This window comes from Plectropomus leopardus, chromosome 23 (genome assembly GCF_008729295.1).
Source record: "Plectropomus leopardus isolate mb chromosome 23, YSFRI_Pleo_2.0, whole genome shotgun sequence".
In the NCBI taxonomy this organism is placed as follows: Eukaryota; Metazoa; Chordata; class Actinopteri; order Perciformes; family Serranidae; genus Plectropomus; species Plectropomus leopardus.
The window spans coordinates 3,066,848-3,127,795 of NC_056485.1; the positions used below are offsets into that span (position 1 = coordinate 3,066,848).

The 60,948-nt window shown below is 38.9% G+C and overlaps 1 protein-coding gene across 1 annotated transcript; it reads left to right on the top strand.

Annotated features, from left to right (window-relative positions):
- Positions 1-43,969: 43,969 nt before the first annotated feature.
- On the top strand, positions 43,970-52,475 carry LOC121962388 (homeodomain-interacting protein kinase 2-like). The gene is made up of 13 exons (XM_042512649.1): positions 43,970-43,984; positions 44,412-44,630; positions 44,751-44,948; positions 45,041-45,222; positions 45,712-45,835; positions 47,037-47,147; positions 47,266-47,349; positions 47,464-47,624; positions 48,539-48,655; positions 49,715-49,816; positions 49,922-50,038; positions 50,145-50,260; positions 51,794-52,475. Exons 1-13 carry the CDS (start codon positions 43,970-43,972, stop codon positions 51,913-51,915), a joined length of 1,668 nt encoding a protein of 555 aa, XP_042368583.1. The 3' UTR covers positions 51,916-52,475.
- Positions 52,476-60,948: the final 8,473 nt, after the last annotated feature.

Sequence of the window (60,948 nt, forward strand, 5' to 3'; positions counted from 1 at the left end):
GCAATTTGATTATAACGGCTATAGACCAACATGTATAACTATTCAAAAATAGCCATCATGATTAACCAGTTAATGCCTTACGGCTGACATTCCTATTGCAGGTACACCGTGTTGCTTTTAGCTTTACTTTGTGCTGTGACATAGTGCACATGGTCAGATGATGATAATTGTTGATGATGAAGGTTATAACATATCTTGCATCCACAAAACTGTAAACAGGTGTGAAAGCAGAGCAAGTTTAAGGGCGGGTGACCGTTGCTGGAGGACACAGGAGTCAGATCATAGATGTGTTAACAGAATTATACTGTGGGCGGTTATTTCCAGAGAATAATGTTGTTCCACTATGGAAGAAATAAAGATAAAATATGCATTTATATAATTTCAGCATCTGGCCGGAATACATCTCAAACCTCCTCTCTAGGTGGTCTGAACAATCTCAGTTTAAACTGTCTGATCATGTGCACTCTGCAAACCCACACAGTCCTGAGAAAGGGTTTAGTCAACTCAGTAATTACAATCACCTATGTTGGTTTACCATAGTGTGCAGATCCTTAAATACTGTTTAATGTAAATCTATCCATTTTTATAGTTTATGCACCTGTATGTCAGCATTTATGTCACTTTTTGGCATACATATTTCTGTGATTGTACATCAGTTTAGTCACCAGAAGAAAATGTTGGCACTGGGAGGCTATGATTAAGGACATAGCGCAGGTCATCTATTTATGGAAAGGATTTTGGTTCAGTCCCTGGCTCCTCCATTTCAGTGTTTAAAGTCCCCTTGGACAAGATACTGAAGCCCATATTGCTCCTGATGGCTGTTAGATTTGTTTGAGTGCACATGAATGATTACTGAGTAGCAGGTGGCACCTTGTATGGTAGCATCAACCACCAGTGTGTGAATCTGTAATTGTGATTTGTAGTGTAAAAAGCATTTGAGTGGTCAGTAAACTAGAAAGGTGCTTCATAAGTGTAGCTCCATTTTCCATATTATGTTTTGCCAAACTGGAGATATATGTTACAATTGTACATTTCATACAAATCATGTAAATGTTTCCAAAGTGATGTGGTTTATGAGCTAATTTTATCATCGGGAGGTGGAGGGGAGGGTGGATGATGAGAAAACAACAAACGACAAAAGTGGTTAACCCATTGTTATGTTTTCACTGGTGTTTGTAGCACTGAATATCAACATTTGTCAGCCACAAAGGTTTATAGCACCAAGCCTTATTTAACCCACACAACAGCATTTTCAAGCAGCACTTAAGCCACAGAACAGTTATTTTTTTTTACCAAAACATTGCAGCAATTCCAACACAATCTCATACCAAGCTGTGACAAATTGCCGCTTTGCAGTGGACTTCAGCGCCTGCATATTACGCTCTAGTATCCTTCTGAGACTGCTGTTTATGTTTCGGGATGCTGCTACCGTGATGTCAACACAATCACATGGGGTGATTATGCTGCATGTGCTCATGTTTAGGCAACAAAAGCACATTGCAGCCAACGCTGGAATGTCAACAAAAGCACATTTTTAGGATTATGCACAGATTGTCAGGTTTAAGCAAAAGAGACTCATGGTAAAGTTTGGGGAAAAAAAATCACATTTGGAAGGAACACCAGACTCATGAAAGTCCAGGGTTTGTGGGATTCATTCACCACCCTTCCTGCCTGCCCTATATGGACCTTTTTGCTGCTTAAATTATGTCATGACCAGAAACTTCAACCTGATGCCATGTGCCATGTGTCATATGGCCATGACAGGTTCTGTCTGGCTGGGCTTTCGAATGATGCTGCATATCATGCTGCCACGGGTGGTGCCATCTGGCCGCGAATCACAAGATTGGTGATGCAAACGGTTGTAGTTGCATTTTCAGCTGTCATCTGGCATTTGTTGGGGGGATCTTACGTTGAAATTTCTAAAAAGCTGCAGTATTTGACAACTTTGGAATGGAAACGGGCAGGCATTTCCCAATGCCATTTTTGGCAAAAACCCTGGATGTTTTTCACTGACACATTGCAGTATTTCAAAGTGGAGTTTGAGCCTCCAAACATGGGTGTTTTTTATCGACACATCCCATTTCCCAGCTGCATTTGTGAGACTGAACCTGAATGTTTTCATTGACTGCTCCCTGCTTCCCCAGCAGCGTTTGGGCCACCCGTTCTAAGCCAAAACCTTATTTTTTTTTCGAACCATAGACAGGTGGTCTATGTGCCCAAACCTAATGAGACCACAGGCATCACAGTGTTGTTGAGGAGCAAAGTTTTAGTGTATTCACTGCAAAATAACAGCAGATGATACGAATCAGTAGTTTACAGAAACTAAATATTTTCTGCCAATTGGATTTTGCCCATCCTTCAGAAATAATTTAATGAATAGATAAGCAAGAGATGAGTACTACCAAAACTACTATGACAATGAGTGTTCATAATATGAATATTTGCATTAAAAAAGCCAGTTTCTGAACTCAAGAACTGGTTGGCTTACATTGCAGACATTTGACTCAAGTTGCTTTCAAAAAATAAACTGTGAGTTAATTTCATAGCAGTTTAAACACAGAACTCATCACACACTTACAGCCATCTCAAAATTGAGATGAATGGCAAATTATGGACTTTAAGCAACTGACAACTTTAACGTGGAGGCACAAGGGAGTCCATCAGCTGAAAAAAAGGACTCAAAGGGTGTAATCACAGGCAGTTGAGGAGCAAACAATAGCCAGGTGGACAGACAGATTGCAGTTTTGTTCCCAATAACTGTCCTCCGCGATGCTTCTCTCTTAGCTGTTGTCAAGAAATCAATAATTACTCATGCAAGCATTTGATTAGTTTTTAGAACCATCAGACGTGTGATGAATCTTTTCATGCAGCCTGATTCGAAAGGATGCAACACAAGGAACACTTTGTTTTTGGGAAGCGACACCAGTTTTTCTCATTAGACATTCCTGGAGCTGCAGTATAGTCAGAAATGTGTTCAGCAGAGACTGAAGAAGGAAGGTGCCAAAGGTTAAACTGAGCACGGCATATCCAGAGGTGTGTTTATGTCCTGAGGATATGAGATGCACATGTGCATATTGGACAAACAAATTTACTGTTGCAACCTGGAGTAACCGTAACCAGAACCTCGTCTCTTGGTAATCCTTCCGTTCCTCTCTTTGCTAAAGTTTCATCAACAAATGAGAATGTCTATGATACCTGACGTGTAACAGACAAACACATTGACATCTGTTCGCTACACATGGATATAAGGTAACTGTATCTCTTTGTCTTGCAGTTTGGTCCTGCCCTTGACTTCGTCTTGCCCCTGCATCTCCTCTTTATGCAAGACAGTGACCTCCAGATTCCACCTCTGTGCCTGGATCAATACAAGCCAGCATACTTGAAGTCAGAGTCAGACGTGGATATTTGGTGTTATGCTAGAAGGTGTGCTAACACAGCCTGGAGTGTTAAGTCTGCAGCAGAGACATTGAGCTACAGAGGTCTGGTAAGTAACTTCTTTCTAATCCCACACCTGCCTTACTGACCATAAAAACTGAATGATTAGGAAAGGAGACTGAACTTTCTGACGTGTTCATTTGACCAAAGAAAATGGTGATTCTTGTTAGTTGTTATAGTGACAAAAGTGGGGCATTAAGTTTGTATTAAGTTTGTTTGCCAAAAAGTAGTCATTTTGGCTATCATTGCTGGCCACCGGCTTTTGACAGTCCTGTAACCTCCCCCTCTACCACTAGGTGTGGCTGCGTCTTTAAGCTCAGTTGCCTGATCTACCAGTTGAGACCTGAGACTGAGGTCTGGTGGTGCGTGCTGTGCACTGCATATAATGAGTTTAATAGAAAGGGGAGCATCTGTATTTCTGACGGTTTTGAAAAACATACCTTTAGGATTTCAAAATACCCTGGTATACTGTATTACAGCCCAGGCCTAATCCATGGTATGCAGACATGTACAATACCAACATTTTTTACTCACAAGTGGGTTGATGTAGCGTGTGTCACGGAGCTTTCAGCAGCACCAGCTTTTTGCAAGTACATAATAAGGTTGTGCCACTTCCTGATAGGAGCTAGTTTTGAACAGTGGTGTGTGGGTTGCACCAGTATTTGTCATTTCAGTTGGAGACAGGGAGGAGGTAGCAAAATGATAATTTCATGATAGGAAATGTTGAGTAATGACTGACATGGTCATTTGATTAGTACAAAAGAAAATGGCGATTGTTGTTAGTTGTTACAGTGAGAACAGCGTGGCCTTAGGGTTTGTCAGTGTATGTAGTTTCAGTTCCCCAGCAGTGTATGAGCCATTGAACCTGGGTGATTTTCAATGACCTCTCTGAGCTTTTCATATACCTCTGGGTCAACAAACGTGGGTATTAAAGGCCAAGACATGACCTTTTTCCTGGTTGTTTTTATGGCTAAACCTGACGTCAACCACAGTCATTGTTGAAATGTAAGGTTTCAATGTATCTGCTACTTGTGAATATGCAAATGTAATCCATTCATGGCTTGCAGAAAAACATTTTTACTAGCTATTGAGTTGGCTAAGGTAAAACCACTTGGCTATGATCAGAGAAAGATGGAATAATAACGCATGATCTATTCAAGAACTGGCTTTCTTTCTGGCTGTGATAAATGGTGCCATTTTTGGTAATTTTTATGGGATACACAATTTTTTCAAGATTTTTAAAGAAAATATGGTCTTAAAAATAATCAAAACTTTTTAAGAAAAAAAAAATAGCAAACATTTTTTTAAAGAAAAAGTGCCCTGGAAACCGCATTTTCTTTTAAAACCGACAGTAAAATAAATACAAAATAGGGCCGTTTCAAGTAGCCCCTCCCCTAAGTCAAAATACAAAAAACCTAAGTTCCTCCCCAGTGCTTAAAAAAATATTTGACATGCCTACCCTTTTTTGCAACACCTCATCCCCTCTCAAAAATAACAGACAGTTCCTAAGTTATATTGAAATAATCTTTTATAATCCTGTTCTGATTTCTTTTTTTTTTTAATAATATAAATCTATAGACATTGTTATGTAGTAATGAAAAAGAGCTGATAAGGAGTAGTGATGGTCATTTTAAACTATGCATTATCATTAACATAGCCTAAAAGTCATGGAAAAGTTAAGAAATTCATTGGTCAAAAAGGTGTATGAACCTGACACATTTATATAGCCGTTTGAATCTCCATATCCATACAGCACTGCAGTCCTCCGAGATCAGTGCTCTGTGATACTGTTTAACACTCTGAAAGCTGACACGCTGTGCTATCCAGACCTCTTCAATTGAAAGGAATCTGTCCTGAAATGAAAGCCGTGTTTAAGGGCCACAGATCTGTGGCAGAGTGGGAAGCCCCGAGGCCATTTAACTGGACCTCACTCCTCTCTGATCAGTTTGTTCCTTCATAGCCTCGGGCTCTGCAGCTGTAAAGGTTTTTCTGTCAGCAAGATGAGAAGGATGGATGGAAAATAAGTCTTGGAGTGAGCCGTGATGCATAAAAAAGAAGTCAAAGTATGAGAAGTAAAGCCCTGTTCAAAGCACAGCCAGCTTGGGCGGTATATAATATATCATACCTTCACATCTGATTTCACCAGGGAATATGGTATATGACGGTGTAAGTGTGCTGTGCTAACACCCACCCACCTTAACATCGAGTGCACTGCTTACTTTCAGTGCTTCAGACTAATAAATATATGACAGAAACTCACAAAATTTTAAAGAAAATTAATATTTTCACTCCGATTTTCCTTATTAAACAGAGAATTATCTCTGAATGCCTTCTGAATTGAACTTTCTTTCGGTCACAGAGGACTGATCATAACTCATAATAAAACCTACCTCATTCAAACTTGACAGAAACAAAATAAAACTTACCCAAACTGTCTTGCAGTCTAGTTGGTGAGTCCACTTTTCCAACTGTCACCAGCTCCGATTTCGGTATATTTTAAGAGAAAAAAAAGATATGAAATACAAAGTGGTGTTTCCTTGTAATCCGGTGTGTCAATATAGGGTTGGGCATTATCTGATTTCTCATAACTTCATACCTTTCTGAAATTTCTCAGGTATATGGTATATGACAGTATCAGTGTGAGGCACTAGCAACATAGTAAGTAAATCTATTGTTCCAACAATCACCAGCTCCAGTTTGGTCAAAATAAATCCTTAATTCACTACATTAGACGTAAAAAAACATGCTTTTATTCCCCACTGTCTCCCTGCTGGTCACCAGCACTTTACAGTCCCGTAACTTCTCCCTCCACAATTGGATGTCATAGTATCTTTCAGCTCAGCTGCCTGTTCCACCAGTAGAGACTGGAGACTGAGCTCTGGTGGTTCACGCTGTGCACAACGTACAATGAGTTTATTTTACTCATATTATTGTTACAGGAAAAGCAAGCTCTTTTACTTTATTGAATGTGTTGTGTGTTTTTTCAGTGACAGGATAGTGTCTCAGAGAAAGCAATGTGCAATTTTTTTAATGTTAATGGGGTGAACTTTTCCAAGTAAATAAACCAGCTGAAAAGAGTTAGTGGTTTGTCTCTTTGTCTCTGCATCCTTTTGGTTGTGTGGTACACTATTTGAAATGCTGCTGTGTGGAGACAAACTTTGATGTGGGGAGAGACACAATATCCCACTCACAGCTGCAGTTTTTCCCTTTGAGGCACAGCTTTTTGATATCCCCCACCACCACTCAGTGTGAACTCGAGCTGGACAGAGTCTGAGAGTATTCCCTGTGGGCGGCGGTTGGGTTTTTACCAGGAGTAGCATGTACTGGCCGCACTGGAGGAGGGGTTGTGTGTGTGGCCGACAGCATCAGGAGAACTGAAAACACTTGTGGATCTGAGAGACAAAAAGATGACTTGGGTGTGGGTTGATGGACCAGGACTGTGGTTCTAATTGAGGATTTGAAAAAAGACCGTAGTCATAAACCTTTATGCCTGAACAACTGCTGATTGACAAAGCTGTTTCCATGCTTGCCCTGGAAACAGCATCAGCAGGTCGAGGCTCTGGTCAAGGCACCTGCGTTCTGTTGCTATTGATTAGCCCACTGTGGTCAAAAGTTTACATTGTAAAGAACATGTATGTCATGGCAGTCTTCAGTTTCCAATAATTTCTACAACTTGCGTTTTTCTGTGTTGGAATAATGACACAATACTTCGTCTTAAAAAAAGAGTCAGTTTTAGTACATTTATGAATTTATTGTGAAACTTCTGAAAATATGACCAAATCTGCTGGGCCAAAAATATACATTTAGCTTGGTGCTTCAATTAGGCACTTTCGGTAGCTATCCGTAAGCTTCTGATTAAATCTTTGACCATGCCTCTTGACAGAATCTTTGCACTGCATTCATTGCCTCTCTGGCACAGACTTGTTTCTTTAGCACAGTCCTCATGTTCTCAATGGGCTTTAAATCAGGACTTTGGGAAAGTCATTCCAAAACCTAAATCCCAGCCCAATTTAGTCTTTTCTTGATCTCCTTTGAGTGTGGTTGGGGTCATTGTCCCGCTAAAACACCCAACTGCATCCAAGAACCAACCCTCTGGCTGATGACTTTGGCTGGTGCATTAGTAAATCCAATCTGATGCTCTGCGCTAAAATGAGAGAACTCTTGTTCGTAAGTAACAGAGCGTTCTGTTTCTACGTGAATTGACAAACAGTGTAATTGAATACACATTCACTCCGTTCGGCATTCTTTTGCTCCATCTCCCAGTACATTTCAACTGTAATCCAAATTTACTGATGGTCCAATTTGTGCCAGAGTGCGGCCAGGCATTCAGAGTACTTCCAAATGCACCCAAAGTTTACCTGAATACATTTGAGATAATGCTCATTCTTCATTATTCCAGTTACTTTCTGTAAATTATAAGTCCCAATGGCAATGACCCAGAGGATAATTTTATCACCACCATGCTTGACTGTGAGTACAGTGTTGTTGGGGTTAAAGGCCTAACCTTCTCTCCTTCAAACATATATCTGGTCATAGTGGCCAAATAAATAATTTTTTGTTTTATCTGACTACAGACCTTTCCTCCAAAATGCCTTATTTTTGTCAGTGTGATCAGCAGCAAACTTTAGTTGAGCCTTAAGGTGCCTTAAACCCCTAATGTCCTAAAATCATAGAAATGTTTGGAAACCCTAGAAATGTCCTAAAATCCTATGAAAGTCCTAAAATCCCAGAAACATCTTAAAATCCTGCAAACATCCTGAAATAAAAAAGTCCTAAAATCCTAGAAATGTCCTAAAATTAAAAGGTCCTAAAATCGCAGAAACATCCTAAAATCCTAGAAATGTCTTAAAATCATAGAAATGTGCTTAAATCCTAGAAATGTCCTAAACTCTAAAAAATTGGCTAAAGCCCTAGAAATGTGCTAAAATTCCAGAAATTACTTTTACTATTACTTTTTAAGTACAAAAAAACGTCCTAAAATTTTAGAAATGTCCCTTAATTCCAGAAATGTCTTGAAATCCTAGAAATGTCCTAAAATCCTAGAAATGTGTATGAGGCTGCTGTTACTGGCCCCTGGCCTCCTGTCATTTTGAAAAAGTGCCCCACAAGTCAAAGCAAACTGAGTATCCCTGGTCTAACCTCTTGTTGTACCACTTGCACCCAGTGGTGGCATGTAACTTTATTCAGAATAATAACTCAACTAGGGTATTTAAGTAGAAATTTGAGGTGTTTGAACTTTACTTGAGTCAGTTCGATTTTTAGAACTTCCACTCCACATAATTGTCAGAGGCAAATAATGTATTCTTTACTTTACTTTTCAGATTATAGTTTTTCATATGTGTTTGGTGAAACATGTACTGTAATCTGACGTTTTACTTTTGGAGGGTAAAAAGAAAAAAAATGTTTCTTTTATGAAACCATGATGATAAATCCACTTGATATTTCTGTTCAGTGACCCCCTATGCACACAAGCAGCCAGATGTCCTCCTTCTCTTGATGAATTGAACAGAGCGTGGGAGCAGGTAGCTGCTTTATTAGTCCGATGATGCCACAGCTTGTCTCTGACTTCATCAGAGACTTTAAGAAAAGTTACAGTGAATCTTTTCATTAATATCATTCCAATAACAAACAAGCTCGGGGAGAAGCGATATGATTTCATCTTTCCTTTGTGGGACTCCAGCAGGCTGAGAGCCTCTTAGAACAGATAGTGGTGTGTCCACACAGCTGCCTCCTCTGGACAGACTCCATCAGTGAGACACTGTCCAACACACTCCACAAGACCCTCAGCCTCAAGGCATCACAGGCTTGTCTCATCTGGTCAGGACATCCACAAGTGCACCTTCCTGTCCACATGAGTCATCTCACAGCAAGGTGGAATAACAATGTGGAATGAGTTGCTTTAGATTTTCTTTGCTTTCATTGGTAGCAAATTCCTAATGAACAAAGTAATGAAGTCTAAAGGCTAACCAGAGGAACACCATGACTGCAAACTGGTTTCTCAATTCCCAAAGGACCATTGGACTGGAAAAATACATTTTCCAAGGACTTATCCTTGTTGTCATTTTTTAAAATTGGCTGAAATTAGTAGATTTTCACATTAAGATGGATTAATGGATGCAGAAGCAATGTGTGAGCATTGCCAAACCGATTGTTTTTCTTTTTTTTCTTTTTTGTGTTAACAAGTTAGAGCATCCACACTGGCTGCATAAGATCCTTTTATTGTCTATATTTTCTCCTCTCTTTGTGCTCTTTCCTATAGCTTAAAAGTGGAGTAATAAAAACCTTGGGTTAGCGCAAAATGCTTATTTTTTAAAGTTGAAACATTTCTTCATGAAAATGTCTATTTCCTTGATTTATGCTGGCTAGAGTGTAGTTGGATGTGTTAAGAGAGCTGGATACAGCGCTGTCACTCAGCCTTAACTGCCACTTTGGTCCAGTCAGTGTGGCAACTTGAAAAAGGAAAACCTCCTGCAGCACTGATTTCCTTCACAGAGCTTCATTATTAAAGCAAAGGTTCTATGATTGTGAGACTTTCCCAGAGAGTGATTTTTATGTGCGTGACATCTTAATGTAAAGTCTAATGGCTGAGCAGGAGAAACACTAATGCACATGTGCATCAGCCCACACAAGATAGAAATTTTTTTTGGCATACACGCTCAGCAAGCAACTTTACATCATGCCTCCATGGTTCCCAGGCACTTGATTCTTTCTATTGTCTTTACAGGCAGATTTGCTGCCTGAAACATTAACTTCCTATTCAGTCTGAACACACATTGTTCACCAAATTGCCTCAGCAGCCAACTGAGTTTCTGTCTGCCTCGCTGTCTCCTCCGCAGACTCATGTTGGTATCCATGACGACAACATGGCATGAAGAATGCAGACACATAGTGAAGATTGTAATTTGTCACCTGACTTGTCCGAGTATCTGAATCACATTTCCAGCAAACTAGATTCAGTCACAGTTCAAGCCCTGCATAATGAATTGTTGAAACTACGTTTGCCTCGTGATGTAATACAGACAAACTTAACTTGCTTTGCCCGGTGGCCACTTTTACAAAATGACGAAGATAAAGTTTCTAGGATTTTAAGATGTTTCTAGGATTATAGGACATTCTAGGATTTAAAGACACTTCTAGGACTTGAGAATATTTTTAGGATTTTAGGATGTTTCTAGGATCTAAGCACATTTTGAAGGATGTTTCGATGACATTTCTTGGACTCAAGGACATTTCTTGGATTTAAGGACTTTTCTAGAATTTTAGGACATTTCTCGGATTTTAAGATGTTTCTAGGTTTTTAGGATATTTCTTGGATTCTAGGAAATGTCAGATTTCAGGATGTTTAAAGGATTTTAGGATGTCTTTAGACTTTTAGGGCACTTCTAGGATTTTGGGACAGTAGAGGCTTAGACAATACCTAGGGTGCGGGGATCCTCCACTGGGACTTTTTTTTTTTTTTTTTAGAAACAAGCTCTATTATAATGCTGTTAAATCACTACTTTTTATATTGTGAATTCAAAAAGGGTTGGGGAGGCCATGTGGCACCCTTTCAGGAGCCAGATTTGGCCCACAGACCATAAATTTGATTATCAGTGGTGTAATACATGAGCTCAACAAAAGGATGCATGTCTGCACTCTGTGGTACAGGAGTATTCATGGGCATTCATAAAACACAGCAGGAGGTGTGGAGTTAATATATGATGCTGCTCTGTGAACAAGACAGTAGGTCAGACCTAACTGACAGCCATCTGGTATACAGAGAACATAGAGCCAAGTCTCCTCTGGAGGTCATAAAGTACTGGACATTTTTTCCTCTCTGAGGTGTAAATCCTGTCAACACTTTCCCTCCAACAGGTGGAGGAATGATGCTCTTGGCAGGTACAAGCTGTCACTACACTGATGTCGCTGTCTACTGCAATAATGTGTGCATTTTTCTTTTGTGGAAAATAATGTCCTCTAGATATCCATCCATGCCGATCCTTTTCAGTGCCGCTGGGGACTTAGCGTGCGCTACTTGGACAGGTTGGCAGTACTTCAAGGTTTTGACATATTCACTGCTGTGGTTACAGATTCAAACAAAGGAATCTCCACAGAAAGGCTCAGTCAGGTCTGTATCAGGAACCTTTATGCTACATGGCAACTGCGAATGCCACGTGTTGTAGAGCTACGTATATCTGTGCAGCTATAGAAATAGAGCCTTTCAATAGTAAGCAGTATTACAAAAGGCCCTTACGGTCCCAAAAGATTTTTATCACCTTGTGCGATCAAGATAAAAGATAATTATCTTGTGGCAACAATGTATGTCTTTATTTATTTCTCCTGGGTGAAACAAGTGGTTAACACTGTCAAACAGTCGCATTAAGGATTTGGCAGCAAAACTACTTGGTTAGATTTAGACACATAAAAAAGACACATCATCAGAATAAGTACGTAACGGGGCATAAATACGTCACCTGAGTGATGAAAGTACTTCATGTCCCTATGTAATGCTATGTTAAAACAACACAGACTTTTGCTTTCTTATGTGACCTTTGTAAGTTATGTTACACTGAAACAACATTGACCCTTGGTTTCGCGCACAACACAGACAACAGACTTTCATTGCATGAAAGCCATGCAGCACGCAGACTTCCTATTAAAATTTCAGTCGCGCTCAGTGTCAATTTTGCAGTGGAGGGTTAACACTGGAGTTAGTTGAGAGCCCAGTTTGTCTCATAAAGAAGCCAAAGGGTGGCTTTGACACTTGTATTGAGGCAGTTATTATAATGCATATTGGGGGGACACATGATTGGTGGACAACACATCTTGCACTCCTTTTCCCACCCAAATTAACACATGTATGTGGGTTTTTTAAATATGGATTAAATCCACTAAAAATAGGCAATAGACTCATAACATCTTTATGCTGTTTTGTTTGTACTTGGGATTTTTTAGGGGTTTTTTGTTTTTTAGAGTGTCACATTCAACGTCACAGTCAGGTCAGAGAACAGGTTAGAAAACTGTAGATTATCTCTTACTTAGTTGGTAGTCAGTTAATCTGTGTGTCTACTTGTACATTTGTGCCAAATTTAAAGTAATACCTCAAGGTGTTCATGAGATATAACTTTAACAAGAATGAGAAGAATACAAGGTCATTGTGAAATCTGACTTTTGACCAAAAAGATCTCATCAGCCCATCCTTTAGTTCAAAGAAATAAATTTGCCAAATTTGAAGAAACTTCCTCAAGGTGTTCTTGAGATATTGCATTCACAAGAATGAGACTAATGAGGTAACAGTGACCTTGAACTTTGACCTATGACCAGTAAAATCTAATCAGCTCACCATTAAGTCCAAGTGAATGTTTGTGGAAAATTTGAAGAGATTCTCTCAAGGTGTTGTTAAAGATATTGCGCTCAGAAGAATTTGCCGGACGGAGGTACACAAAGATTTACGGGCATACAACCTGAAAACATAATGCCTCTGGCCTCGGCTATCGCCAGCGCAGAGGTATATAAACAAAAACAAGTCAAAGACAATATATTAGGGGTATGTAAAAATTAGAATGTCTCATTTTTTTAAAATTCAAACACATATACTTAAACAAGGGTCTTCATTTGAATGGGCCACTTCAGATCCAGAGGAACAATTTAAGAATGAGAAAAATGACACCATTTCCTTAACTTAACCGAACCTTAACCATCACGGCGGCAGATCAGAGAAGCCTTAATATGTAACAGTGATTTGTAAATGTTGTGGAGTGCACTGACACATCAGTGAGTGGTGCCGCTGAGGGCGTCAGAAAACCTCGACATGGGCTGTTTTGGAAGGCAATAAGAAATTACATATGTTGTGGTTGGGTTTTGGAGGACTTGCTGTTCTGAAAACAAAGAATGTAGGCGGAAGAGGGGAAGGACAGAGAGAAGATGGTGAAAACAGGGAGGGGGAGAAGGACAACAGAGCCATGGTGAAAAGACAATGTGTTATTAGCAGAGGGAGGAGGAATCTGGTTACAGTGTACACTGTCAGTGCATTTCTTCTCATAGTACTCTAATTAAAGCAACATGGACGAGATTGAGTTTCTACAATGCTAAAGGCTATGTGTGTGTGTGTGTGTAGACAGAGATGCACGAGATATATACATTGTTTTCTGACAGTGTGTGTGTACACATCTCGTGGTTGTTTTGTGTCCCAGTGGAAATAAGAGCAGTCAGTGCTTGTGATTGTGTGAGTGAGAAGCAAATATTATCTGTCCTTTGTGTGTTCATGTTCAAGTTTTCCTGTGAGGCCTGAGCAGGAGAAAGAGCTTCATGGTAAAATGATACACGCACCGTTCGTACTGCCAGTTTTCTACGAGAGTCATGTAAGCCAGCTCCAGTCATACTGTGAATCATATATGAACACTATCACACAGTGAAACCTTTGACCCCTGACTTCCTGTCCATAATGGTTTTTACCTCTTTATTGACATATGTCGACAAGGATGTTTTTTGGAGAGCTTTAAATGTGTATATAGTTGACTTTGTTTACCTGATTAAGTCTTCTGCTACTTGGACGAAGTGCCAATATAAGTGCTAAAACTAAGATTTTATATATATATATATATATATATATATAAATTGATGACATTGGTTGCCAAGGAGGCTGCCTGTGCTCTCACTTGTTTTATAGTTTGGTGGGAATATGTTGATTTCTGTAACATACACAATTGTGACATTGGTTGCTAAGGAGGCTGCCTGTGCTCTCACTTGTTTTATAGTTTGGTGGGAATATGTTTATTTCTGTAACATAATATTCCTTTTCTTCTAAAATTCAACTTTATTCCTGTAAAATTACAATTACAAAATCATTCAATTGTGATTTTATTCTTTAAGTTTTAATTTTTTTTCCCCTCAATGTGGCCTTAAAAGTCCATCATAGATCTGATAGTAGTCCCCAACAAATGCACTATGTATCTTTGAGTACGGTAAATTAAATCTACTTGGGACTAGCTATTAGAAAAATGCTGAGTGGCAACATCTGGGACTTAAAGATTAACCCAACACGGTAGCCCCAAAAATTTCAGTACCTTGAATGGCCACTTGAAGCTGTCTATAAAAATGAATCAATCCTCATAGATCCCGATGTTAAAATCAGGCCCCAGGGAAGTTAACCGGACCTTGTAGCTGGTGCGTGAATATAGACAGTGCAGGCAGGGCAGTTGCACTGGGGCCCATAGAGAGTGGGTTCCTCAGCAATATTTAAGGCAGAAACTACTAACAGAACAATACTAATTTAGATCGCTACCTTTTAATATATCCTGTGTTCAGAGAAGAATAATTTAAAAAGATTGCAATTTGCTTCACAACCCATCTCCATTATGGTTTTCATCTGTTTTTCAACAGTCAATAGGAATCTATAAGAAAAAATGTCTTAAAATAGATGCCCATTCTACATAAACTATAAGTAAGCTATAAAAAAACTAATCAATTAAATGAACAAATTTGTATTGTCTTTGGTATTTTGTTATATACATATATGTGATGGTGATTTCTACATACTATATAAGTTGGTGTTATCAGATGTTGAGTCTCTATCTGATCATGTGTTAAGAGTATAGCTAGTTTAGGTGCATAACTGCTAACAATCATGCACAAGGGCCCATCATAGTTGCATGCACGGCAGCCCCGCAACTGCTTTAAAGTCAATTTATGTCATGGCCAGACAGTGGTAATGATGTTTGTAGGGTCCGTCTTGTAATGCCATTGGGCCCCTTTGGTCCCCTTTGCATTGGGAAAGAGATGTCTTTGGATTGGATTAGTGGATACCTGTTTTTGAGCGTGTCAGTGCCCACAAAATGACTTGTTACAACATCCACATAAATCAGTGCGGATGCTCACATGGTTATGTGGATAGTTTTAGTGCTTGGGTGTGGACAGCCCTTTAGTATTGTGTTTCTGACATGTAAACAAACGTGACAATATAACTGAAGTGCACCTTGTGGATTTCAAATCTAACATTAATAAATCAGAATTCACTGGCAGAAAAGGAAAACTTGGGATTGCTGCATTAAAAGCCCATTTCAAAGTGCTCTAAAAAATAGTCATCTTTTCAAACTTTTAATATTTAACAGAATCATAATCAGGCATGAGTAATTATCTGTGCATGATGTGGGTGGCAGCTGAAATTAGCGCTGTGTTCAAGCCAAAGTTGAAATTGTGTGGGCTGTAGTTATGTTTGGTAACACTCTGGTTACTCTGGATGCTGAGAGCTCTTCAGTGTTCCCTGGAGACAGCAGAGAAAAACAGCAGGTTATTTTTAACCTGTTTCAAACCAAAATACCTTCAAAACTCATTTCAAATACCTACCCTAAACGTGTGGATGAACCTGTCTGCCTGTGTCATTTTTATATTTTCAGCGCTGAAGTTATTTAACACTTTATAAACCCAATCTGAAAGACAAGATTAGGAACCATGAAGTTTGTCCAGCTGGAAACAAATCGTTATTCACATTGATCCATATTTCCTTTGAAAACATGGGGGAAAAGGTAATGACCGGCTTGGCAAAAAACATGTCTACTACAAATTGAAAGTGTTTTTTGTTGTTGTTTTCTTTGTTTGTTTTTTTTGTTATTATAAAGATATTTCCAGAAAACTATGTGTGTAATTATAATATTTTTAAATCTAAAAAAAATATGTTAAACAGGTACTTTTTTCCAGCACTTTATACATCATTTTTTGTTTGTCTTTGTTGTTTCTTTTTTTTGTTTCTTATTTTCAGATAATTTTCTTGTAACTTTTATTACAAACCATGATGTGTACAATCGTATGTACAGTAGTTATTATTTAAAGTATATCATATAAACAATAAAGTGCACATAAAGTATATCTAGTATACCATAAAGTGAACAATAGTCTATACATATATATAGTTAATGTATAAGTATACCATACATACCATGAAATGTACAAAAGCATCTATCTATCTATATCTATCTATCGATCAATGAATTGATAGAAACACTATAGTATTTGAGCACTAAATATATACATTTAGCAAATTCAAGAGACAGGCAGACTGACCATCATCCAAAGAAGAGGAAAAACAGGTCACAGCAGGTTATACTGGCAGTATTTTTTCTCAGCAGTGCACTGTGACTATCAGTCTGTACTGATATGACAGTGTGAGCTTCCCTTCAATAGATCAGTTTTATCAACTAAACAGAACCTGGCCCACAGAACTGAATCTCTCACTCTGCCAGTTGTCATGTGTTGGTCTGAGATCTCACATACGTCTGTACGTCTGAAATCAACTGTGCATGAAACTACATTTCCTCCAATAATCTGACAAGGAAATAGACCAGCACTCATCTGCTTGTCATGATCACTTCTGTCAGCGCTGAAGTCTCTGACAGGCTGAAGAAGCTCAGAAGTAGGTCGCTTTCAGAAGTTCGGATCAGTGGGTTTCTCCCCCTCACAGCTCACCTTACAGCCTCTTTGGCCTGCTTATTCCTTTTCCAAAAACACCCAACATGAACCTCTTGCAAAAATGTAATCATTTGCAGACATATATCCTCCACTTCACTCAACCAGTCAAGTGTGTTTTGGGGAGATATCCAATTGTATCTACAGCATATAATGGAGTTACAGCCAAGTCAAATAATCAGTCGATATTTAATTCTCCACATGCTGGTTGGATGTCCACTGACTCATTCTTTGATCTCTGACGACTCTGTATTAGGTCTTCAAGGACATAGACACATCACATTTACTCAGTGTACCGGCAGGAATGTCTGTGGGTGTTGAGGGGCTTAACCACCACAATTTCTGCCCATCTGTGGATTACAGATGAATATAAATATAAGATCATGTTGTATGTAGCTGAAAAGAAAGGTTATCACAGATGTATGAATGTCCTTCAAAATCAAACCAACATGATGCATGCTGTTGCAGCCAAGAGGGCTATTTTACTGTTTTCTCTCAAGATGTACGGAGGGCATTCTATTCTTTTTGTTTGTATGTACAATCAGGGATAGCCATAGTCATTGCAATGTATCCTCTAGGGAGCTCAAATACCAGCAGCAAATTCAGTCATAATTCATGCAGCAATTGTTAAGACATTTTTCTTTTTAACCACAAAAGTTAACCTTATGGCAGAGAAAAAGTCAGGAGATCAGTAAAATCATTAGAATTCATTATCTGGGGGCTATAAATGTGATCATAAAATGGAAATGAATCAGTTCTGAAGATATTTTAGTCAAGTGATGGGCGACCGATCATTGCTAGCTTTATCTTATCTCATTGTATAAAATAACAGGTTTAGGGCCCAATACTGAACCATGTGGAACTCCAGATTTAACCTTGATACATTAAGTATGTAACTAGTAACTATCAAGAAACTGTGCACCTAGTTGTTTAATATCCAAATAAATACCTAAAAATTCATGAACATTCCTAATTTTGAGAGTCAATGTGTTCTCGTGTAATATCTTACAAAAAAAGTCATACAGCAGTTCTTGTGATATCTAACAAGTTAGCACCCAATGAAGTAGCAGTCTCACTGGTTAGGTTAAGTTCAGGAAAAGCATCATGGTTGGGCATTGGCAAGTTACGTACGTTACATAATTAGTATATATTTAATGGTAGTTGGTATACTTCAAAAAGTACAGTTATATAGGCTAGATTCAAGAAATTTTAGTTGTGTGGGTGAGGTTTAGGAAAAAAAATAATGGTTGGATTTTGTCCCATTAAGCACTTAACGTAAAGTTATGTACTGGTTAAGTTACGTAGGTAAGGTTTAGGAAAGTCAAATTCCGTACATAAGGTTTAGGATGTACGGAAGGTTTAGAAGTTACGTACTGAGATTTAGATAAGTAAAGTTACATAGGTCAGGGCTAGGAAAGTAAAGTTACTCACATAGGTTTAGCAAAGTAGAGTAGCATACGGGGAAGTAAATTACGTACATTAGGTTTAGGAGAATAAAGTCAGGTAGATTAGATTTAGGAGAGTATAGTTATGTAGGTTAGGTTTAGAAAAGTAAGGTAACATAGGTTAGGTTTAGGAAAAGAAACATAGCATGGCATTGTCAGTTTACGTACTTAATGTAAAGTTATGTACTCAACATGTAGTGATGACATACATAAAAAAACTCAAATATAACTTGTTTAATCCACTAACATTCATAACATGCCTCCTCATGCCGACTTTCACTCTTTTTACTGCATTCTCTACCCTAATCCGTGCATTGGTAATGTAAGCCTTCACAATTACATGGGCTGTATACTAATAACTTACACATAATTATGTCGGTTATGAACAAATTCTGATGCATCATCGTCGGTATACACACAAACAGTGCATGAGAACAGCCTACTATTCGGTTTTCTGTCTGTACCCTCAGTGTTTCGTCTGTGTGTAGCAAGTAGAGGACAATAACCACTTCTTTTCATCCTGATTGATGGAAATGGAAACAATGTCAGCTATGATGTGACATTTTCCATGTAGTTCTGCTGAACTGGTTACGCATTTAATGCTTATCATTTCATATAGATGAGACTTTGTTAAATAAGCCGGCGTAAAGCTAGTGGTTGGTTTGATTTTGATTGTCATGGGTCCTTTTTGGATCAGGTTAATATCTGGACCCATGGAGGCATCAAAGTCAGGAAGTACTTCATACGTTTTAGCCTCCTTTTTTCACCAAGACAGTCTTGCATCATTTAATTCAGCATTAGCATGGGATATTTCTGTTGGATTTGGAATTTGAAAGAAGTCCAATTTTTACTTTGAGAAGCTTTAAAACTAAGAAAATACCAGTACAGTTCGGTGACTGCTATAGTACTGGCAAACTTTGATCTATGCCTTTGATATCCGTCTTTACTTGCAACAGACTTTCCCACATCTCATTGAAATTCAGTCTGTAGAGTGAAGCATATGGACCTTGGCCAGATTAACCTGGTAGGTGGCCCCACGCAACAATGAGCTGCAGGGCCCCTATTAACCCCCACCCTGTTCCTCCCACTGTCTATGCAGTGTGAGTAAATAAGGTAAAAAGTGAGCACAAAGCAGTTGACACACAGCGTGGCCCCTGGATATCTGTGGCCTCAGTGCAGCTGTCCACTGTGCCTGATTAGTACTCCAGCCTTCAGGTGAAAATGTCTTTATTACATGGTATCTTAATAAATGATGAACATTTCAAATGCATGTTGTGTGCAATACCAATTCCTTTTGTTGGGTCAGTGAGATTTAGCACTGTATCATATCTGCTGTAGAGAGGAACAGTTTTGGCTGGAGTCAGGATGTAATTAGCTTAGCTTAGCATATAGGCTGGGAGCAGATCGCCTTGCTCTGTCTGAAGTTCCAGACCTACCAACACCTCTAAAGTTGTTTGAATTACCAAAGTAAATTCCGAAGTCAAGATCGACACGTTCCAAGTCAAGTTTGAGTCCTAAACAAGTCATAATGTGCTTTCTAGTAAATATAATGCTCCTTTAACAACAGAATGATAAAACGTTAAATGAATGAATGAGGGCTTTTTAGAACTGCTACTTGTTTGTCGGAACAAGTTTGTTTAAAGTAGTTGCTTGTCTGTCTGTAGTTTTTGACCCAAAGTGTTTTGCACACTGCAATTTGTTTTTTTCTTAAAATTCTGCATATTGTTCACATTTTTTCCTACTGGTGCTTCGTAACGTAATCTTCTTCATGATTCTCTCCTGCAACTTTATTGCATTGGATTGGTTAAAAATGGTTTTGTGGAATGAAGTTTCAACTCTACAGGAATGACCACTACTACTGTAATATTAGTTGATTCAAGAAATTAATTGATGGCACTTTTAAATAACATATTACTTTGGGCTTGGGGAAAGGTATCAAGTTGTTTCAAGTCAAAAGGCATGTTTTTTAAGTCCAAGTAGAGATGTAAATCTTTTCAGATTTTGTCAAGTTAATCTTAAATCATCAAATTTGTGAGACAAATCTGGTTTAAGTCCAAGTTATATGGCACGAGTCCACAATTCTAGTGAGTTAGCACAAATTCACTTCAGTAAATACTGTTGCATGTAAGCTTGTTTACCATTACTATTGAAGCATGGCGGCACAATACCAAAAACTTAAAAACTATAAAGTAAATAGTGCATTACTCTGCAGAGCATTGTGCACCCTACTTTAGTCTGTTATACAACATATATTTTATCATAGATATTTTGTTTTCATACCTGTTTGTAGAGGTGCTGACACAAAGAAAGTACATGCTCACAGCTCTGAATGTTTGCAGCAGGAGTCACAGTGTCAGTCGTCCCTCTAAGGCAAACTCTGCAAACTGCTAAATGAAAAGAGTCTGGTGCAGACCTGCTCAGCATGAAGTGTCCTGAGATAACTGTAGTTGTGATTGGGCACTATGTCAATAAAACTGATTTGAAGCAGATTGGCTGAGTTTTTAACCGTTAACCCTTTAAATTGGTGCGGTTTGGCTTGTTTTAATTCAAAAACTTGGCAAGAAGGCAATAGGGAAGGGAAGAATACAATACCAATTTGCTCAAGGTACAAAGACATCATCACTTATGAAAGGTGTCCGAAAGCAGCACAAGAAAAGTGATGTTGCTCAAGTTTCAACTCCTAATACATCAGGCTTTGACTCTGTTGCTCATTTAGTCATGAATATATAATTTTGCAGAGAAATACTCAAGATTTAAAACCTTGTCAAATAGAGGTATGGTTGATAGCATTCGGGGTTATCAAGAAAATATATTATTTTTGAGATTTAAGTGGACTGACCCTTGTAACAAACGTTTGCAATTGACTTATGGTTATGGCTGTTGACCCTTGGCTGTCTCTTAAAGCCACAGTCACATGACCTCAGTCATGTTTTGTGTTTGTGTTCATCAGTCTCAGGTCCTCTGAGGTCCTGTCCAGTGTAATGATCGTTTAGCACAGACTGAGCTGACAGACAAAATGTGGACCCAACACCTGGACTCGATCAGGTTACTCTCAGCTCTTACCAGTGTGGAATAACTATCATTTTTAAATAATTTACTGTTCAAAATTCAGGATTTAAACGCCCTCTGCCACCTCAAAGTGTGATCTCAACATTCATGAGATAGAATGTGGAGTGTGTTAGTCCGTCTCCAGCTCTCCTGTGCACCGCAGGGCTGGAGCTGCAATCAATCCTTGGTCAAATGACAACAGAGGGGCAGACAGACCGGGAGAGGAGAGATTAAAACCAGATGTGAGGGGTTTAGGTCCAGAACTACCCCCTTCACTCAGACTGTTTTGTTCCCAACCTGAGGAGACAGGAGATGGAGCGGAGGGAAGGCACAGGGATCCACTCTGTCTGCCATGTCCTTCTCTCTCTGGCTCCATTCACAGATCAAATGGAAATGACAGAAGCCAGTAAAACCTCTTGCACTGCTAAAATGTTTTTACCGTCCCCTGAAACCAAATGATGAAAAATGCAATAAGTAGCAATGGAAATGCATTTGTTGAATAAGTAATAGTTGGCCCAGCATTGCTTTTTCTGATGGCAAAAGCCAAAAGAGTGGCTTTGTACTTGAAATATCTGACCTTCCCACACAAGTATTATTTTGCCTTTGCTGGAAAGACAACGGCTACTTGTTCGTCTAAAGGTTTATAATGACCTTTATGACCTCTTGTAGTTGTGCGTATAACGTCTACGAGTAGCTGTCGTGGAACCTAAGAGCACTTTTGCGTCCGTAGTTTGGTTTATTTGGTCCACACCAAGGAATTAAAACAATAATAAGAATTATCAAGGTCATTTGGCTTTTTAGTGTTCAAATGGAATCAAATCATCTTTTAACCAGAGAATTTCTGTCTTCAAACATGTCTGAAGGGGATCTTTGACCCTCTAAAACTTAAGCAAATTTCTTCCAAAAGTATTTGAAGAAGGCAATGAGCAACTTAACAAGAAATAGCCCCAAAATTAGCAAGAAACTAGTGAAATATAAAAAAAAATGTACCTGAAATTAATCAAAAAAAGTTAACCAAAAAAAAAAAATTAAATAGGACAGTGACCTTAAGAAAGCGCTAAAATAAATTAATATATTAATTTCTGTAATGTAGTTAGACATATATGATAGTGATGTCAGCGTTAACACATCGATTAAAAAGTACAATTTATTGCGATTACCATCAGAAATTCTTCATTAAGTGGGATTAAAAAGACTAATCATTTGACAGCTCTCAGGGGCAGAGTAATCTCTGACAGGAGAGAAAAGATCAGGCCCCCCAGTGTTCTTTGAAGCAAATTTTTGTTATGGCCAAACAGTAGAATTCCGACTAGATTAGAAGAGAATTTTTTTTGACTGTCACAACCCCTGTGAAATCACCCATTTCACTGTCAGGGTGGTCGACTTGGTCCGATAACATTCGGAAAGTCAAGGGCCCGCAAGATTATATCTTTTATTCAGCTGGTGTCTCAGCTGGTGTCTTGTGTGTGTGTATGTGTGTTTGTGTGTGTGTGTGTGTGTGTGTGGAAACAGTACCGATCAGCCAGGATATTTTGTTGATTTTTTTGGAAGAAATCAACACAGTGGTAAGGCAACTAGCAACTTAACAAGACATTGCCCAAAAATTAGCACAATAAAAAGAAAAGAAAACAAAACATGGTAATTATCTACAAAAAGTGCCAAAAATAAATACATGAATGTATTTATTTAATATATTTTAATTAATTAAAATTAGTTTTTTTTTCTCCACAACATGTTTTTTTTTAATATAAGATTATTATAATTCTAAATATAGTTTTCTGGATGTTTTTCCCCTATTTTTTTTTTATTATTTTCTAATAATTCTTCTCTCTTTTTTAAGACAAATTGTGTTCAATTTTTTTGCAATTTGTGGGGGCATTTCTTGCCAAGTTAATCATTGACTTTTTTTCCACACGTTTTCAAAAGAAATCAGACTAATTTTCTTAGCTTTCAAATGGTCAAATAGCTTGTGAACGGCATCTGAATGCAACTGAAAACTGATGAAAATTTGGGTTTTAAAGAGACAGAGAGGCAAGGCAGGAGAAAAAAAAAAACAAAAAGAGGCAGGGAGTGTCCGCAGTGGCTGATGGGTATCCGATTTTCAGGGGTGCTTTGGGGCCCGACAGAGAGTCTGTCAAATTCCAGCTTAGATTAACTTTCTGCATTGATTATTTGCCATTCAAAATACCTTAATTATGTCATAATATTTAGCTGAATTAATGGAATCATAGGGTTAAAAAATGAATGCATCTGTCTGACCTGTATGTTGTAACAGATCATTTTGATGACGGCTGTATGATGTTCTTTGTCCAATTGTTTGCCTCCTGACATTCACTGCATTTAACTAGATCTTAACCTTCATCTATGAGTCATGCTGGTGAAGAGTCGTGTGTTTTTTTCCACACTCTTTTCTCTTTGGAGCTTCTTTGGGAGTCAGTAGGGTTGGAATTGAACATCACTGCCCTCTGACACCGTTCCTGCCTCTGCCTCCACACTTGAATGAATAACATTTCTGTGTTTTTGCTGGCGCCTGCCTCAGGGAATCCGGTTCTTTTGTCTTCTGTACCCACATGACGCGCTTCAAAATGCCAACAGTCGTCTGCTCTTTTGGTAAACAGTCAAGCACTGCCGAGTTTTGATCAGAACATCAAAGACAGCGTGTACGTTACATATTAAGTCAGTTTGTTACCATTCATCCTGTCTCACAGCTTGAATGGAGGTGATACTGACTGAACAAAGGGGGTTTTGTCTGGAAAATTGCTGTTTAAATCAGCACATTCTGCAACCATGTTGTTAGGAGCTTTTATCGTTATACATTCAGACGTCAACAAAATCTTGTGTTTAGGGAGAAAAGCTGTTATACAAAATCTTTAGTCAATTGAAAAGAAGAAAAGTCATTAACACAGAAGGAAGGTTAGCCTTTATCACTAATTGCCATAGTCACTGTTAATGGATGACAACTAAGGGCCATGTCTCAAGAATTCTAAGGGCTCCAATAGTCCGAAAAATGTCAGATTGGAACAAAATGCTATTTGTCTGATATATTAACAGCATGCAATCTCCCAAACAGAGTTACTTGGCTAATTGTTATGCAGAATGGCTTCATTGGACCTTAACTACTTTCTGCCTCTGATTGGCTTATCCTAATATTCTTACCCTAACCATTCTCACTCTATCTGCCTACGCCTAACAAATCCAACCAATGAAGGCAATGACGAGTACTGGCCTATCACTTGGCAAATTAACCCTCAAATTGTGCATGTAAAATACGCCTTATGAAACATGTCAGTTTAAAAACACTGGTTTATTGCAAAAAAGTTTATCGCAAAAAAGTTTATATGCTTGCATGAGGTTGTATTTCAGGCGATAAGCCATATTTCACACAACTACAATGGAAACACTTCATACGCTTTTATAGATCATATGATGCGACTTTATGGATGCTAACCGCCACTAAACCCGAAGAAGAAAAAGAAAGAGGAGAAGAAGAAGAAGTACAACAAAGTCACATGACATTCTACAAAACATGAAGGACAAAGGAAGAGACCGAGATCGTCTTAACTCTCTACGAGACAAAGAAATTACACCGTTTAGATTGGCTTTGTTGAGTGGCTGCAATAGAAATAAACCTGCCAATGTTTTGAACAGCCGTCACTATGCTTCATCGAATGTTATCATGTGAGGAAAGTCGTGTAACATCTCAAGAGAAGTCGCATAATATCACTCAATGGAAACGTAGTCATCTCGCTTTTGTGTTTTATCGAAATTTCGAAAATATCTATAAAGTTAAAAATCTTACACGGAAGCCCGCCTACTGGCACAGTCAGGTGGGCCATACCTTCAACATAGTAGAAAGATCCGATGGTCATTCTGCACAATAACTGGCAATGTGATGCTGTTTGGGAGACTTTATAGCTTATTTTCAGAAAAACCTTTGGACTGCGGAGCAATATGCATTTGTTTTTGCAATGACAGCTTTTGAATAAATGGCCTTTCTGTCCAGTCAGAAGTTTTTTGGAATCTTGGCTTTGGAATTTTGAGCCATTGCGACTGTGGGCTTGCGGTCAAAATAATTTGTATAAGCTAACAGAGCAAGTAGCTACAGTAACAGCAGTGCAGTGGAGCAATGTATTTAAGCAATATCACACGAGACGGAGTGATGTTGTACTTGTATGCCATCATGGCTGTGATTCAGTTGTAGGCATGAGGCCTGCCTCTCACCTTAGATGGACTACTTCCTTCTTTATTCCCATTAGCGTGTTGGTCACAGGATTGCAGCCTTCCCATTTCAGTGGGTTATGGACATATTACGGGCTTGCGATTATGTGGAGTGTACAAATTGTGGTGCATTAATTTCCATTGGTATAAGTGGGAACAGTGTAAAAAACATCTTGAGTTAAAGTAGAAGTGAACCACTATGGCCTAACAGTACAGCTTGGGTTACTTAGCAATCCCATAGCAATTATCTTGAAACTGAAAATTGGGATGCTGTGTTAAACAAATAAAAACAAAAAATAATGATTTGCAAATCCTTTTTGACCTATATTCAGTTGGATAAAGTCCAAATACAAGATATTTAATGTTCAAATTGGAATGATGGCAATTAAATGACAATCAATTAATCAGTCATTAAGAAATTAATCGAACATATGAAATTGAGTTGATCAGTTGATAGGTTATGTGATGCTGTCAGAGTATATGCATTATGTTGCTGTAAGCTTTGATCGAGGAAAAAACGTATTTGGTATTGTTTGAAATAAGCAAAGTTTTTTTTGTTTCTTAAATAGCGATTAATTAACAATCAATCGTTAATTCTAATAATAATCAATTGAATGTGTTAAAATTAGCAACCGTAGTTCAAACTGATGAAAATGTATAAACGCTTTGAGCTGTTCACGGTCTGGACGGCCCTTTTCCTCTTAAGCCCAGAGGACACAAAGTCCTTGATTTCCCAAAAGCATTTTGAAATGTTGACTAGTCAGATCACAGTAGTCTTTTCTGCTCAGATAAGACCATCTCGCATCTTTTTTTTCTGTTAAAAATAAAGAGGGATGCATATCCTTGCTACCCTATCCACAGCAGTCATTTACTGATTCTCATTCAGTCAACAACACCCATGGTCATGTGAATCAAAATTTGGGTGAGCATTTCTATGGAAGCCCAGTTTTACTCGGCCCTGCACTGGGTATTAGGTTGACACATCATAAATCTACAGGACTAGCTAACAGCTCATTTTTGCAGAGATGCAAAATGACAACAAAGGGACACAATTTTGCATTGACAAAATCTATCCACAGAAGGACAGAAATTAGGACAAAGAGACATTCAAACACCTGGGAAAACACTCAAACTGTTTCTGCGTTAGTGACCTCTTCATTTGTGCCACCTGGACTGCATTTTGCCATGATGACACAATAATGAAACAATACTAGCTGCTATGGGTAAAAATAACCACAAAGAGACACAGTAAGAGGTGCAAAGTGATGCAAAACCACAGGGAAAAATGAAAAAAGACTTCATAAAGACACAAAACAGCTCTAAAAGGCAGAAACACAAAAAAGATTCAAAATAAGTAGGACAAAGGGGCATGGGTTGTTGTTGTTTTGAGTCCCTTTAGTCTTGGTGTTGGGCCCTTTTGTAGGACAGTGCGGGACCCTCTAGATGTCTGTGCACAGGGGCTCATTGTGTCATGGTTGATTACTAAGTGGAGTGTAAAACTAGTCATAGTCCTCTTAGTAGCTTGTCTTGACTTTGACCCATATGTTGCTGTCTTCATCCGTGAATGGAGTCCATGATCCATCCTTGTGCGAGTGGGGTGTTCAATCTACATCATGTTTAAACATGGCCAACAATTTGCTAGTAACAACAACACACAGTGAGAACTTGAGAAAACAGCCAAATCAGAATTAACTAATACAAAGAAAAAAACTTTGTGAAATAACTTGATAGCTCCAAAGAAACATGCAACAAATTACACACAACTAGAAATACTGTACATAAAAGAAACCCGCAGAATGTTAGGAAAAGTAATATTTTCACACCCATTTTCTACAAAACAACAACAACAACAACAACAACAACAAAAAACCATCTTGTTTAATCTTGCTAGTCATCTAGTTAGTATGTCCATTGTTTCAACAATTGCCGATTTGGTTGAAATAAATACTTAATTCAAGTTCAGTCCATGTTAGATGTACCATTGCAGGCCGCCAGCTGTTTACAGTCCTGTAACTTATTTCTCCACCACTAGGTGTCACAGTGTCTTTCAGCTCAAGTCCACCAGTAGAGAGCGAAGATTGTGCTCTGGTGATGCGTGCTGTGCACTACATACAATGAGTTTAATAGCACCTGTATTCATGACAGTATTGAAAAACATACCTTCCAGATTTCTAAATACCCTGGTATACCATGATACAATGATAGCCTAAGTCAAGCCTAGTTAACACAGTTACACATGATGATCTGCTCAGGCTGTCAGCTAATCATCCATTCCTGCCACACACCTGCTGTTAATGATCATCCCCTCCAGCTCCCCCTCCTCATTAGAGATACTTGATCTCTGTCTGCTGGACTTCAACAATTAAATTTGTCTGTTAATGATCAAGAGAGTGCTGGATGTCCTGACTGAACTGAATCGATAAGCGCATGTTTAATTAAAATGGAAAATGGAGGGCACTGTCATTGGGGTTGTAATAATGCAGTATTTACTGTAGCTGTAGTCTCGGCTGATTTTTCTCTTACTGTACGTGTTCAAGCATCTGTTCTGAAAGAGTGATATAACAGCACACCATTAGCATGGTTCAGTGCCTCCAGAACCACTCTGGAGATAATTGCATTGCAGTGTTCACAACACGTTAAGATCATGATGTATAATGTAATCATGCCTGCAGGCTGTGTGTGTGTTGGTTTTCTGTCTCTGGCTTCAGACAGCTCGTAGACTGTGTGTAGCACATGCAAGGACCACAGAAAACAGTGAAACAACAGTAATCATCATGCTTCTCCTACGTTACACATCTTGCTGCATAATGTCACTGATTCTGTCCAGAGCTCTATGTCCGCCTTAAATTACCAACAGCAACTCTGGGTCTGAAGCTTCAGTCTATATGTGAATGGTGTTGGGTTGGAAAAAAAACCCAGGAACACTACTTTGTTAAACCTCTGCGCTGGTAATATCTGAGGCCAAAGGCAGTATGTTTTCGGGCTGTCTTGTCTGTCCTGCCGTACCACCGTAATATGTTCACTTGGGCTCAACAATGAATTGATTAAATTTTGGGGTACATAGGTCTAAGGTCATGGTTGTCTTATGAATGCAACACCTCAAAAATACCTTGAGCTAACATTGAGCAACATTAATTTGGTGGTCACAGGTCAAAAGTCAAGGTCACCTTGACCTTGTATCCATCCCATTCTTGTGAATGTGCTGTTTCAAGAACACAGAGAAAGAATTTCTTCAAATTTGGCACAAATGTCCACTTTGGGTTAAGGATGAACAGATTTAGATTTTTGCGATTGAAGATCAAGGTCACAGTGACCCTGTCCAGCTTATTCTCATAAATGCATTATCTCAAGAATATCTTGAGGGAATTTCTTCAAAGTTGGCATAAACATCAACTTGGAGTCAAAAATGAATTTATAAGATGTTGGTCAAAGACCAAAGGTCACTGTAACCTTGGGTCCATCTCATTTTTCTCTCATCAAGAAGCTCTTGAGGGAATTTTGTCAAATTTAGCAAAACGTCCACTTGGACTCAAGAATATACTCATTAGAATGAACTGGTCAAAGCTCAAAGATCTAAGTCACTGTGACCTCAGAAAACTTTTTTTGGCTGCAATTTGGGAATTCATCCATTAATTATGACAAAATTTCACACACTCTAATAGTTTAATGGGATATAATAATGAAGTGATTAAATTTTATATCCAAAAGGTCATCTTCACTGTGGCATTGTACTGTTCTGCATAATATACTCTCCTGGCCTTTATCCAATTTCTAATTTCAGGAACAGAAGGGGAGACATTTAGTCAAATACTATATTGGTGATACTAATCTTGGATGTCCACCTTGAAACTGTTGTGAATGTATAGATATTCTGAACTGCCGGGGAGAAGATGCTGTGAAGCACCCACATTTTTACAGATATGGAAGTAAATGTAACTACAAATTAATTATTTTATTTTACATGTTTGTTCTGGATTGTTTTAATGGATTTCTACTGGATAATTTGAAGCTCCTCAAAACCCAGAATTTCACTACATATTTTACAAATATTATATTAATATATTTTTAAAAATATATTCATTATTAAAAAATATTTCAGAGTGTATGAACATTGAAAATAATTTGGGTGATCCGACAGGGAGGTTGGCAGAATGCCCAGAGCTACGACACTAATTATCATGAACAAAGCAGTGTAAAAAAACATTTAGGTTAACAGCTTCCTCTTTTTATCCCGCTCTGACTGTCTCTTTCAGCAGTTAAAATGACAGGAACTCTTATCAGCTCCCGCTAATTAATGCTGTGTGATTTGATAACAGGCCAAAATTCAACTCATCTATTGTTTGGGTTGTGTGGTCGCACTAAAGAGTGTCTGTACTACTCAGGGCTCAGACAGTCCACTCTAAAACACCACTGTAAAATGACAAGTACTCTGAGTGCTTTATAGTACTCATTAACCAAATATTGTATGTACACATAGCCTACATACAGTACATACATACTGTAAAGATACGAAGAAAAAGATAAAAACTGCTTGCCTACATTTATTCCAGTGCATGTAGGATACTTTGTGGACTCCTGTTTTGTAGCCTCCGGTTTGGTATTTTTGCTGTTGCCATCTCGTCTTTTAGAATCTTTTAGTTTCCAAATATTATCAGATTAAATGGATTAATCTCGATAATGAAATTGGTCATTTTTTCCTGTGTTTTAAAGCTCACAAAAATTTCTCCACTGATTTACAGATGTCTCTTTCCCAATGTAAATCTATTGGGAAAAGTATTCCTCAGCTCCATGGCATTAAGTCAAGGACCTGGATGGTCTAATTCCCCTTTTGGCCGCTTTGTAAAATTTTGCTTCAAAGCCTGGTACTCTTCCTGGAGCTTGATTTACAGCTATGATTGACAAACAATAAAGCTAATGCTAACACTAATTTGGTGCTAGCAAAAAAAAAAAAAAAAAAGCCTTAAAACCAATATAGCTACTGGGGAAATTGGAATATTGTACCCTTTATAACATTAAGGCTTAAAGTTAATACCATTAAGAACAGGTGAGTTTTAATTGGAAAGGTTTGGTTTGGCCTCCAGTGCATCCACTCTGCTGCTGTCTGGACTGAGGCAGTTTGGCGTTTTGCATAAAGATGAAAGTTGTTTCTTGAATCCTTATACCAACAGTAAATCATCAAAACTAGGGAATTACTGTATGTAACACTTACTCAGACTTACTCACCGTCTGTTACCAGTAGGATTAACAGTCTCCCATTTTCTTTTGGAGGAAAGTTTTGGTTTTGCCTCCAGCTTTCTTTAAGCTTCCATGACTGTGATCCAAAAGGGTCTGGCTTCATCTTCCTGAGTCCCTTTGACCCCGGTGGACTCTTCATCAGTGCCCTTGGAGCTTCTAATAGGGGTAGCCTTTTTCTTTTGGGCTTCAGGTGGACTCCTCTTTAGCAAAGTCTGCTGGACTCACACAGATCCCCCTACAAAAAGAGCAACATGTGAGCATCTGGCTTTCTTTGAGCCTCTACAAATATGTTCAATGAGAGTTTGGCATCTTCTACTAGAGTCAGATTGATGCAGGTGGACTCTCCAGTGGTGCCCTTGGGGTAATGGCAGGATTTAGAATCCTCTGGGGGTAGCTTTTTTCTCTTGGCCTAAGGTAGAATACCCCCCCAACTTGCCCGGGAGCAACAACTACTAAAACTCCTCAAACAATTGGCCTCCCTCTGTTTGGCCTGCAGTGTAGTTGTCTCAGTGTAGACAGAACAACTGAGGCATCGTCAACCTGAATCTGCTAGGCTCTGGTGGACTCTCTGTAGGTTCCCTTAAAACATTTGGCAGGAATGGAGCTTCTCTTGGTGTTACCCTTTTTCTCTTGGGCATCAGATGAAATCTTTGGTGGCAAAGTCTGTTCGACTCTGATGGATTCCCCGTCAATAGCCCTGGAGCTACCAACATCATAGCTTTACACAAAGTTATCTACCTTCTTGTGAGCATCTGGCTCTTCTTAAGCCTCCACAACTGTTGTGCACTAGGGACTCGCATATTCTGCCAGAGTCACGGTAGACCAAAGGTGGACTCTCCATTGGTGCCTTGGAGGATTTGGTGGGACTGGGGTTTGTCATGACTTTTTCCTCTTACCGCAGCTGGTATTGATTTATGATATGCTACACCTGCCAGGTAGATGGATTATCTTGGAAAAGAAGAAATGCTCACCAAAATTGTCAATATGCAAAGGAACTAAAATTATTACTAAAGCTTTAGCTTTAAGCTTTACTAAAGGCTTATTATGGCTCAGCTTTTATGGAAGATTACCAACACTGTAAAAAAGGAAAAGACTAATGTGAAAGTGTTGTTGTCTGTAATCATTAAGAGTATACTTTCGTTATTGCTATCCTGGGCCCATCTTAGATGCCACATTCATCCAATTCTTACTGCTATACATTCAGTGGAATCCATTAGTGCTCATGGAACTGTGACGGAGATACCCTGAAATACTGAGTGATGACAAAAATCTTTTCTTCAAAGCTACACAAGGGCAGCCACTTCATGTCTCATTCAACTGAAGGCTTTTGGCCTAATTTAACAGATGCTTGGGCCACATGCCCAAGAACATGTCTTCTTCCTCCTCCTCTCTGGATCATCATTTGACACATACTGTATGTCTGAGTACTGAGTGGAGTGTGAAAGTAGTTATAACTCAAAGTCCTCTTAATAGCTTTTATTGAACTTTCAATCATATCTTACGGTCTTCATCAGTGGATGGAGCCTGTGTTCCATCTTGGCGTGTGATGGACAATCTAAAGACGCTAAACATGGCAGACAATTTGCTACACTAAAAATAAAAACTAAACCTCATGGTACTAACTTAATTGCTGCAAACAAACACATAACATGCTTAATTACACATGACTAAGAAATACACAACAGGAACCCACATAATGTTAAGAGAAGTAATATTGTCACACCTGTTTTCCCTATTAAATAGAGAAATACAATTGCACACCTTTTGAATTCAACTTTCTTTTGGTCACAAAAGACTATTGAGGCTTATTGCCTAGTAAACTCATCATAAAACCCACTCCATTTGAACTCAATAGAAACAAAATAAAACTCTTCCCAGCCTTCTTGGTTACTCTTGTTAATAATTTAGTTGGTAAGTCCACTTTTCCAAATCACCAGCTATATTTTGGTTGAAAATGTACTGTCATTCCCCACAGTCTCTCTCTGCCTGCTGGCCATTTACAGTCATGTAACTTATCTGTCCAACGCTAGGTGTCATAGTGTCTTTCAGGTCAATTCAATTAGTAGGGACCAGAGACTGAGCTCTGGTGGTGCATGGAGTGCCCTACATACAATGATTTTGATAAAAAGAGGTGTGCCTGTATTTATGACAGTACAAAACATTTTCACATACCCTGGTTATATTGCCCGAGCCTAGTGGAAACCCAAATCTAGATTTACCAAAGAGCAAGGACAACCAACTGTACAGTCCAGTGACATATAATGAGGCTTCTTGCTCTGCAAAAAAGCGAGGCAGACACAATTACAATTTCTCAGTCGAGTCCCCCTCTGTGTCTGTTTATAAGGCATCGTTGCTTGTGTTAAAGTAGGTTAGTTTACTTTTTTGCTGTGTTAAAACAATTCATTAAGGAGCACGCTCAAAGCACCAGAGCTTGCTGTTCCATAGTGAACAGTGAAAAGCCTTTTGCAAGATATGCAGGAAAAGTCCCTTGTCTTTGGGAGGGAAAATTTCATTGGAAAAACAAAGCTAAAGATGACGATAGTGAAAGCCAATCTAATGATGAAATAGTGAAAATGTGCACGTAGGAGGAAATTGGCATAAAACTAAAAACACACAAACACTCCCCAAATACCCCCAGTTTAAAAATATTGCTTCCAGCGCCCCCTGATGTTTTAGCCCAAACTATTTACACAGTTCTATTAAAAAAAGCAAACATATTTTTAAGAGTTATTAAGAGTAATCTCAGAGAGTCTGTGACAGCTGGGAGCTGTCTTCATGTTTTTTGCTTTTATACAGAAGAGGTACTCACCTCCAGCCAATTCAGTAGCTTCATCAACACCAGGTGGTGTTTTCACTCATCACCTCTGGAGACTGTTTATGAAGAGCTCCCCTTGCAAAAATGGAAAGACTGGCTTACTCTGGATGGAATCCCAAAACAAAGACAAAGAGATGCATCAAATGTCTCTGTAATGTTGTAAAAAAGGAGCATCATACGCCTGTTTCACATTATATTAATAACCCATGTTAGTCTCAGGGACTGTGAAAATGAATTCTATGAATGGACGTGAACAACATCAGATTCAAAAGTTACTTTAGGACAGTGAAGAGAAAAAAAATCACATAATCATATCATACCATCCTATCTATCTTTTTCCTGGGTGTACAAGTGGAAGTAGCAGAGAGCTAGTTAGTCCTTAGACCGTTTGGTTAATCTCAGTGACTAATCTTGGTTGCCAAATGCCATCGGGTTTTATTTTTTTAGAAGTAATTTGCCTTCAGTTTAACAAATACTCTCCTCTTTAAAAAAAAGCAAAACAGATATTAGACTAGCAAAATGCCCTGTTCCTTATTGAATCAACAGAAGATGTCATTAGTAATGTACTAGATCTTTACTCAGTTGAATACAATACAAAGACAAGATAATTAATGTTCAAATTGATTATTTTATTATTTTTTTGTTAATATATACTCATTCTAAAATTTATGCCTGCAATATGATCCAAAAAGTTAGGATATGGACATGCATATCACACTGTATCACTTTTCTTAAAATAAGCAACACTCAGTAAGTGTTTGGGAACTAAGGATACTAGTTTTCAATGTGAGATTCTTTCATTCCATCTTGATATATAACTTAAGTTGCTCAACAGTCCGGGATCTCTTTTGTTGTATTTTGTGCTTCATTAGGTGCCAAACATGTTGAATGGGAATCATGTCTAGTAGCTGCAATCTTTTACTATAAAGCCATACTGTTGAATCAATATAATCAACAATAGAATGTGTCTCACTGACTTGCTGGAATAAGCAGGAACATGCAATATGCATGGCAGCATATGTTGCTCCAAACCCTGTATGTACCTTTCAGCATTCACTGTGCCTTCACAGATTTGCAAGTAACCCATGATGCCATGGACATTAATATACCATCACAGACACATTAAATGTTGAGCTAGTAACAATCTGGATGATCCTTTTCCTCTTTAGCTGGGAGGACATGACGTCCATGATTTCCAAACGAAATTCTAAATGTGGACTTGTCAGACCACAGCACACTTTTCCACTTTGTGTCAGTCCATCTCGGATGAGTTTGGGTCAAAAGAAGCTGTGTTTCTTTATGTTGTTGATTCTGTATATGGCTTTCAATTTGCATGGTAGAGTCTTAACATGCATATGTAGCAACGAACTGTGTTTACCGTGAATGGTTTTAAAAAGTGACCCCGCACCCATTAAAGTAGTTAATGATGTGCAGCCTGGTGGGTCAAAGGTCACCGGCATTCAGTACTGGTTTTCATCTTTGCCCCTTACATGCAAAGATTTCTCAAGATACTCTGAATCTATGTGTATGGATAAAAACGGCTCAATCTAAGGCAACAAACATGCAACGATTCTTAGTTTTTGGGTGATTATACACCAATGAAAACATTTTAATGAATATTCTATACCATGTCTACCAATAGATGTTCCTAAATCCACACACTGGACCTTTAAGTTTTTTAACCATAGTTGAGTTACAAAGATCTGGTTTAAAAAATAAATAAAAAGCCCCAATTTAAAGCCCATCTGACAGCAACAAGGGAATACCCCATAAAGAATATGTGGCTTCAACACAACCTATTGAGAAAATTTAAGTTTCCAATCTTCCACTGCATCTCTGTCTGTGGGCTTCACTTCAAAAAAACCTCCTGCTAAATAATGAAACTTCACTGTAGGTCTCTTTTGTTTTCCCTCTAACACCTCTGTCTCATCATAAAACTATTTATTGCCCTCTGAAGCAGTCAGTTAAAGTCAGATTGCATGTTGTTATCAGCCACTCTGTTCAATTGTTTCATGGTTCAGTTTCTACAAAGTCAAGTGAAACTAACTGTGGTTAATTAACATCAGCATCAAGCGAGAGTGCAACCAGCTACAAGTGCGTCTCTGGAAGCCGCATTGATGTTTCTGCTCAGTTGGCAGTTAGTGAATGATAAGATGAACCCTCCTGTGGCTGGAAAATCTCCCTTTTGTATTTGGTTTGATAGCCAATAGGCTGCAGCTTATCAGAAATGATGCGCTTGTTATGTGAAGAGAAAACCCAGTCAGGCTGCAAAATTGGATTCTCTTGTAGAGACATTAGCTTTTTCCTCATTCTGCCAAATGAAATCTCTCTGTGGGGTATGGACACAGATGAGACGTCTTCTCCTTCACAAACCTAAGACCTATATCCAAAAGTCTCCGCTAAACAGCAGCTACCCATATTTCTTTCGAAATATCATAGATTTGTCAACACACATTCATCCCATGTTGTCACATACTGCAACTTTGCAGTGGGCTTTCACGTCTGCATATTATGCTCTTGGTATCTTTCTGTGTCTGCTGTTGACCAGGATGTTGCGACCATGTGGTCAACAGAAGCACATGCCGAGGATTATGCAACAGGGGCATGAACTGATTGACATTAATTCACCCACAATGTCTCCAGCAGCTCTGTTGTTCACGTAATTGTTTGTATATAATAAATGGTGTGATAAATAATCGAATTAAAATTTGAACTGAATTGCCTTCATCTTTTAGAGCTAGTGGAAGTTTGCTGTGTGCCACAAATTGAATGCCACTCATCCCCAGACAGATTAACATTCAGTTCTGCTTCTCATTTTAATTTCACATAAAATGTATTCCTACCATCACATTTTTGTAAACTCATTTTTGTAAACAGTTTTGAAACTATTTTTGATAGGGTTGGTTTATATGTACCAGTCAATAACTTTATCACATCATTAGCCTCCTCTGAAATTTCTTTTTTAATGTCTGTATTATAAAAGTGTCTTAGCTGAAAATATCTAAGCAAGTCCTCATTTTCTAAACTAAATTCTGTCGTAAGTTTTTCAAATGTTGCAGTGTATTAATTTTCACCACCTTAGTCCTCGAGCTAAATATTTTATTGTTTTTACACCCCACTTCAGGTTATATTCCTGCCTAATTTCCTTACATGGTGTATAATGGAGAGCAATTATCTGAGTTTTTGTGATATTCAGTTTGTAGCCTGACATTAATCCAAAACCTATCCATGATGGCCATCAATTTAGGGAGTGTTGAGTCAGGGTGCTGGAGGACTGTGATAATATTGTCTGCAAAAAGTCCTATTATATGTTACTCCTTTGCAATATAAATTCTTTCTACTTCATTATTTTGCCTTATAGCTTGAGCCAAGGGTTCTATAAATATCACAAACGAGGAGGGGCTAAGCAGCCCTGGCGAGTACCTCTGGACAGCTTAAAATTTTCTGTCATCTTTATTCTAGCGACTGGGTCTTTATATAAAGATTTTATACAACTAATGAATTCATTATTAAAACCCAGTCTCTCTAATAGCCCATACAGAAAAGTCCAGCTGAAGCTGTTGAAAGCCTTTTCTGCATCAAAACTCACCGGAGCTGCACTTAGATGTTGTTTATTAACCTGCTCTATAATATGTAGTGTTTGTTTGATATTATCCTGGGTTTGTCTTCCTTTTATAAACCCTGTTTGATCTTCATGTATTCAATCAGGCAAGAGTTCTTCAATTCATTTGGATATTATAGATGTAAAGAGTAGGTTATCTACATTTAAAACTTAGATTGGGCAGAAGGATTCACAGTATTCCTTATTTTTACCTTCCTTTGGAATGAGTGATATCACAGCCTCTTTCCATGATGGTGGTGTCACTGCTTTTTGGAGTGTCCAATTGAATGATTACAGGATTAGCATTACAGGAATTAGATCTTCTTTGAAAATTTTGTACCATTCAGTTGGAAAACCATCGTTTCCTGGGCTATTATTTGTTTTCAGCTTACTTATTGCTTTCTCCAATTCTTGTTTTGAATGGGGGGTGTTAAGTTGTCATTTTGTATTTTCCCTAGAGAGGGAAGGTCTAATGATAGCAAGAACTGTTTAATATTATCTTCCTCAGCATTGTTTGATCACAAATACAGTATTTCAAAGTAGTCTTTAAAGATTTTATCAATATCTTCTGGAATATCTGTAATTTTATCAGTTGAAGTTTTTGTGCCCTCAGTCGTCTAGCTAGTATTTTCTGCGCTTTGGCGCCAGATTCATGAAAAGTTTGCTTTGTAAATCTTAATTTGTTTTCTAGTTCATCATTCAGAACATCCTGTATTTGCTTTTTAGTTTCTTTTATCTTATTTAACAATTCTTTTTCTTAATGTTTTGGTTGTTGTTTCACTAATATCTTCAGCATTTTCTCTAGGTCATCATATTTTTTCCTTTTCATCCTATTTAAGTATGTGGTTCTCGAGATTAGTCTCCCTTGTCATGGTTTTGGTTTTTGTGGATGTTTTTGTTGTTTTTTCTTTTGTTCTCCTCCACTCTCCCCCCTCCATTTTTGTTTTTTACTTTCAGTGTGTGTGTGGCTTGGAGGTGTGGCTGACCCACTTTCCATTCTCCCGGCTGCAGCGAGGCACACCTGAGTCTCATCATCTGCAATCGACCTCTGCACATAAGCCTGGTCTTCACTTCACCACGCTGCCAAATAATTCAGTTCTGTTCAGTAGTGCCTTCCAGAGTTTTCTTGCTGCATTTCTAGTGTCACCAGTGTTGAATTTTTCTTATAAGTTTTTAATGTTATCTCTTGTTGATCTCTCGTCTCTTTTTGTGATTTCTGTAGAGCTACATCATGGTCAGCCTGTCTCCAGCCACCAACATTTTGTGTACTTGAGTACACTGGTCACTCGAGTCACTTCCCATACATGTCCTAGTGGACTCTGATGCAGATGATAGCTTCATTGACTCTGATCTGGTACATCAAGCTACCTTACCCGTTCCACAACCTGTTTTGGCCTCAGATGGCCGAAAAATCTTGTCACTAACCCATCGCACAGTTCCCATTTCCCTCACTCTCTCGGGTAACCACACTGAGACTATTGAACTATTCGTTATCCCCTCACCTGCTACACCCATAGTTCTGGGGCTACCATGTTTAAAACTACACAATCCTGTTATTGACTGGTCCACTGCTTCCATCACATCCTGGAGTAGTTTTTGTCATCAGAACTGTCTTACGTCCGCCATCCCTACCAGTTACCCAGTCACTCAGTCCCCACCTGAAAACGTCGACCTCTCAGTTGTTCCCAGTGCCTATCATGATCTTAAGCAGGTTTTCAGTAAGGATAAGGCCCTGTCCTTACACCCTCACAGACCCTACAATTGTTCTCTTGATCTGTTGTCTGGCGCTCCTCTTCCCACTAAGAAGCTGAGAGAAGGAGTCCATGGAGACATACATCCGGTAATTGTTGGCTGCAGGTCACATTCGTCCCTCTTCATCTCTAGTGCAGGGTTCGTCTTTGTGCAGAAGACAGACAAGACTCTTTGACCCTGCATCACCTACAGAGGTTTGAATGAAATAACTGTTAAAGATAAATATCCTTAACAATACCCTTTACCTCTTTAACCCCCTTACATGATGCTGCCATCCTCACGAAGTTGGACCTCCATTTGGTTCGGATACCTGAGGGGGATGAATGGAAGACTGCGTTTACCACACACCTGGGTCACTTCGAATACCAGGTAATGCCTTTTGGCCTCACAAACACCCTTGTTGTTTTTCAGGCCCTTATCAATGACATGCTAAGGGACATGTTAAACAGATTTGTGTATGTCTACCTAGATGACATTTTCACAACTATTTTCAGGTGATGTGAACCTGTTATACACACTCCAGGTAATATAAAAGCAAGTCGTCTACCAAAACAGAGCAAAACCTCTCACTAGGAAAGGGGGCCCAATGTTAAGTATGGCAAATGAGTCAGGATGTCCTAACTCTACCATCTTATAGGTCCAACGTGTCCTTACCTGTGAAAAACGGAAACCGCCACTCCCAGGCGCATATTTATCACCATAAAGCCAAAGTGTAAAGAGCCCTACATATGCTTCTAGGATTTAAGAACGTTTCTAGGATTTTTGGACATTTCTAGAATTGTTGGGATATTTCAAGGATTTTAGGATGTTTCCAGGATTTGATGACATTTCCAAGATTGCGGGACATTTCTGGGATTTTATGATGCTTCTAGGACTTTAGGACTTTTCTAGGATTTTGGGCACGTATATGATTTAAGGATGTTTCTAGGATTTTAGTAAATTTCTCTGATTGCAGGATATAAGGGGCACAGATAGGACCTCTGCTGGGGGTGCGGGAGATCCTCCATTGGCACGTTTTTGGATAAACAAACTAAAACAAACTATTTTGGTGCTGTGTTATGCATGAGAAAATGGTTTGGGGCCACCTGGCACCCTATCAAGGGACAGATTTGGCCTGCTGGCTGTAAATTGAGTTTCATTGATTTAAAGTCTCTTAACAAATAGACTGAATTGGAAATGATTGAAAGCTTCTATATTCCTTCAGAGACACAGAGACCACATTTGCCGCAATCCTATTGCCAATTCTTCCTCTATAAATGTTGGGTGTTTCTTTTTCCAAACAGCATTTCAAACCCTCTACCATTTGCTATGGCTAGAGGCTTCAGTTCAGTTTGAGTGGTGTTTATCCTGTATGTCAATAGTTAAACACCCCATTAAAACTATGACTCTGGTGATAAAATCACAGTGGGAGAGGATTCTGTCTTGTTTTATAAGGAGCTTTCTGCTGACTGCACAGTTTGACAGCGAGGATGTGTACCGCAGGAGATTAGCCTGGAGTGGTTAGCAGGGTTATTCACTGTGGTACACCAAACCTCATCATCCAATTTACTTACATCATATTGACGGATTTAACAATATCACTCTGTCTTCCTGACATGTGTGTTGCTGGGTGGGATAAATGGCTGCATTATTCCTCAGGGTGCTGTAGGGGAAGGATCGAACCTATTGCTCAGTCATGGGACTGCATATTCCTATTCCGTCATTTCTTTTGTCTCTCTATAGCTCTTGAAGAAATTCACAATATCTGATATTTTTGGTTCAACATCTTTCTTCATAAAATTTTTGAGGCAAAACACTGACCCTACCAGACAGATATCAGTCTTATTAACTCAACATGTAGCTTTTCCATGTCCTCCAGCATCAGACAGGTAGTCTTATATGTTTATTGTCTGACATGTCCAAAGCACACTTTTATTTGAGTGTACAAATTATATGCAAATAAAGTCTAGAGTTAAAGAAGGTGCATGCAATTAGAGCATTCAGATATAGTGGATTAATAGAATCCTGAATAGATATTTAAGTCACACTGTGTGTGTGTGTGTGTTGTTTTCCGAGCTTTTCTGTCTTTTGTTCTGGTCAGCTGGTCTGGTTACACGTGCCTCCTAGTACATATGTGTATTCCAATTGGCTAGCTCATTGCTGTCTCTTTTCACTGCATTGGGCACTGCTAATATCTGGATGGTGTTGTCATGCTGGTTCTCCTTGTTAAACATTGCATGCTCTGTAAGCACTGTTGTTATTGTTTAGTGCTCTCTATAGAGTTAGGACAGTTTGCTGCTGGCTGGCAGCTCAGCCACCTCCATTTTTCCAACATTGTGCCAACAACTGATATGCTATTACACAGAGCCCCAGTCCCGTAAGGAATAATTTGAGATCAAGGAATAGTTTGAGATTTTGGGATATACACTTACTAGCTTACTGAGAAGTCTGAGAGCAAGAGATTGGGTCAGCCTAGGCCAATTTGCCCAGTTTTCAATGGTTATAGCACCTTGATTTTCAGATTTAAAGTCATTTCAAGATAGAAACTTGGGACTTTTACACAATATAAATGCTCAGTATTTTTGTTGGCATATAGTTTGGGATGTCCTTAACTGAAATGTACCAGTCATTTTTAGACATTATCTATTTAATTTTTATTTCCACCAACCCAAAAAAAGTCAAAGACTAAAGACATTTTCCCCACAATTTAGTGAGATTTACTTTTTATTTTGTCTGAGAAAAAAATGAGTTAGGCTATATCTTTAAAATTTAACACTTTGCAAAGAAATCCAGAATGTTGGATTGGACCCTTTGGTGGGCCCTGCCACCCGCTGCCTTATGTGTATTGCCCTGAATGCTAAAAAGTAAGCAAAATTTTATTTATATAGCAAAATCTAGCTTACAAATTGCTGTACAAAAGGAAAGGGGTTAAAAGAACAAAGCATGAGCACAACAACATTACAGCAGAGGAAAATAGCACAAAGAAAAATAATAAGCAGCATCCTAGCTCAAAATAGAGTACATGATTCATACATTTTAAACAGAGTTTGTGACTAGATCCCTTATTATTTATATTTATCTTTTTTTGTTTATTTTTGTTAATTTTATTAGTTAAATTTAAAGATTCTCATTATACAACATATACATTCTTTTTTACATTTTTATTTTTTTCCGGTTTTCTTTTTATTTTTACTAGATTCATCTGCAGCTCTGCAGTTAGAGAATGCTTCAGGTGTAGTAATAACTGGACAGATGCAAAACCAGAAAATTGCACAATTTTTCAATTTTCCACACAGTTGATAGTCCAAACAGGCACATTCCTGTTCCCTTCAATCTGCCGTTACACTGCTCAATTCCCTCATTTGTATGCGCTGTCAGTTTACGTTGCTATGTTTGACCAGTTTTACCTTTGTTGTTCTGCTGCTTTCATTTTTGGGGGTGAAGTCAGGTAATTTAAAACATCAGGTAAAATGGGATATTGTGCCCTTTAAATGTTAGCAACCAGACACCAAAAATGTTAATGCATTGTTTTTGTTTTTGTAAATGTGCTTTGTATAAAACAATCATTCTTATTAAGAGAGGCAAAACTGTGTGATAATTAGGATCAGCTAAGCAAAGAGTCAAAAAATCACCAGTCCCAGAACTTGCAAGGAAAGCCATGTGAAATATTGATTTTCTCTTTTTGGTAATAAGAAACAATAAAGGTATAACAGCAAAATTGGTTGTAGGATGTTGCATTTTATTAACCATAAAAACTAGTTTATTTAGTTTAACAAGTTTATTGTGAAAATATTTTGATTATTAGTTGAAGGGTTTTGAGTGAGTACTTAATATGTTCAGGTAAAATGGGACAACAGCAAAAAAAAAAGCATAATGGGACATATTTCTTAAGTGAAAGAAGCATGTTTTTTTAGCTGCCAGGAGCCTTAAATCATGACTTTTGCTTTTGTGTGCCACCCTGTTCAGACATATTTAATAATTTTGTCACTTAAAATTATCAAAGCTGATGCAGTGTGTCCATATCAGTTGCAAAGGTTCTGGATATCCATTATGCATGTTTGGAGCCATGTTTGATGGAACACAGCAATTTTAGAACACGCTTACATCATGGTGTTCTAGAACTCATGTGACACATAAGGGTAGGCGGTGTTTCAGTTTGTCATTCTACGATATACAAGCGGACAGAGAAGAAGCGTTGAATTTCACGAAGCTAAAATCATCCCCTCGACATAAGAAAGCAAGTCAACTGACTGAATCGACAAATTTACAACAGGTAAATAACTTTTGAACAAGTTAAATGACACAGTGTGCAACAGGAAGATGCTAGAAATCCAAGTTTGTTGATCAAAAACGCAGATTTATCGATATATTCTGAACTTTTCTGTAGTATTGAAACAACCGTACCAGCTGCACTCTCTTGCTCTTGTTATGGCCTTGTTATATTTATCATTTTCATAAAAATTCATAATAAAAGGATAACATGTCAGTCTTAAATGTCAAATTTTTCCCTGTGGTATCAAAAACAGTATCTTTTTCACAGTACTGAATCAAAGTCAGAGATTCCAGTATGACAACAATCATCCAAATGCAGCTTATTTAAATAGCTTGTAGCTACAGATGTTAGTTACGTTAGCTTAGATAACATTAGCATTAGCTCAGCTAAAATAGCTTACATTTGTGAAATAAATGCAGCTACAGATACCTCAGCTAACATAGCTACAGATGTGAGCTACGTTAGCTAACGTAACGTTACGTTAGCTTTAGCTTACATTTGTGAACTTGATATTGAACACGAGCAGCTAGTTTCAGTTTAGTATCAAGTTTATATCACACTTTAGACACACAGCTTAAAAATTAGCTGTTTAACCTGAGCAGGTTGTTCTCACAAATTGTTTGTACATTTTCCTATCAAAAGTAATGTACCCAAATTATACGTATTTTACGTATTTGAAAGGCTGCGGTCACGTGACCAATGCACTGACAGGAGTGAACAAAGAAGCAATGCCGAGCAGTCTTGTATGATGTAGGTTGGGGTGGTTGGATGGGTCACAAAAATCTGGGCTTTCCTGGATTTTTCCTTGGAGACGCATATGTTGGGAACTTTGTGTACCTTGAGTTAATTTTGAGTCATTTTAAAGTAGGTCCTCGGCATGTTTCTTTCCTACACTTAACCACAGTAACTTTACATGCCTAAACCTAAAGATACCCAACTATGTTTCATTTCCTAAACCTAACCATTGTGTTTTTTTACAATGGAAACCTCACCTCCATAACTGTGAGTTATGTAACTGTATATTAAGGACGCAATGTTATTTATGGGGCGCTAATTTGTGTAATATTATATAAACTGTTGTGCATCCATTTTCGTAGAACATCACACAACCCATACTATGAAAATATGCTGACTTGAGATAATGACCTGTTCTTGTCTCCCTGTCTTTAGGAAAACCAGTTCATGATGGCCTGGAGTACGAATTCATCATCTTGTCCATTTGTCAGCACCGACTGGCTCGGTGCTGCTGATCTGCTTCCCAGCAACTATAAAATGCTTACTTCTTTGGGATCTGGAGGCTTTGGAGAAGTGGTCAAATGTCTCAAAAGAGACACCAAAGAGATTGTTGCCGTAAAGATCCCACAGTTTGACTGCAGATTTGATGCTGAAGTAGGTCCCTTTATTCATTAACATGGTTATATTGCTTTTATCTAAATATCATTCATTATTTCCATGACTTTACTGTGAACAACCAAACATCAACCTTGTCATGAATTTTGTTTTCTCCAGTTGACTCTGCTGAAGTTCTTCAAATGGAAGGAAATGGACAAGTGCAACATTATCACGTTCATTGAGTCGATCACACTGAAGAACAACAAAACTGCTCTGGTCTTTGAGATACTGGATACGACTCTATATAATTACTTCGTTTTGCAAAGGGACTTCACCCCCCTGAATTTACAAGATGTCAGGAGTGTAGTCCAGCAGGTATGGATACAGTAACAAAAGAAAACAGACACAACATTAAAAAACAAAAATGTTGCTCTATTCTCTGACACCTCTGATCTTTGGATTTGCAGCTGGCCACAGCTTTAAACGGCCTAAAAACCAACCAAGTCATTCATGCAGATATAAAGTTAGACAACATCATGCTGGTGGATCGTAAAGCAAAGCCCCTCGAGGTGAAGTTAATTGACTTTGGATTGGCTTTTCCAACCAGGTGGGCAAAACAAGGCGAAAACCACCAGACAACACACTACAGGTAAGCTACACAGAGACATGAATAAGGATTTTATTAGTTTCTAGGAGATTAATGCCATCTGCTCATTGACTGTATATAAAGATGGACAATTTGCCTCCACTTATTCCCACTATGCTGAAGTTTGGGTTAAAGTTAAGTTTGATTAAAATATCTGAGATACGGGCATTGCCACCTTGCTAGGATGATATCCGCGATGGGGGAGTTACCACCAAAACATCAGGGTGATGAGAACTACCTTCAGTGACAGAAACAGTCTCTCAAAAAAATGTATTGAGCATGTACTTCGAGTTTTTAGTTTGGACTATGTCCATTCAGTAACATGGAGGGGCTGGCCTTAGGACCTATACTGCAGTCAGTCACCAGGGGGTGATCGAGATTGAAGTTGCACTTTTGGGGAGCTGTCATGTTGTCAATCTTTATATGTAGTCCATGCATTTGCTCAAGTATGATAGTGTTGCTCATCTGTGCCTATGTTTGTTTCATATTCAGGGCTCCAGAAATTCTTTTGGGACTTCCATTTTCAGAGGCCATCGACATGTGGTCTGTAGGTGTTGTGATGGGATATATTCTGCTTGGCGATTCTCTCTTCCCGGGACTCAGCGACTATGACACAGTAAGTCATTGACTACTTCCTTTTTCCCTCTCCTTGAGTACTTCTATGCTCTACACTTTGTCACCTAAATAACGTTTTGCTCTAGATCAGGGATGCTCAACTTGCTTTGCTTAGGGGCCACAAACGACAGAAAGCCAGGGGCCAGTCGCAGCAGCCCCATACATATTTCTAGTATTTTAGGCCATTTCCAGGATATAAAGACAATATCACGATTATTGCATGTATCTAGGATTTTAGGACATTTATTTGATTTTAGGATTTCTAGGATTTTAGCAAATTTCTAGGATTTTAGGCCATTTCTAGGATTTTAGAATGTTTCAAGGTTTATTTCTAGTATTTAAGGACATTTTTTGGATTTTATGACTTTTCTTGGATTTTGGGATTTTTGCAGGATTTAAAGATGTTAGGATTTTAAGAAATTTCTAGGATTTCAGGATGTTTCCAGGATTTCAGGATGTTTATAGGACTTTGGGATGTTTCTACGATTTTAGGGCATATCTAGCATTTTAGGATGTTTCTAGGGTTTGAGGACATTTCTTAAATTTTTAGACATTTCCAGGATATCAAGATGCTAGGATTTTACTACATTTCCAGGATTTTAGGACGTTTCTAAGAGTGTAGGACATTTGTAAAATTTTAGAATGGTTTTAGTATTTTAGGAAATTTCTGGGATTTAAGGATATTACCAGGGGCCACATCTGGCCCATGTGCCTTAATTTGAGTATCACTGCTACAGATTGTAAAGGTCCCCTTTGGCGTTTTCTTTGAGCCAAACACAGTTTTAGTTTAAAACTGGCAAAATTGTATAGGATATTCTTGTGTTGTTGGTGGGGTTTTCTATGATTTTAAGCCATGAATCAGTTCAGACGTGTCAATTTTTTGTGTGTGACAGCTTTTGATATGCTGGTTTGCACATTTTTTCATAACACAACTTTTTTGAGGTCTGATACCCAGCTGAAGCTCTGCACTTTTTCAAAACACCATAAAATTGATACACTTACTGCACAAATAGGTGTGGACATAAGATCTAACCAATCATTAACTTTTAGGTAATCTTGTATTGCACGAAGCACTTGTACTTGTTATACAACATATAGAGTTAATTATCAATATTATTTTTACTGTGGGACAGTTTACAGCCATTAATAGATTTGTGGCATCGTATTACATACCTTAAATTTGTGCTGTGTTTTGTCTCCAGATGCGATGCATAGTGGACCTCCTGGGAGTACCTCCAGACCATCTTCTGAGTGCTGGGTTGTACTCAGAGAAATACTTTGTGAAAAGATCTTCTGGGGGGTGGAGACTAAAGGTACGACAAGACTATAACATCCTTTTCTCTAGTTAAGATTACACTTTCCAACATTTCAAACAAATTAATGAAATAATGGGCTTCAGAGGTATGTGACATGCTTTTCACCTTCCTTTAGACACCTCGGGAGTTCTGGGGAAATTTAAAACCTGCCGGCGACTACAGGGCTTACCACTTCAGCAGCCTGGATGACCTAGAAACTGTAAGAATTTACAAAAATTGCACTGTAGCTGCTGAAGATAGATGATAATACATTCACTTTTTATGAATCAGAAAGTTTTCTTCAGCTCGATTTGCCCTTTGTTTTCCACATTAGTGGCCCCTGGTCAACCTGAATATGGTGGAGGCTGATGAAAGGAAGGAGTGCATTGACCTGCTGAAGGCAATGCTTCGGCTGGATCCCAATGAAAGGATTACCCCTGGTCAAGTCCTCGCCCATCCCTTCATCACAAGGGGCACCCTCAACCAAAGCACTAAGTAAGTATCTGTTTTTCTAATTAGGCAGAAGTGGAAGTCTTATTTTACTGCTCAGTATACAGATTATCAGACAGTACAGGCAAACTGATTTATCATCAGATCGACAGGGTCAACATGATCACGGCTTATTCATGCGGAATATGTCTAATTACATTTCAATTCAAATTCGACATACCAACGAAAATAAAATAAAATGACTGGTCTGAATGAACCATAAAGTTGCATGGAGAATTTATGTAAAAACACACCAATACTTGAATATGTTTTTTATATCTCCGAATCAATTCTAACTAGTCAAATTCAAGATAACTGTGGTGTGGTTTTGTTCTGTCAGAATTTTACTTACTTACTTACTTACTTTACTAATAAGTGTATTGGATATTTATTATATTGAATATATTATTCAATTGTAGATATCTGAAACTGGGGTTAAAAAAATCTATATGAGTTCTATTTAAGATATCTAACTTACAAAAGGAGCCAATGTGGAAATTAGCATTGCCCCTGGTCCTAATTTTCAAAAAGATTTTTCAGATTTTGGATTATTGTCGAAACTAGTCTGTGTCACAAAGATGTTTTTGGTACTTACATGTTGTTGTTGTTGTTTTAAAATAATTTTCAAAGAAAGAAAGACATTTTGGAGCCTAAATGTAATGGCCAGAAGTAAACAGCTGTAATAACTACTCAAAAAATGCACTGCAAGAATTGATTGATGCCATTAGCAGCAACCAAATGGAATTTTCATTGTGGCTGCTAATTTAAATCAACTCATCATTCAACTCAAAAGATGTAGCAGGATCAGGGACAACTTTTTAATTTTGCCTTTAAACTTTGTTTAGAAATGACAAATCTACCTTGTACCTTATTTATATTTATTGTGCCTTCAACTAACATTATTTGTTTCTGTTTATTAGAGCCAATGAAACCTACAGAACATCTGCAACATCTCAGCCAGGTGTCATTTCTGTCCAGCCACAAACTGCCTGTGGCCTGCCGTGGGAAGAGGCAAAGGAATCAAAGCATAAAACCTTGTAAGACAACTTTCTCATAGTTTTTGAGCTAACTGTAGCCGCTTTTACACAGAGATGGCGCCATAGGGCTCGAACAAAGTCCCCCCTTTATGCCGCCTCTGCATTTTTGCACAGAGCCACATGATGGCAACATCATTCCCCTCCAGTGTGTGATTATACACTGCATCACGGGATCAATGTGATGCTATGGCTATGTGCTTGTCAGTAGGAACTTGCTCCCTTATCATGCAGCAGTTTTGAATCCAAAATTCCTCTGTGAAATCGTGGACTACCTCCTCCCAGAAATCCCTCATATGTGGCAGCTCCCACATATAAGGGGCTCGCCTTTCCCTTATGGCTCCATAACTCGCCTACGTGGTCTTGGATTGTAAATAATAACAGCTAGTGTGGTGGCTGCAATAGAAATAAGGCTGCATTGTTTTGAACATCCATCGCCATGCTTCTTGGAATGTTATCATCAAGGAAGTCGCATAATATCATGCAATGAAAACTCAGTCATCTGACAATTGTGTTTTTATTTAGAAAATATTGCTTAAGTTTTGTGCAAATCTCTAATGGAAACCAACCAAACACCATCCAAGTCATTTTGCTTCTCTGTTATATGACAACTGATGTCATCCTCTGTTTGGAGAGTAAGGAGCTCCTAAATCATATTGTTTTCTCAGCGGCTAATTCATAGAAAAAGTACAGCAGTCGTGAACAAACATTCACGACTGCTGTTCTTTTTCTATGAATTAGCCGCTCTGCTAACAGCTGCTTTTTAAATCTCCTGCGGTGAGTCACCAAAAGAAACATTTCATCAAAACATCACACCTGTGCCACCCATGGTCACGTTTTTCAGCTTTACATTAGCATAGACCTAATTTTGGCACTGTTACTACCTCCGTTCTGGCTCCTAGGCGAGACTGCTCTGTCTCTCTGTTCCGCGATCGGACGTTATATACAGAACGGCAAGGCGGCATTACGTGTGTAAATGCGGCTATTAATTGAGTTTATGATCTTAAGCATGTTCTATATTTTTAAATGAATTGTAGCTTCAAATAACCTGTCTTTATTCAGCAGCATATGTAAAGCCTTTAGAGCACCTCAAGCGTTACCACCAGAGGTTCCCACAGCTCCACAGACGCCCTCCTGCAGCCTGCTGTCAGAAAGTGTAACCTGGTAGGACAATTTCCTCTCGTCATATCAGTAATTTTTTAAAACAATAAATGATGGATGATTTGTTAGTGAGCTGTCTGCTGACCTGCGTGTGCCCTAATTCCACAGCTCGAGTGGAGATCGTGAATCCACTTCAGAAACACCTCCAGGTATAATGTTGGTACGTCCTGCACCAGCTGAACATTGCCTGCGGTTGGATGAAGACAGTGAGCGGAGTCAAACTTGGTAAGATTATTGGGTGTGGACACATCAGACAGATGACAGAATGGAGAAGTTTGTACCATCGTTAAAGCAGATCAGGAAATAATAGTTTTTCTGTGTGTGTTTTTAGCCCATCGGATCAACAGGAGGAGCTTTCTGAAAGTACTCCAGTGGAGCCCCCTCCCCTTTTAACTGAGGACCGTAACATGGAACAGGAGGACACAGAACTGACTGCAGCTACGTCAGGTAGGAAATTCTCACCTTTACTTGAGTCTGAAATTGGTAAGACGTCTCTCCCAGTGTTGCCAGATGCAGCTGATGCTTTACAGCCCAAAAACTGTTCAAAAACCACCCCAAAGCGCGCGCGCGCACACACACACACACACACACACACAAAAGAATGCCCCAAATATTTGACAAGTATTTAGTTAAGTAACATCATTTTAACTGCCCTAATAATTACTGTACCGTACTGCAATGAATGCCTGCAGCTGAAGCACTTATAATCCTATGGCAACAAACAAGCAGTGAAATTTCCTCTAGACATTCATTTAAAAGTCTGCTGAAGTCTTTTTGCAACTCAAAAATTTCAGCAAAAAAATACATGATGAACTTCAACCTTATTTTAGGTAACTTTGCATGAATTCAAACCTATGCTCCTCTTTGTACGGGCAGTAATACACTCACAGAAGGCATTCAGTGCAACTGCACACACATACAATGCAGATATTTATTTTAACAATTTTAAATATTTATTCACACATGCAATGTTTAATATCATAATTACGTTACGGTGGTGAAAATGTTAGCTGCCTCTCACCAGAATGAGGGACAAATGAAGCTTTTCTTACTTCCTATTTAATGATGCTCTTTCTGGGGGCAGCAGGGAAGGTACAGTGAACAGCCGAACGTGGCAGAAATGAGATTTCAGTCTGCACAGATATTTATTCATCTCAGCCTGCTCTTTCTTACTTTTCTATCCATCTTAATCCTTTGAAACCTTTGAAGCCTGGACAGTTTTCTTGTACTGTGTTCAATCACCTCTCAGAAACTGTTTAATTCTTTGTTAGCCTGTAAAGTTGGTTTGATTTATTTATAAAAAAAAAAAAAAAGCTAACTTGGCAAATGACCTTAAAATTTGTTTTTAAAAACCGAGGAGGATTATTAGAGAATTATTAGTTATTTTTATTTTATCTTATTTTATAAAATAGAGAAAAAAGGCCCAGAAAACTATATTTATAAATATTTTTAATTTCTATCAATTTTTTGGCTATTACTTTCTGATTGCTTGCTCATTTTTGGGCCATCTCTTGTTAAATGTTGCCGTCTCATTATTTTGAGAGAAAAAAAAAACCTATTTACTCAGGTGGTCCAAGGTCCAATGAGTTGCCAGGTACCAAGACACATATCCAACCATTGGAGTCATATCACTTTGAAATCAGGAGATTAGCGAGTGTGTTTGTTTTTATAAGAAGTTTGGTATAAATGAGCTATTAAATTAAACAAAAGGGGGGCTTTTCCGCCATGATTGACAGCTGTGACAGCCAATCCGAGCGCTCACATTCAAAGGAGCTCCCCTCGATTGGTCGAACAGGTGTTTTGGCGGGAACTCCCCTTCCGCGGATACCATTCGCACAAGATGGCAATGCCCATATTCCGGATGTTTAACCTCACTTGAGCATAGTGGGGGTAAGTGGGAGCGTGTTGTCCGTCTTTATGTACAGTGTATCATTATAGAGGACAACTGACTGACCCATTTAATGTCCTTGTGATTTTTAGACGGCACAAAGCCTGAGAGGAAGGAGAAAAAGAAGAGGAAGAAGAAGAACTGCTTCAGGCGCTTCCTGGCGTGGACCAAGAGGACGTTCTTCAGCTGCATCAGTGTCGAGGATGAGGGGTGAAGTAGTCTGTGAAGGTTTTCCAGCACAACACCTCGTTGGATGCATTTTACACAGGAAATGTATAGTTTGCATGTGATGCACACTATACATTTCCTGAAGTGTGTCCTCACATGCATACTCTGCATCCATACTCCTGCGAGGACGTGATGTCAGCTGTCAGGAGTTGTGTTGTAAAAACCTTCATAGTCAGTACTGCTTGTATGCAAACGGCAGTATACATCTTTGCACACGACATCCATTGCACGTCTGTCCGTCCTGAAAGAGGGATCCCTCCTCAGCTGCTCTTCCTGAGGTTCCTTCCATTTTTCCCCGTATTAACCCTTTGAAACCTGGATCATTTTTAGCATTCTTTTGCCTTTTCCATCTTGCGCCTTTGAAATACTTAACAAGTTTGTGTGATTTCTTCCAAAAACATGAGAAAAAAGGTAACAGGCAACTTTGCATGAAATGTCTTACAAATTGTTAACGAAAATTGTCAAAGGTGGCATGAATATTACCTTAAAAATTTGTTAAAAAGAGAGAAAATATTCAAATAACTCGGAAAATATACCAGAAAATAATCTTTTTATAATTATCAGAAACATTGCAGGGCTGTTCATTGTCGCGTGGAGGTAGGGTACAGTGCCTGTGGAGTGGCAGACTGGGGTGGTGGTTCTCATTTTCAAAAAGGGGGACCGGAGGGTGTGCTCCAATTATTGGGGTATCACACTACTCAGCCTCCCAGGGAAAGTCTACTCCAGGGTGCTGGAAAGGAGGCTCCGTCCGATTGTCGAACCTCAGATTCAGGAGGAACAATGCATGTTCCGTCCGGGCGTGGAACAGTGGATCAGCTCTTCACCCTGTCATGGCTGCTGGTGGGGTTCTGGGAGTTTGCTCATCCAGTCTACATGTGCTTTGTGGACTTGGAGAAGGCCTACGACCGCATCCCTCAGGGAGTCTTGTGGGGGGCTACTGCGGCAGTACGGGGTACTAGGGTTGCTTCTGCAAGCCATTCGGTCCCTGTATAACCAAAGTGAGAGCTGTGTCCGCATACTCGGCGTGAAACAAAATCCCAATTGGTGTTGGCCTCCACCAGGGTTGTCCTTTGTCTCCGATCCTGTTTGTGATTTTCACGGACAGGATCTCAAGGCACAGCCGGGGGGAGGAAGGGGTCCGGTTTGGGGACATCAGAATTACATCTCTGCTTTTTGCAGATGATGTGGTTCTGTTGGCTCCATCACACCGTGACCTCCAGCATGCACTGGGGCGGTTTGCAGCCGAGTGTGAAGCAGTCGGGATGCGAGTCAGCACCTCCAAATCTGAGGCCATGATCCCCTACCGGAAAACGGTGGACTGTTCCCTCTGGGTGCGGGTGAGTTGCTGCCCCAAGCTAGGAGTTTAAGTATGTCGGGGTCTTGTTCACGAGAGAGGGTAGAACGGAGCGTGAGATGGACAGATGGTTTGGTGCAGCATTTGCGTGATGCAGGAGTTGCATCGGACTGTCGTGGTGAAGAAGGAGCTGAGCCGGAGGGCGAAGCTCTCGATTTACTGATCCATCTATATTCCAATCCTCACCTATGGTCATGAGCTCTGGGTAGTGACTGAAAGAATGAGATCACGGATACAAGCGGCCAAGATGAGTTTCCTCCGGAGGATGGCTGGGCTCTCCCTTAGTGATAGGGTGAGGAGCTCGGACATCCAGGAGGAGCTCGGAGTAGAGCCGCTGCTCCTTTGCGTCGAAGGGTCCAGTTGCGGTGGTTCAGGCATCTGATCAGGATGCCTCCTGAGCGCCTCTCGCTTTTGTTTCGGTAAGTTTGTGTAATTTTCTTGTAACTATTAATTTCTTGGTAGATTTTTGCACTTTTTTTTTCATAAAGTTGCCTGCTTTCCATGTTTATGAAGGAAATCAAGTCAAATTCGGGTTTCAAAGGGTTACAGGAATTATTTTGTGGAGTTTGTCCTCATCCGCTGTGAGGGTTCAAGGACAGAGGGATGTCGTGCTGTAAAGCCCTCTGAGGCAAACTTTGAGGGCGGCACGGTGGCTCAGTGGTTAGCACTGTGGCCTCACAGAGAGCTCCTGACATCTCTGCCTCTCTGTGAGGAGTTTGCATGCTCTCCCCGTGTCAGCGTGGGTTTACTCCGGGTGCTCCGGTTTCCTCCCACAATCTAAAAACATGCAGGTTAATTGGACACTCTAAATTGGCCCCTAATCAATTTCCATTGCACTAATACAGCACCAAAATACAATAAATCAATTGGTTAATAAAAATGAACAAATCAAATCACAAATCTCTGTCAAGACTTTTGAGTAAGTGAAGGGAAACACGACTGTATTATCTTGTGTAATTGTCTGTTGGTGCCAGGAGTCACTGAAATGTAAACAAGGTTGTCACTTAAACGTATTATCACATACACTATTAATGCAATGCATTTTAATTTCTTAAATAATAATAACTTTATTTATATAACACCTTTAAAAACAGAGTTTACAGAGTGCTTTGAAAAAAGTCTTATTTTTACAAGGCGATATTGTATTACGGAAATAATCATATTGCAAACCAGCAAACTATAAAAAAGACGAGAGCACAAGCAGTGTTGTGCTGTGCCACACACAATCAACCTGGGTTTACTGTGTGTGGCACAGCTTTACTCTCATAAAATTACAACTTTATTTTCGCAATATTACGACTTTATTCTCGTAAAATTCTGACTTTTTCTCATAAAATTACGACTTTTTTCTCTTAAAACTACGATTTTATTCTCGTAATGTTACAAGTTTATCTTTATAATATTACAACTTTTTTAAAAAAAAAATATTACTATTTTTTTCTAATAATACTAAGACTTTATTCCCAAAGTTCCATTTTTGTTTTCCTCAGTGTGGCCCGAAAACTCAGAGAGAACCACAACAAGTTCAAAAAGTAACACTTAAAGCGGCATTCATAGCTTTAATACAAGTGTCCCATATTTCCTGACTTTAGCCTAATTCTCTTAGAAAGATGCTTGAGATACATAAACCCTGTTTTTGATCAGGCACAATCGCTTCAAAATCAAACACACAACATGCACAAAAAAATGTCTTATTGACAAGCTAGCTGTTTTTTTATCCTGTAGAACTACACAATGGTATTTCTCACTATTTTTTTTTTTTACCAGAGGTTTGGTTTATAACAACTGGAGGGTTCTTAGGTGTTTAATTAAGTTTTTCTTCAAAAGACAGTCATTCTATTTGTGCTGTAGAGCATAATCCACATCACTCATGGTGACTGCAGTTACTATCTGCTTTGACAAAACACACTCAGTCACTCAAATTGCAGCTGGGCAACATGCAATCAGTTCCACTTGGTATCAGATTTGTGCCATCTGCTTTCATTGCCAAAGGCTTTGGATATCTGTGGTGTTGTTTTCCCCACACTCTGTTCACATGACATTATGAATGTGGGGCTATTTCCTCTCGAGCCAAATGCATAAAAAAAGTCTTAAAACTATTCTATTAGCCACAATAGTGTAGTGGAGGGTGAATATATATATATATATATATATATATATATATATATATATATATATAACTTTGCAAACTTGTCTGACTGCTTGTATTCAGTTAGTAACACAAACTCACATCTAGATATTCAAACACACAAGTTATTTGTCTTTCTTGCATAAACCTGAACATGATTTTAGTAAATATAAAAGAAACACTCCGTAAAGTGTTCAAACTGAAATTTTCCTCATTATTAATATCTAGTATTTTTAAATATGCCATCAGCCATCACAGTATAATTCGAAGCCTTTCGCTTTTTCCTAGCTCTGCTTCGACTGCATATTTGAGTCCTGGGCTTTGTAATCAGTGTCGGTGTATTCTCCATAGATGCTGCATCATTTATGCACCAGAGGAACTTCCTGTTTTGTTTGTGTTCCTTTGTCATTTAGCTCGACAGGATGCTTCCTCGTGTTGACACGAGGCATGTTCCTGTCTGCTTCACTGCCGCTTAAAAGAGAGAGTGGCATATCTGCACAATTAGATTTCAGAGTGATGAGGAACAACAGTGTCCTGCTCAAAATGAAGCAAAATCAAAGGGTTCAACTCATTGTTAGTCATGTCTTCTGTTTGCATGCATTCAGGAATGACATGCAAATGTGTAAGCAGGACAGTGTGGACCCAGCTGCTGCAGCTTCTAGTGGATATTCTTTTTATGCAACGAAAATTATTGCAGAAGACAGCAGCAAAGGCACAGCTATGGTGTTTAGCTGCGAAGAGCATCATTTAGCCTCCTGTTAAAGGATATGTGTTGACGAATTTGAAACCTTTCTAGGCACAGAGAAGCACAGGTGTGCAGGATTTTATGACCTCAACAGAATATTTGGCACCATCCATTTCCACGGCATTTAAAGAGTCAGTGTGTTATCGGGACATATTTGCAGAAATGTATATGATATTCAAAACTATGTTTTCATTAGTTTCAAATCACCTGAAACTAGGAATTGTCTTTTCATTGCTTTTATAGTCTTTTCTATATACATATGGAGCTGGCCCTCTTTCATGGAGTCTGTCATGTTTAAAAAATAATAATAATAATTTTTTTTTAAATTAATATGTATATATATATATATATATATATATATATATATATATATATATATATATATGTATGTATATATATATATATAAATAAAAAAAATCCTTTATTCACCATTTAATGCATACATATAACCAAATACAAAGTTGAGAAAGCAATAATATTAAATAGGGGATTGGTATAAGTAAGAAAGCAACAACATTAATGATTGCTAAGATACAAAAATAGCTGAAAACAAAAAAAGAGTAAAAACAAACAAAGGACAACTAAAACAAAGAAACTGCTTGGGTTTAGTTACATTTCGTACAAAAGTTTGCACAGTTAGTCCAGTTTAGCATTTCTGATTTTTACTAATCATGTCTACACACATAGTATATATATATTTTTTAATATAACCCTTTTTCTCGTTTCCTAGTCTGTTTCTTCCTTTCCTTTCACTCCCTTCTTTCCCCCAGCTACATCGTTGTGTTTACATTTACATCTGTACTGTTGTATCAGCTCACCAGAAATGTGAATGTGACTGAAAATTGTTGAATATATTTTATCGAAATGTCAAAGTTTTTTTTTTTTTTTTTGCAGAGCTGATTGTTTTTCCAGTGATAGTTAGGGGTGTTCTGAGTCGAACTGAACATGTGTTGAGTGGCTTTAGATTGCTGAATATGCTTAGGGAGGGGGATAACAGGATGGTACAGAAATGCTGTAGTACACAGAGTGTATGGAGGTAGCTGTAATGTTTAGTGTACAATGAGTGCATGTGTCTGATCCAGTTAGTCCCATTATGTTCATCTAGTGTCTTTAGTATGTGAGTTCCATGAATAACCTTGTATTGTAATAGTCTTATCTGACTCCTCTGACTCTGTATAGGGCCATTTGTGTTTTCGAGTTGGCTGCCATAGTTCTGTGTGTTTGGCACATGGGAGAAACGGTGGTATGGTGAAGGGTATACCCACCTCATCTTTTGGCCGTTTACAGTATACACTAGCAGTAGCAGTTCACTGATGATGTCAGAGGGCTGTGATTGGTTGAACTAAATGTTGGTCCAGGATCGCAATGGAGGATGTACTATCACTCAAAAAGAAACTAGAATATATAGAACAGTATAACCACTTTCTCCTAACATGCCTATCTACCTACTTACACATCTACTGTATCTCATCAACTCATCAAGTTTCAGTTGGTTAAAGTCTGCAACCCTCCATCTAGATGCCGCCAAGTCCTACACACTAGACCTTTAAAGACCGTTACACACCAGATGTGTGAGATTTATTCGCACATGAATATATTTTTCCAAACTGTTGTTTTTGTCATGACTACAATCACACAGACGACCAATATTATGTGGCAAAAAAGCGCCATTATTTCTTTCAGAACAAGGTCAGTTTAATCATACTGCGCCTTATTAGGATTATGAAACAACTACAGAGGCTCCATATTACAAACAAAAAGAAAAACAGCAGGGCGCCTGGTGGCTCAGTGAATAGAGCTGGTGCCTCATATACAGAGGCTGTGTCCTTGCCGCAGCGGCTTTCACACTAAAATCCCTAGACACACACACTGTTTAACTGCTCACCAGATTAAACTCAACTTCACACAGAGCATTTCACTTAACTTAATAAAACATCTAACAGTAGTTTAGGCTATACTACATTTAACCTCAGAGTGCTAGAAGCTGCTCTGCATTGATCTTAGTAGTTGTAGCAACTTTGCATGTATGCCATCATGAAAAGTTTTCATGTGCAATATTCACAGGTGAGCTTTTCAAATTTGCTGTGTAAAGCCTGACATCCTGCTGAGAGTCAGACAGCAGACATCATAAATTTACTTCCTAGCCATTGCGTTTTATGAATTCTCTTTTGTCTGTCATTGACTTAACTATTTACGCAGAGCCAACTGTATAGAAATATGAATGTATTCTTCTGTAACCTACAATTATTACTGTGCACTCAAAGTAGTGAGTGGCTGTGGGTGGTTTGGTAACTTCTCGCTTTTCACTCCAGGTTTTGCCTCTCAGGCATTTTACAGATTGTCCTTCCTTATTAGTGTAGGTTGATGTGGTGTATGCAGCCTAAAATAAGAATACCTTCTAACCCGACTCAGGGCTGAAGATAGTGTACCTACCTGTCCCTATCATTTCTTTATGCTAAAGGATTGGCATTGTTGCTTTGTGCCAATTCTTTTCAACCTCTGAACTCTGTACCGTGTACCCTGCAACCTGTACCCTGAATCCTGATACCTGGCGAATGTACCTGACTATGAATCTGTGCCTGTCTGCCTGCCTGCATCCTTCTCCCTGCCTCCATCCTTTACTTCATGGACTCTCTGTTACTTTTGTTTGGACTTTCTACCCATTCCAGTAAGCTTATGTAGCATGTAGCTTAATATTATTTATAAATCCCTGAACTGTTTCTGCCTGCTTGATTGTCTGCATTTGGGTCCTGTTCCTTGCTGCCTCGTCCTCACGTGTCGTACAACCCAGCCAGAAATGGACCCAGCAGATGATTTCTTATCTGTGGTTGAACTAAATGAGGTGACTCATGCCAATCAGTGCCTTCGCACCTTCTGCCACAACGCTTCCAGTATTGAGTCCAGTCAAGTCTTGGCTGGCAAAGTTGCTGCCTAGATTTTTAACTTCCATCCAGCGTGCACCTCAGCCTGCCAGCCCTGGGAACATTAGCCCACTGCCTCCCTGCTTTCCCTGATCCTGTATCTCCTGAACCTTATGTGACATGATTGGACCCATTGGGGAGCCACCCCGCTGTCCAGCAACCATCAGTCATCCAAGGAAGACATGATGCCCATGGCTCCAGAGGCCACTGGCTGTCTTTACTGCCCAGCTCATCGGCCAGATCATCACCAGTCAGCTGCCTACACCACTGGCTCCTGGTCCCTTGGCCACCTTTCAGAGCTGCTTTGCCCATCTGCTCAGCTGCCAGGCCTTCCATCTGAGCTGTCCTGCATTGCTGATCTCGTCACTCGTTCACTGAGAGAGAGTCTGAAACATTGTCTGAACTGGTTTTTAGGGTAGTTTCTTGTATGTTATAGGATCACAAGGGAAATAGGTCTGTTTGATGGTTGTACTTACTACTGTGCAGAGTTTGGCCCAAATCAGTCAGACTACTGTTTTTTTTAAATCTAACTTTCTTTAGGCAACAACCTAATAACCTGTTTTTAACTTAACCGCTATTTTGCCGTGAATTAACTCCCAGAACTTATAATCTGCATTAAAACTTGACAGGTGGCTCTTGCTGTGTCTCTGATTGAGGGTGAGAGGCTGTTCCCAAATGGTACAAGATCCATGTGGGTACATGAGACCCTCAGAAAGATGAGAAAACACAGGAATTACCACCAGCTGTTCCAGAAAATTCACCTGGATGATGGTTGAATTGAGGCTTTTTTTAGGAAGAGTCAGGACAGTTGGAGAATTTGCTGTCAATTGCAGTTGATAAAACATAGAAAGTAGTTGAAGCCACAATTTTTCAGACATGTCCTGCAGTTTTCATAGGGTGAGGTTGAAAAAAAACTTCCATGATATCTGTCACTTTTCCCTTGAAGCCTTATTTTACTTAAGCCGTTCAGGACGCTCCTGAAAAATATGAGGCGCATAGAGCAGAAAAACTATCAAGCCCATTCTCATTCAGAACTTGTCGATACAGCTGCTTGGTCAGTGAATTTGGTGTCAGACACTGATGCAAAAAGCTACCTTTCGAGACAGTATGATCAAGCTGGTATGACCAGATGGCACATGTTGCAGCGGTATGATACGCTGCCGGTCAGCATCCGTTTGAAAAGCTGCCGACAACAAAGTAATATAAGCATTGACATGCATGGTGCTGATGCCTTTAGGGCCAGAGTGCTTTTCTCATCTGATGTAGGTTACTGATGTCTAAATGCTTACCATGCCACTATATATAATGGAAAAAGAGACCTGAGGTCTCTTAAGATCCATTAAAGATTTTTGAAGAAAAACAATTTTGACACCAGAAAATTGTTCAAACAAACACTTTGAGAGACCTGAGGCCATAATTGATTTGAGTGAATGAATCAGACTGGGAGTAACATGGTCCCAGCTCTCTGTGTGTTATTAAAAACCATTACGAAGGCACCTTTTAGCAGGACGTTTACAAAATGAAAAGGCAGGAAACATTTAACACTAAAGATGTAAAACTCAAGACTGAACTCTGACGGGACTTTGTTAATGCCACAGAAACATAGCTCCCAGCTCAATATATGTGTGTAATTTCTGAGTCTCTAAAAGCTGCAGATTGTTAACTTTCTACAGTACATTAGAGGTTTGACCGCAGTGTAACACATGGGCCATTATCTTAAAGCAGCGTGAACTGCAGTCTCTCCCAACCTCAGAGTAATGGAAGATATCTGAATATTTCAAGCTGCAACGGACGTCTTGATGGATGGTTGTCAAAAAAAAGGAACAAGCCTGGATAATATAATGTGCATGGGTGTGTGTGTGTTGGCTTGT

What these genes read in the sequence shown, in the direction of transcription:
- LOC121962388 (XM_042512649.1), top strand. An exon ending in CTGTCAGAAAGTGTAACCTG is followed by an intron (nt 49,817 to 49,921) that starts GTAGGACAATTT and finishes CTAATTCCACAG; the next exon opens with CTCGAGTGGAGATCGTGAAT. An exon ending in AGTGAGCGGAGTCAAACTTG is followed by an intron (nt 50,039 to 50,144) that starts GTAAGATTATTG and finishes GTGTGTTTTTAG; the next exon opens with CCCATCGGATCAACAGGAGG.